The following is a 71,027-nucleotide window of genomic DNA, read 5'->3' as shown; positions in this document are numbered from 1 at the left end:
CTTGATTTATACAGCTGCATTAGATAACTGGCGCTTGCACCAGTTATCCTTGTTATGACAGCTGCGTGATGTGCACCGTGCATCCATTTCTCGCCCCACCAACCTCGCCAGTCTTCGCTGGAGTGTGCTCGAATGAAAAGCAAAGGGGGAGATCTGCAATTACTCTCCGTGGTGATTGGGGGAAGATCGCGAAACAGCGTGGGATCGTAAGCAATGCAAGCACCCTGGTGATGGGTTATTATTCCTGCAGATAATAAAAGAAAGATGGGGACAGACTTTTTAGTAGGGCCTTTAGCGATAGGACAAGGAGTCATGGTTTTAAACTGAAAGAGGGGAGATTCAGACTAGATATAAGGAAGAAATATCTTAGGATGAGGGTGGTGAGACGCTGGCCCAGGTTGCCCAGAGAGGTGGTGGATGCCCCATCCCTGGAAACATTCCAGGTCAGGTTGGACGGGGCTCTGAGCAACCTGATCTAGTTGGAGATGTCCCTGCTCATGGCAGGGGGTTGGACTAGGTGACCTTTAAAGGTCCCTTCCAACCCAAACCATTCCATGATTCTGTGATTCTATTCTATGATTCTAAAAGTCAGGTGATGGAGAATCATAGAATCAAGGAACAGTGTTTGTAGTACAAGTTTCAGCAGTTCTCAGCTGTTCCCGATGCTTTGGTGCTCATGGAGGTGGATGCTGAGGGTGATGTGGTCATCCCAGGGCTGGTGATGTTGCATCCCGGCTGAGGTGCAGTGGCTGGTCCCAGGTGACACAGGCATGCTGAGGCTCTGATGACTTAAATTTCTCCCCTGCTGTGTAAGACAGAGAGCTCTGCCTTGCCGGGACGAGCACACTTTGCTGGCCAGCAGCCTGTGGAGGTTATTAATGGTCGGAGTTAAAACCATTTGTACGAAGTGGAAAACTTCACACTCATCCTGCAGCTGTGGAAGAACATTGGATTTAAAAGCCAGATGAGGCTTTCCCAGCAATTATTCCCCAAGTTGCTCTGTCTCGTGCAAGGAGTCCCCATGGGATAACGTGCACAGTGCTTGCTGCACCTGACCCCAAATCAAGCCAGCGACTCTCTGGTTCATGATGGAGCCCCAGTAGAAGCCAAGGAGGACCTCGAACCTTCTCCTCCACAGCTGTCCATGGTGTCCTGGGTCCCTTTCCACTTCACGTTTCATCCGTTCGTTTCACTCTTGCCTTTGCTTTTGTTCAATTCTTTCTCCCTCCCTATTTATTATTAATATATACATTCACTGCCTAATTTCTCCCTCCTTTTCTACTATTTAGCTATACCCAGGCTACAGGTAGGGTCCTCTGGCTCTAAAGATGCTTTTAAATTAAAGCTGCAGCTGTGTGTGGACCAGAAGAGATTAGAGGTGTGTTTGAAAGCCTCCATCACCTTCCAGGGCTCAGATCAGCCCTGGCACGTGCTGCTTTCCAGCATCTCCAAAACGATGGGATCTGAGGGCGTTCAGGATCTGCCGTGTTTTACAGAACCGTGTCCTTTAAGACTTGGCCGTTTGATCAGTATGTGCCAGACTAAACCTTAACAGTTACAGCAGGGCCTGTTATCTTTGGAAGGGCTTAATCTTGCAGCCTGCAGGGATATTGTGCTCCTATGAATAGTTTACATCCTGCATGATCCGGTGGAAAGGGGGTTGCTGCGTGGGTCGGAGGGGTGTGCTGGGGACCCCGCAGTGGGATGTGCCCCTGGTCCCAAAGGGGTGTGCTGGGGAACCGTCCCTTCCCATGCAATTTCCCAGCACCTGCACAGCCTTCTCGCTCTCCAGTCCAGAAACAAGCGGAAGGAGCTGTTTCCCTCCGGGAACTCAGAAAGCATTTATTATTTTACATTTCTGGAGAAAAATAAACATAAAATTTCTTTGTGGAAGGAGGCAGGCCAGGTCCCACGTTAACCCTTGTGCATCCTCCTCCCATTGTCCTCTCCCAGAGAGGCTTCATAGGCAGAAACCATCCTGGTGCTACCTGACCTGGTCCATCACAACCTCTTCTGTGGCCTCTGCTTGGTGGCCCCGCAGCAGTGGCCGGTGGTGTGCATCCACCGTGACATGCCAGCCCATGGGATGCTCTTGCTGGATGGAGTATGCGGGAACATATTTTAAACATTTAGGACCCCAGTGTCTTAAATAACACCACACAGCTGTGTTTGTATAGCCAAATCTGTAACGAGAGCTGAAATACTCGGTGCACATAGAGGCGTGTGGATGTCTACGTTTAGGGGATTTAATGGGCAAACTGAATCGCATCCCGGCATCTGTATGGGTGGGGGGCGGTGAGGAAAGATGCTTGTGGCTTGAAAATTATCATGGGCCTCATCACTCACAGGCTTGTTTCTCTGCTCTGTGCACAGCTTGCACTTCCAATGTCTCTCAGCCTCAGGAAAACGTGTGTGTGAGACCTGTACCCTAGGGACAGATCCAGGGAGGTGGGGACGGGATGGTGGAGGCCACACAGGAGATCAGGCATCGTATCGTTGGGAGATGTTATTGCTTTGCAGCATGCTCCCTGCAGCTGATAGATGGCTTGAGCTGCCACAGACTCCTGACTTTTTTTAGATACTTCTCACCCCTGTGTCCTCTGTTCCCAGAATATCTTCTGCAACTGCTCCCTTGAGGTATGAGGAGTCCCAGAGACTTTGCAGCTGGGATTTCAGGGAATGACATTGGCACACCAGGCTGTTAATCACAGCTTTTCTCCAGTTTCCTGGAAATAATAAAGCTGTAATTTCCTCTGGGCTTGCCTGTCATTATCACCAGGGTCCAAGAGCAATGTGTTGCCTTGCGTGCCTAAACATCTTCAGTCCAGGATGAGCCCCAGCTCAGACCTGGGACACCTGGCTGCGTCACATCTCTGCGGAGGGGACAGTCACGAGTGCTGTGCCCCTTTCTGCTCTGAATGTAGGATATCGATGCAACAAGACTTAGTGTGAGACCTTCTGGAAGGGAAGGTGATACTTGTTTTAATCCAGATGGGTTTCAGTTGTTTGCTCCTGGATGTCACCCACTCACCCTTTGCTACCCACATCTGCCACCGCCAAGACGTGTGTGCCTCAGTCTGCTCAGGATCATCTACGTGCAATGAGGAAGATGAAGGCTCCAAAATATCTGGTCCTTCCCATCTCTCTTGGATTCCTCTTCATTGGCAATGATGAACTTTTTTTGGAAAGGGGTCTGTAGCAGATGCCTCAAAATCTTGCTTATTCTGTGAATATTAGGCAAAGCTGCTGCATCTCCTTGCTCTGGGGCTAGGCACGGCTCCAGCCTGGCTCCCAGTGGGACAACAGGATGAGGGCAGCTCATGGGGCATGAGCTGGCACCTCCTTGCCACCCTCCCATTGCCAACGCTGGTCTGAACCAAGGGGTGGTTGTGTGGGGCTGTACAGGAGTGTGTCCATAGGGCAAGGTGGGAGTAGGGCTTTCCCCAGTGTTCCCAGTTTGTTCACTGTTGCTGGTGTCCCCATTTGCCAGCACCCTATCCCTATCCACCTGGCTTTAGTGTTTCTACGGGTGCTTTCACACACGGGCACTTCCCATCTCCCTCCACCCAGACCAACCTCAGCATCTCTGTCACAGACTCCTGGGAGGCACAGGGTGGGACGCATCCGAGGGCACAAAGTCAGCTGCCGTCTCCTGTCCCCATGCTGGAAACACTTAGGGGATGAAGAGAGAAGATCTTTCTCCATGACCTGTTTCTCTGGAGACTCTCTGAAAGCGAATAGACTCAGTGGTTGATAAGAAGTGTTGTCCTTGGCTATCATGACCCATTCCTCTCCATCCCTCCTCCTCCCCTCCGTCTCTGTGGGGTATCCATAGGCACTGACATGCTTATCTTCCTCTCTATGCCTTCATCTACCCCACCCCTGGAGGTGTAGACACCGTCTCTACGCTATCAAGCTCCTTCACGTTGTGTCCTTGCCCACCATGCCAGCCTCTCAGCCCCTAGGTCACCGCTTTATCCACCTCTGTGTTTTCTCCAGTGTTGCCTGATGGAAAATCTATCTGCAAATATTTGCAGATATCTATCTGCATCTCTCTTGCCTCCCTCACATCCCACCTTGAAGGTGTCCCTTGAGAGCCACCTACAAACAGAGCTGAAACCGAAGGAGTGGGTGATGTGCAAACCCACCGTGTCTCAGCCTGGCCAGACCCACGTCCTCCCTGTGTGACCGCTTGTCCTCCTGCTTGCAAAGATTTCTGACTATCTCTGCATTTGTGCCCAGCCCCTGCTCCAGAGCACTCCAGCAGTCATAAGAAATCAGAAGCTGAGCAAAAAAAAGATGAGCACGAAGTCCCCAAAACTATATGGGTGCAATTTGGGTACATCCAGTCGCCGATGTGTAGTTAGGTCATGGCACTGGGAGAAGCAGGAGACAAGGAAGGTGGAAAGGGAAACCTTTTTTAACAGCATGTCTAACAGCAAGAAGGTTCCAATAGCAAGTTTAGCTGGGGAATGTGTTTTATCACTGAAGTTTGCTCAGAAAGTTATAATGGTGTGCACAGCTTGTAACCATCTCAGGTTCTGGTCTCTTTAGCAAATGACATTTTAACTAGAAAAGTGAGGTGAGAGGGATTAAAATGTTAACGGCAGCTTTTATCAGAGCCTTCTGAAAGCACTTCTGTCCTTCAGCGCCCTGAAAGCAACAGATTAGGATGAAGCTGGGAATATGCTCCGTGACGCAGTGTCAGCTCTTATCAGATCGGGAGGATAAAGGATGTTGTTCCCTCGCCACAATAATTTCAGAGCCTTCAACAACAAGCTGCCGCACAACTTCGTTATAAGTGCATTAAGCCCCAAAGATGAATTTCATATTTCATGAGCAATCATTACTCAATCTGTCTCTAAACACAGAAGAGACTCTCTGATTTATTCTGCTCTGTTTGTCTTGGACCTTCAAGTAAGCACAACTGGAAGAGAAGAGGGGAGGGCACTTGGAAATCAGTAGGAAAACGCATTCAATTTATCAACACGGGGAGATAATTTTATGCCTCAAAGTGCAAGGGATCGCACCTTCTCCGCATAGGACAGCAAGTGAATTCTGGTGAATGCCAATTTAATTTAAAGGGATGATATGAGCTTAAAACTCTTATAATGAAGGCCCAGCATCTTGGCCAAATCCCAGCAAATTCTGCCTTTATATACACTCTTGTGCATTCCGGCAGCTGCCATCTCCCCCACGTTCTGCCATGCTCTTGGCCAAGGGACAGAGAGGTCACCCCAGAGAGGGCTGCATCCCATGGATGGGATGGTTGTTCTTCGATGGACAGCTCATTAATTCTTCTTTCTGAAAGCATTTTGAGATTCAGCTGAATGAAGAAAGGATTGTAAATGGCAGGTCTTCTGTGACCTTCGGTGTCACAGCTCTGTAAGGAAATGTTGACCCAAGTAACTAGGACTGCAATGCTAGCACCTCTTGAAAAGGACAGTCAAATGTCAGGCAGCACTTCAGAGCAGGAAAAGAAGAAGGGAGTCATTGGATAAATGGCTAAGAGTGATGATTTTCTTGGTCTTTGTCTGATTGCTGCTTACAAGTAAAGCCCACCCAAGCAAGCAGTAGCATTTCATGGGATCTGAGATACTCCTTTCTTGGTTCCTGTTGTCTGAAAAAGCACCATTTTGGAAAGCACAGATGTCTCCTACCTCTCCCTGCCATGCACCAGCAGACCCCAAATGGCGGTGAGTCATTGATCAAAGCCAGGAGCAAAGCCAACCTTTAGATGACAGCAACGTTTCCTGCAGGACACAGTCTTTTCTTGACGATCTCCTGTCCAAATAGTGGTGCTGCCCCTGCTCCACTTGTGAGCTCTCCCAGAGTCAGTGCGTGGCTCCAGCTGTTTGTATGACTGCAGGTTGCTTGGAAAGCTGAAACTCTAAATTTAGAGACTTTGTAGAAAGTAGAAATTTGGGGGTGATACCTGTTATGCAGTGGAGAAACATCTGTGCCGCTTCTTTAAGGGGGTGCAACAAGATACGGTTGCAGCACAGAGATGTAGAAGAGCAGCTCAGATTCTTCCTGAAGCCATGAATCCCTTGGCTCTCCCGTTCCTCCTTTTTTTTGGTGTGATGGAAAAGGCAGGTGACCCTTTCTCTGCAATACTTCTGTTGGGCTGCAGCTGCTTCAGTGTGAGACCTTCCAGAAAGCAGCATCAGATCACGCCCTGTAGGTGTGATTCAGTGATTCTCTATCTGCTACAGCATTACAGGGTCTATGAGCCTCATATTGCCTTGTTCATGGATAGTGTCCATCAACTTAATGGTCGGACTCAATGATCTTAAAGGTCTTTTCCAACCTAAAGGATTCTATGACACTGCAGAGTCCGTGCTACTGGAGTGGCAGACCCCTAAATCTGCTCCCACACCTCTCTGGGTGCTGGGGTAGGAAGCCTGGCTGAAACCCTGGGGTCCATGGGCTTGCAAAGCCCCCGGGATGGTGGCTCTGTGCCTATCCCCGGACCCAGATGTGTGGTCAAAACCCACAAAGCAAGGCAGCGAACAGACCGACTGCTGTGGGGGAGGCTGTTTTCATGCTTGCCTGCACAGTGCAGCGATCTCCAGCAAGAAGCATGAATTTCTCTTACACGTTTCCACTTCAGGGTCTGCTTTCCTTCATGTCACAGGCTGGGGAACAAGCCACAAGACCAAGACACGTGTTGTTGGACATGGGTGCTGCCAGATCAAATCACAGCAGTGCTTTGCATTGCTCTATAACCTGTCTCAGATGCTGGACCACAGCAGAAACCCCAAAAACAAGCTCTCCTGCTCTCCATCTGCTTTGAAGTATGAGATTTTCTTCCCTTTTGCATTTATAACTGCCTGATGTAATTCTGGGCATTACCAAGATCTGTATGAATCTTACATCATTTTAGAGCCCAGATAAGTCTTGGCTTTAGCTCTCCCACCCGCCAGCGAGATGCGCAGGTGAAAAAAGTTGTTCTTTCTGAAAATATTTCCTGTGACCGTACTGAACATGTTGCCTGTCAGGTTCACTCACCGTCACACAGCTGGCAGCACCGACACGGCGGTGATCCCGGCAGCGCTGCCAGCTCCCGAGCAGTGCCAGCTTGCACAGCTTCCCCGGGGGGTCCCAAGGTGTCCCCCCCCATTTCGCTGCTCCTCGACGCTTCAGTAGAGCCTGGGAAGGGCAGGTTGGAAGGGGGTCAACAGCTTCATATATATTTTGGTCTAAGACTTTGCCTTTATTACAGTCACCTTGTGACTTTGGAGTAGACAGATGGGTATTTGCACTTCCCGTCCCTAAAACCTTCCACCGACGGATCGAGGGCTTTACAGCCTGCTCGGGCACCTCATTGCAGTTGAAGTTGTTTTTTCCTGCTTCTCCACCTACACCTTTTCCCCAACTGACAACTTTTTCTCCTAGAAATAACTGATCTTCCCTCCTCCTTACAGCTTACTCGGTATGAGAGGTGGCTGCCACATCCCCTTTCTCGCAGAGCAGATTTTTGCACCTGAGCCTTCCTCCCTCGGCACGGCCGTTTTGCTCTCGGTGTTGAATCCCAGCTTTATCGATTTCAGGCCATTTCTCCAATCTGTCGTGAATGATTTGAATTCCAATCCTGCCATCCGCAGCACTCACGACCGCAGGCAGAAATTTTATTAGCGCCTCTTTCCCTCATCGTCCATGTCATTAATTAAAATATTGATTAGTGCCAGAGACAGGACAGACCCTAGTGAGATTCTGCTAGATAAATCCTTTTGGATAGGCAGTAAACTACCCGTAACCCCTGGAAGTGAAGCTTTCCAATTAAACATGCTCTTTCCCTTTCTTTTTCTCCTCTCTGCATGATAATTTCATACGGCTGATAATTAGTTGATGAGAATATGGTGGGGTAGCGTCAAAATCCTTACTTAAGTCACGAGGTAGCACAGCTTCCCCAGATGGGCCAGATACCTGCCCAAAGGAGAAATTAAATGTTTGATGTGATCTGTCTGTGACAATCCATTACATTATTATCCAAGTGCTTGTACATGGATTAGCAATTGCTTCAGCACTTTTCTGCTGCTCGGAGCCAAGCTGGGTCTGGATCTACCCAATTTCTCCGTTTTCCCTTTCTAAGATCCTCCAGGAAACCCCAGCCTCTGCGAATTGTGGGGTGAATCGATAGCAGTTCAGTGATTCCTTGGCTGGTCTTTTCAGTATCCTAGCGGGAACCTCCCAGACCTTCCTAAAATGAGTATTGCTACCTTTTGTATGCACATAGATGAATTCTTTGCCTCCGTCTTCCCCGGGTTGGGGACTAGGTTTTTCTCTCGCAGCTCTGTCTCAGTCCTAGGCTATGGCCAGGCACAGGGATTCTCCGCATTTTTTGCTACAAACTGGGTCTCTTTGATGAGCATTTTCTGGGAACAGATTTCAGGTTACCGGAGGCAGTTTGAGTGAATTTTAATAGAAACATTCAGTGGGTTTTGATACACATTTTTTGTTGGCATTCTGCAAACAGTCACCAAATCCACATGGGACCATCCCTATTCCCTCTGCTGAAAAACCTGCTCCTTTAACAGCAGACGACCAGGAGAAACCCTTTGGGCTTTGATTGCAGCAGAGCGTTGGCCAGGAGCACCACAGGGAGAGATCCAGCTGAGATAAATAGACCAAGGGGATGCTAGGTTATTTAAAAGCTTTAGCTTTGCTCTTTTCCAGAAGAATGAGCATTGTGCTTAGCTATAAAGTAGCTCTCAGCTCCATAAATGCCTTGGATCCTTCCCCACTCAGACAGAGAGCGGCGAACCAGGTTCACTGAATCTTTGGCAAACTCTGCGGACGTTTTTCTTTTCCAGCCTGCAGAGATTTGAACCAACAGCAGTTGTCTACAAGATGCAATGAATTGAAAACCCTCATGGAGATGGAGGTTTGGAATCTGGGTTCCTCCGTCCCAGGCAAGGGCTCCAATCATGGGGCAACTGGATGAAAAAAGAGAGGTGCTATGGCTTTCTAGGCAGAGATCTCCCTCACACCTCCCTGGTATTTGTCTCTGCTGGGTTCAAGCACCTTGTCTTCTGCAAGCCCCGTTTGGAGGTGCTGGTCTCCATCCCTGCCTTGTGTAAGAGACTGCGGGGAAGGTTTTTGCAGCCATGAGCGGGTCGTTGCCGTGTCAAGTGCTGGAAATGTGGCTGTGCACCTTTTTGAGCCTTCATTTATGCTTCGTGGGACTGCAAGGCACCCAGCTCCCCCTCTACTGCTGGATGGATGGAGTCCAGGTGTTGGCCAGGGACACCCGAAGAACTGCTGCGTTAAGCTGTCTCAATTTAATACAGTTGACAAGAGCAATTACTGAATTTGCTGCTGTCACCATTTGCACCGCCGTTTGTCACTCCTCAGTAACGAGGCAGGCATTGTCCCCAGCTGGGACACTGGTGTCACATCTTCTACCTGAGTAATCGCTGGCCTCTGGCAAGGGGCTGCCGGGAAGGGTTGGGTTATCTCTCACCAGGGATGGAGGAGGTGGCCTTGGCCATGCTTAGAGGGGTGAAATCACCCTCCATGGGTGTTAGCACCGAGCATCATCACTTCCCTGCTCTGGCCAGCCCTGAGGGAGTCCCAGCTGTGCCTAACCGAGTGCTGCACATTCAGAGATGTATGAAGGAACCAGAGAGAGACCGGAGGAGACAACGATGGATTTATTAGCGGTTTAGAAAACACGAGCTAGGAGGGAGAGGTTGATTCTATTGGGTTTGTTCACTCCAGAAAAGGGAAAGTCAAAGGGTAATGGATAAGTAAAAACAAGTTGCTGTCAAGAGGATAACAATCAGGTTTTCCCCTGTGTCTCCTAAGGAAAGACAAGAAGAAGTGTGCTAATTTTGCAGTGGAGAAGATTTGAGCTGGCTGCTCTGAAGGTCTTCCCAGTGCTCTGACCACTTGGCCGGGCAGCATGGGCGAAAGGGGAAGGCCAGCTCTGAGAGGGCTGGTCCAGCTTTATTTTGGTGTCTCAACTCCTTCTGGTTTGAAGGTGACAGATGGTAACTTGTTGAGGTACTTCGGAGTGGTGCCTTACTGTCCTTGCTACCACTGCTCTACCAGCATCATGCTGTCTTGGCTACCGAGGGATGCTGTGCAGCTGTTGGCACAGAAAGCTTGTTGGGGCTGGATGGAAAATGCATGGGGCTGGGTTAGATCTGCCAAGAAAATGCATTCAGGGCTGGTAACAGAGGAGGAGGAACTGGATCCATCAGAGGAAGGTTCTGGGCTGGAAACCTCAGGCTGTTAGAGACGCCAGGTCACTACAGCAGCAGTATTGGTGGTTGGAGGATCCCCTATAGGAGACAGGCACCGACCTGCTGGCCAGACCTGTCGTTTAGGGAGTTTTGCTTCTTGCCTGGAGCCCAGACCCATTATGTTATGGAAAAATTGCCAAGGCTTATCCGAATTTCCAGCTTCCCACGGCTGTCGTCCATGCAGGCATCAGTGAATCAGCGAGGGGACACGGTCAGCAGATAAAGGTGAATATAGGATTCAGGGTGTGAGGGAATGGGGACCCATGTGGTGAACTCCATCCCTCCAGCCAAAGGGAAAAGCCCAGATGGGTAACAATTTCCTGGTGCAGGTGCTACAGGGGTGGAGTAAGGTGATGCTCTACCATGGAGAAAAACTGACGGCAAATATGGCCACAGAGGCAGCTGCGGCTGCAGCTATCATGAGATGGGCAAGCTCAGGATCTGTAGGAAGACAGGGAAGGTGAACAGCAGTTACGCTTCAGGGCTTCAGGAAAGCAGATTTTTGCTTGTTTGAAGACTCGCTAGGCAGAATCCTCCAGGAGCAGACGTGGAGGGTTGGGGTTCCCAGCAAAGTGGGGTTATTTGTAAAGAAAACTTTTAAGAACCCAGGATAAGCCATCATCTTGGGCAGGAAGAACAGTAATTTCAGGGGAAGGCTATTAATACGGATCTTAGAATGAACTAAAACACAAGAAGACAGCACACGACAGGAGTGAGGACAGGCAACAGCGGAGGAGTGCAAATGCATTACCTGGGCTCTTAGGGACACAATCCAGCACACCAAAGCCCAGCTGGAGATAAGGCCAATGAGGGACAATGTGGTAACAAGAACGGATCCTATGGGTATTCTACTTGTCAAAAAAAGATCAGTGAAAATGTGAATTCATCGATGGATGGGGAAACCAGCCAGTATTGGATGCTATGGAAAAGACTAAAGTTCTCAACACACCCTTTTAGCCTCTATCTTTACAGAGAAAGCCATCTCCTAGACCTTTGTGTGCTCCAGCATGGTTGGGGAAGTACATGGAGAGCCCAGGGGAGCAGCAGGACTGCTCAGAGAAGCTGGAACATTTATATCCACGGAGTCAGATGGGTTTCACTGGACGGTGATGAAGGAGCCAGTGACATGTTTGCAAAGTCACTGTCTATCATCTAAGAAAAACTGTGATGATCTGAGTCCCAGACAACTGAAAAAGGCTGAGAAGGTGTGGGCTTGTGGGCAAAGGGATGTTAGATGGGCTGAAAACCAGTGGGACTGCCAGGGTGAGAGAGTAGTGGTCAATGGCTCTACATCCAGCCGATGGCTGGTAGCAAGGGGGATTACTGATCCTCAGGGATCAATACTGGGGCTGATGTTGTCTACTATCTTCATCCATGACGTGAATGATTATAGACAGAATGCATCTCAGCAAGTCTGAAAGAGTTACTAAATTAGAAGAGATGACACGATGAATGGGACAGCTTCAACCCAAAGGGACCTTGAGAAACATGATGGTTGGGTCAACAGAAACCTCTGGGAAGTTCATCAAGAAGTGTGAGGTACTTTGCACCTGGGTGGAAATAAACCCGCTCACAGATACAGGCTGAGAACTGCCTGGGTGAGTAGGGACCCACTGAAAAGGATTACAGTGCACAACAAGTTGAATTTAGGCCAACAGAGCACTCTCGTCATGAGAAAGGCAAACTGCACGCTGGCCAGCATCAGAAGGATCTTGAGGGATGTTTTTATCCCCTATACTCAGACCTGATGAGCCCACACCTGGGATAGTATGAAGTTTTGGGCTCTCCAGTTCAAGAGGGTTGGGGATAAAATGAAAAGGGCCTGGGACACATGGTCAATGGGAAGAGGTTGAGGGATCTGGTTTGTTTAATCAACCCAAAAGGATGCTAAGACCAATCTAACAGCATCCTGCCACTACCTGAAGGGCAGCGAGAGTGGAGCTAAACTCTTCTCAGCCACAGCAGCCAGCATGAGAAGGGGTAACAGCCACAAGAAGTGGTTTGCGCGCTTCAGGCTGGACACTAGGAAAAGCTTTTTTCGCCAGAAAGGTGGTGCAGCCCTGGCACAGGTCACCAGGGAGCCTGTGGCATCTCCATCCTTGGAGGTTTTTCTAGGTCAGGTCAAAGTCGCAGCTGCCTTCATCTAGTGTTGGTGTTGGTCTTGCCGACTAGATGACCTCCAGAGGTCTTTAGAACATTTTTGTGATTCCTGACCCTCAAGGCAGGACAGCTGAGCTCTTGAGGGGCTCCTACAATGCTATATTTACTGACTGCTTAAACTAGAGGCTGCATCGTACTGCAGACCAGCCATCACGACCACATTAAAAACGTGTATAAAAAGTGTCAACATATGATGAAAAGATGCTGTAGACCACAGACAAATTTGCAAGAGATTCACATGAACAGGGTGATTCAAAAGTGATAACTCTGCACAAAAGCAGCTGCCAGCCTTGGAGATATTTTCCTGCAGAGCTATCTGTCTCTGCTAACCAGCTTGCTGCCTTTGCTGGAACTAGTGCCACCCACCCGACCTCCTTTCACCCTGCAAAGCCTTCTTGTAGTTGGGGAAATAGCCTTCCCTCCTGTTTTAATTCATCCTCTTGACCCTCTGCAATTCTCACCAGCCCTAAAGGCACTGTTTTACCTTCAGGTCTGTGACCCGTGGTACTACGAAGTGCCGCACAGAAACATCCAGTGCATTCAGCTCCAGGTCTGGACAACTTTGCTGTACCTGCCTTGCTGTAGGTTATCTCCTTTAGCCTTCCTGGAGCACAAAGGAGCAAGATTTAAGAAAGTCAATGGACTTATGGCCCAGCTGGATTGACTCGTGTTAACCTTTCCCATGCAATTTATGGCTGTTGCCTAAGGTATACTTTTAAATGCTTTGTAAAATCTATTTTAAGCTATCTCCAGGGGAATATCTCCTCTGGGGAAAACCTGGCAAAGCAAAACAGCACAGGGTGGATTTTGCTGATGCTACACCTTCCTCTGCTTCCTTTTTTTTTTGCAATCCTCCTACCTGCCTGCCCCTTGCCCTCCCTCAAACACTTCTCCTCCCACCGTGGTGCTGACAACCTTTTCATATTTCCTGGTTTTTATCTCCCTGCCTGCTGACAGCAGGAGCTAGCCTTTCCAAACTGCCTCTTTTTAATCTTCTCTTGCAAGTCAGTCCCTTTCAAGAGTGTTCTTAAAGAGGACAGAGGAGAGGAAGGGGAAAAAGTGGGGGTTTTTTCTCTTTATAGAAACTCTAGCCCAAATTAATGGAAATTACCACAGCAAAAGCATAATAGCAGGCCTATAGTTGACCACAAAGCTAAGACACACTGTTTGCAATTGCCTTGGATGCTTACCCACAGGGAACTCTCCTCTACTGGAGTGGTAATGAGGAAAGGAAGAATTCAGGCTGTACCTGCTTGTGCATTGCCTGAGAAAAAATCTCTATATGATGTGACAGGAATTTTCCAAGCGGAAAATGCATGTAGAGTCCCGAGCCCAGCAGTCAGAACAGGCCATGCTGGGACCGAGCTGGCCATCCTGCGGGTCGCTTTGGCATCCATCACGAGCCCAGCAGACCTGGCCATCGCTCCAGCTGATGGCTGAGGGACGGTGCAGCCTGCCTGCTGTCCGAAGCCAAGGGAGGTAATTGAACTTGGTGTTTATTTTTGCATGATGCTGTTTGTGAACCAACTTAGAAATTGCTGTGTAAGGTTTTTTTCCCCCCCTCCTTTCTATAAGCAGCACCACTGCTTCGGTAATCGTGAGAATTAAGGAACAGCTGCTGCAATCTGAGGGGCTTTCAGAAAGGCTGCAGAGTCATCCCTCTGATTTATAACAGGAGAAATCTGGTGCTACGCTGTCTGCTTTGCAAGACCACAGCTATCCCCTGAGCCTGTCCCCACCGCTGCCCAACAGCCTGGCATGGCAGACCCAGCAGCACAGGATGACCAAAGGCTCGGCAGCAATTTTGCAGAAGGATTGCACTGGCGGACCGAAACACAGAGCCCAGGACTCCTTGGACCTGTGCGGTGGCCACCAGTCAGGCTGTGCCGCTCGAGCATGGTCTGGTCCCTATCTGAAGTCATCTGTCCTAATAGTAGGGAGGTGCAGCCTTTCTGACTTTATAAAGTCATTCTGCAACCCCATCCAGGGGTATTCTTGGCAAAGCACGTTGCAGCTCTTGACTTTTCACGCCATACGAAATGAATTGTGTTGTTATTAGTTTGTTGTGTTTTGGAAAGTACCCTGGAGCAACTTGAGATTGTGCTGAACAAGGGAGGAAACTGTTTGCGAGCCGAGGGCTTGTGCTTAGTCAGGAAATAACCTTCTTCTCCGCCGGATGCGGCGAGGATGCCACAAATCCATGGGCTGCCAAGAGCTGGAAAGACAACTGTGAACACCATGGCCTGTCTCTTCCCTGCTCCTGTCCAAAGAACCACATTCCTACTCCTAGTCTATTTTAGAAACAGATGCTACCTAGTCATGGCTTGAAAACTGAGAATAGTGCAAAACTCCCCCAGATTTGGCTTTCCGATGCTCATGGTGAGCATATGCTACTCAACCTTCCTTGAATGGGTCCACCTACATCTCTTCAGCATTCACTCTCATGTCTGTCTTCTTAACACCTTCTTTTAAGCCAGAAGTCACTGTGGTGTGTAGGTACCTGTGAACAGGGCTGTAGACTCTCTTAACCATCTCCTGAATGAACAAAAGGCACTGCACAAAAATATGAAAAAAAAACCCTAAAAAAATAATAATACTTAGTCTGTTACTCTGAGGTATGTTAATTGGGCGGGCAAACAGTCTGGTGAAATATCTAAACCACCCGCTTAACCACTGGCCTTTCCACCCTCCTCCACTGTACTTCTCTGCACACCCCAGACCTTGCTTGCCAGGGTGTGAGGAATCAATGAATTTTCTCCACTGTGTATTTCTTTTCCCTTCTGTATATTTGGGCTGAACTTAGAAGTTTTGGTTTCTCTACTGAATGCCATTCTGGAGCCAAAAATTACAAGTTACCCAACAATCCGTGGTTGCACACTGATGGTATGAGACCAGCAACACAATTTGTGCTTGGGTGGAAAGGAGCCCTGAGATGGGAAGAATGCAGAAAACAGAGGCCGCTGCACCAAAATAACACCAGACTTGACTTTCACCCCGTAATTACAGCTGCTTCTGACAGTAACCCCTTCAAGGAGCACAGCGAGGCTGTCTGGCTCTGTGGTCAAGTGGCTTAGCCACGCGCTCTGCCCAGTCTGCAGAAGGGCTGGGTTCAACCTCCCTTTCTGGTCCTGCATCCCTGGGAAAAGTTCTGCCTTTCTCAGACCAGAAAACGGGAAGGAGCCTTAACACTCATATGCGTCAATAAGCTCCTGTGACAAGTACTGATAATGCAAAATTAAGAATTTTTATTCTTATTGCTGCAAAATGTGGCCGTGCTGCCAAAGTCTGCGGCTATTGAATTTCTCTCCTGGGCTGGACCTGCGGTGCCTTTTGGCGTCCACCCTCCCTGCCTCCCCTTCCCAGCACCCTCATCCCTGCCCCTCGCTGCCAAAGCAGCATCTACACAGTAGCTGGGTGAAGCATGTGAGTTGGTCCTTGCAACGGTCCACAGCCTGGGACAAAAATCCCATCAACGTCAGCTGGAGCTGGATGAAGCCTTCAAGGAAGAGAGACCATCTAACACCACGAGAGCAAAAGGAACAAGCACAACTGACATTTTGGGGGCAAGGACAGACCATCATTCATGGAGATGTATGGGTTCAGTACAAAACCATTTCTTAAAAATGATTTATTAAAAAAACCCCACAAAACCTTTCAGCTATATGGTTAACGCTCAGTGCTGGCATCACCAAGACTGTCAGCAGGAACAAATGCTTTGGAGGACATAACTCCAGAAGGCTGCAGTGTCCTAAGGTTAATGTGTGTGGACTAATCCACGTGAAGGAGCAAGCTGCACCGCTGAGGTGGAGGCAGCAGGCGTAGAACAGCATGTGGACAGACTCCCGCGGCAGTACAGAAGTAGTACATCCCACCCAGAAGATTAGGAAGGAGCCCCATCGTCCACCACTCCAAGCATCCATCCTTCACAGTTCAGGTGTGGGGTGATTCACATGGCTTCACCTCCCCGGACACGGATCGCAATTCACATTTTTGGCATCATACTTTGGATTCTGGGCTCTTTATGGAGTTTCCTGCCAGTTTCTCCTTCTCTGGGTCTGCCTTTGTCTCGGCTGCATTGCTGGCTTCCCTCTCCTGCCGTCTGAGAATCACATACACGGTCATGAAGCACAGGAAAGCACCCACCTCAAAGAAAAACTGGAGACCAAGATACCTGTGGTGTGGAAACACAATAAATCAGGGCACCAAGCACCAACACCCAATGTCCCTAGGCTCCCAGCAGATACTGAGCATGGGGATGGGCTTCTTGGGCACATTCAGCAGCGGGCAAGCAATGGCTGCAAGCCTCCCTCCTTAGAAGGGTGGCAGAAAGCAGAGGAGTAGCTAGGAAGAGCTAGGGATAGCTACTTCTCTTTGGTATTACATTAACAGATCATAGAATCATAGAATTGTTTAGGTTGGAAAAGACCTTTAAGATCATCAAGTCCAACCGTAAACCTGATATCGTATCTCCTGGTAAAAAGGAGGCATATAAAAATGTGACTTGGGGTTGAGGGTGAATAGGACTTGCTGCAGCTACTGGGCAGGGCGTCATTTAACAAAGACAAATTTGCAACGGGGATGGAAAACCGTCTACAGCTCCCTTCCAGCCTCCCCACCATGCACAGGCTGGATTTGGTGTCCTCTATATGTTGAGCTGGGCGGTTCTGTTGGAAGATGAATCCCAGGGTCCAAGGCACCCTGCATGGACCCTGCACCACCTCACAGGCAGCTTTGAGGCTGGGGTCACCCCTGCTACTGTGTTACCTCCACGGAGGAGGTGTCGGGACAGGCTGCTTGTGTCTATGCTGGTGAAATAAGTAATCATAGTGTTGTAGAATAGCCCAGGTTGGAAGGTGCCTCAAAAGATCATCTGGTCCAACGTTTCATGGGAAAGGGTGCCTAGATGAGATTATCTAGCACCTTGTCCACTTGCACCTTGAAAATGTTCAGTGATGAGGACTCTACCATGTCCCTGGGGAGGTTGTTCCAGTGAACGATTGTTCTCACTATAATGCAGGGAGTGCTTCTGGAGGTGGACCTCTGTAGTCTATAGCAGCAGGTTAGCGTGGTCCTCGGCAGGGTTTTGGCTTGTGCTAATGACTTTCCAAACCACTCCCGGGCACTGCTGGGAGCTAGCACGGGCCAGGGGGGGATGTGAGTGTCCCCATTTGCTTACCATGGCATATACAACAACTTATGCCACGTCGGAGGTGGCCTGATGCCACACCCCCGCTGGGTTTCCCTCTGCACTCCCAGCCCTTATCCTGACGCCCATCCCTACCTTTGCCTGAAGAGGTTATTGTCGTAGTATCGGCAGGCTGCTTTCCTGTCGCACTTCTTCTCCCAGAGGATGCAGGTCGTGTCGATGGCGCTGCCGTACAGAACGGGCCCCGGCATCCATGCTGGAAGTAGAGGGTCAGAGGGGGCTTTGTGATGTTATGGGAGCACCTCTGCCAGGACAGCCCCAGCCCTGGTTATTTTCCCATGTCTTAGGGTGGAAAGTGGCTGGGAATGGTCTTCTTTGCTGTGGACCATGAAGCCACCGGTCCTGCACAGCACGCCAAGGGCTGGCTGTGTGTTCGCACCTCGCCAAGATGCAAGACGGTCCTTCTTTCTCATTGCTCTTTGATAAGGGACCATCGCTCACCCCAGGAACAATGCTCATCTCTTTCATGCCCTGCACTCCTTCCCATGACTCTAGTGGCACGTTCTAGGGGCATCCAGATGAAAATTAATTGCCACCATAAGAAAAATAACTAGTGGGATCACAGGATGGGGTTTGCAGCCATGCTGATATGCTGGAGGCAAACATGGCAGCATCTGCACACAGCCAAGGGTTGTCCTCCTGGACCCAAACTTACTCCCTGCCCTCTTTTATTTATCCATTTACCCCACGGAGGTGCCTCTTTCCCTCCCCACCATGTGCAGCCCCACAGACCCTGCAAGGCAGCATCTTTCCCTGGCTTAGGACAGGCTTTGGTCAGGCTGAAACTCTGAATAAACAGCACTTCTGCAGCCCTGGGGCTGCTCAGGGGTGAAATCCCCACGAATCCCCAAGAGCTGCCATGATTTTCCAGGATGGCATTTCAACAAGTTTTAATTTACCTAAAACCCTCAGCAGCATGAACTGTATCCCAACTGCAAACGATTTGTCTTCGGGCTGGATGCTCCTGAAAAACAAAATGGAAAGCATGCCCTCTGGCATTACTGCAAAGATGGATGTTTCCCTCCCTGGCATCACACGAAGCCTTACCCAAAAAGTCATCCTTCAACCCAACCGCCAAGGACCCCAGGCAGTTTCCATTTATGTCAGCAAAAATGATGCCGTTTCATTCATTAGGGCTAGAAGCTTACCACAGCCTTTTCTTGGCCTGGAAAACCTACCAAACTCCGTAAGAGACAGGGAGGAGCTCAGCTAAGTATTTTTTCTTTTCATTTACAGAATCCATATGAGTAAAACACAAACAAAACCCAATATAGCCACTGGCTCTGCCAAACAGAAGCAATACAAGTGATGCTTTTTGTAACTGAAAGAGAAAAGTGATTTACCCACTGAGGAAGTGGCTTTTCTTGAGGTGAGATGACCCAGTCTATATTTTGGTGGCACCCCAGTTTTCTGAAATAAATATTTCAGGCTGTGTTTCCTGCTGGGTTCATACATGGGAGAGGACCGGGTGGCAGAGGACCCCCCCCAGGGTCATCCCACCTCAGGGGACTCATCTTCCCTTTCCTCTCTGTTTGCTGGGTGTATGCATAGCTCACTCATGGCATAAATGGTGGTTTAATAATGCCTGGGAGTCAAGGTAAAAAAAGGTTTTAACCACAGCTTTTCCCTAAAAAGCAACTGTTCTGAGTGCTTCGACCACAGAAATGTGCTTGGAAATATCATTTATAGACTAGCACACAGATTCCCCCATGGCTTTCCCCTCTCCCCCAGCACAGCCCCAGCATCTCCTGCCCGTCCCAGGCTCCAGCCCCACCAGCCTGGGGTTCATGTTGAGGCTGGCTCCAGCCTGCCGCTGCCTGACCCGCAGGCACCTTTCCAAGGGTGCGGGCAACGGGAGTCCTAATTGCTTCTCTGCACTGGGAAGGGAGGCTGTATTCAAGAGAGATCCATTAGAAGGAAGGAGGGTAATTAAACTTCTTAACTTAACACGGAGCTGCATTAAAAAGTGCCAAAGTAAATTAATGCTGAGTTAACGGTGCGTCTCGTTACTGAGGCATCAGCCCTGGGCGGGGAGAAGGAACAGGATGGCTGCTGGATCTGAAGGTTGTGCTGAGACCAGGAATGGGGGGTGCTGATGGCAATGTGGGGTTCCTGTGAGCCCCACGGCACCGGCGGTGGGTGGAGGTGCCATGGGTGCCTGGAACAACGTGACACCCACCCATCCACTGGCTGCTCCTCGCTTGAGTCTGTTAGTGAGCACCATGTTGCCTGCAAGAGCAATTGGCCATGCAGCGCTGGTGGCTCCATGATAAAGCCTCCAGCAGCCTGAAATCTCCATTTTCCGCTTAACTCCACAGGGTGTTCAGCAGCAACAGCCAAAAAGACCTGGGAGAAGCCTTTGTAGTCTTAGGGCAGCAGGATCTCTGTCAGTGCAGGGTCTGCAAGAGCGAGTCCTGAAGGTCCCTCCTGCTTCAACACTTCAGGCTGGAGCTGCTCGATGTTTCTGTCCTGCCCAGACATGCCAGGTCTTTGCTAGCAAAGCACAGCCTGCTCCCGAGCCAGACATAGGCTAGAAGATAGACAACCGCATGCCGGGTGACAGGAGCAGGGAAGCCCCGTCCTCCGTTCCCTGCACCAAGACGTGCAAAAACCACATAAAAGCAATGGGAGGAACCAGGCACAAGGTGCAATATAGGGCTAATTTAACCCTCCGGTCCCTCAGCTGGAGAAAACCTTCCTCCTCAATTCAAGGACCCCTTGGTTTTCCAAACACAACCTCTGGATGCCTTTTCTGCCGTGCTTAAAGGAGTGGCTGCACCCAGACCACGGCCAACCCAGTGTGCTCACCTGAGGATGAGCATGAAGGATGGAGTGTGGGATGTGCTGGCGAGGATCCCTGCCAGGCAGGACAGGACCACAAAGGGCAGGAAGAGGTGGGAGCAGCCGGTGCCGCAGGTCCCGGGCTTGGCAAACCCCGCGAGCCCGTTTTCGGAGATGCAGCTGCAGTTGGTGTAGTTCTGCGAAGAGGAGAGAAAACCCAGAGGCTGCTCATCTGCTCAAGGCTAAGGAGATACCAGGGATAGCTGCCAGCTGTCATAGGGAGGGAGGGTGTTTAGGTTTTGTCTGTAAATAATTAGCAGTAATTAGCACTCAACACTTCAGGGAGCAGGGGGGGAAAAAAAGAAACACATACAATCAAGGTGGCTGGGGATAACAGACGGAGTGGATGAGGAAACACATTTTCCCATCCCTATTTCCAGCCTCCAACATGCTGCCATCTCTGAAAGGAGGCCCCAGTCCCACCATGGGCATCACTAGGATGTCACTCGGGTGAGCATGCACAGCTGATGGGGAAGCTGGGACCATCGCAGTACCTTGGTTCATCTACAGTGGTACCTTGGTTCATCTCTCCAGAGGCACCTGGAAGTGCTCCCAACCCAAACACATCCTTGCCTTGTTGATGTGAGCCCCAGCAAAGCCCCCCTACCCCCCTGCAGCAATCCTTCTACGCTCGTGCTTCCAGCCCTGTGTTTCACGCCTGTTGTGCATTGAAGATACTTACGCAGAGGTTTATTTCAATGTCATCGTTTGCCAGGTGAATGCTTTGGCATCCTGCATAAATCTGGACTCTTGGCACGGAAAAATCTGACCCACAGCTGATAAAACATTCAAGCCTGACGTGAGCTTACTGGCCTGTCTTATATCTTTTGGAGGAAATCTCCAGGGGAGCAGCCTGGGCTCCGTCACCTGTACCCAGCTTGTCTCCTGCTGTGAGACCCTTCATCCAGGGGATATGTGTTGAGCAGAGCTGGCAACCGAAGTCAGAGCCCAATCTCAGGGAGTGTTAAATCAGAAAACACCTGCTAGGGGAAAATGCAAAACCTCACCTTTGAGAGAGGGTCATAAATAACCAGCTCAGCGTTAGCAAAGGAAGGATGCTCCAGGGTGAGGGATATGGATTTTTTTACCTTTCTCCAAATCTTAGTCAGAATTTTTAAAGAAACCTCTTTTTTTTTTGGAAGAGACCTTTAAATAAAACGAGCATGATCTTATTGTTGCTGGAGGGGGACAGATTCACAGCGGGATGGGGGTTTGCAGAAGGGTGATCCAGGGGCAGGAGGACCCCAGGGTCTCCCAAATCCCCGTTCCCACATCACTGCCTGGGGAAGTGGCATGACCGATGCCCATAAAAGAGACCCACAAGGAACTGCTGCTGGCTGGGAGCACAGGGGGAGATTTAGGATGAGAGGGGACACGGTCCCCTTTCAAAAGAGGAAAGAGGATTTAATATTTTAAATTAAGACTGGGATTTATCTTCTCCAGCCATCTGAAACGAACTAAACCAAACTCATCATCTGGGCTCCTTCCGCAGTCGTGGAGGGAGAGCTGGGTCTCCAGAGGATGATCCATGCCCTCCACAGATAAGTGCCTACGACAGCTGAGATGAATTTGGGCCAAAGCAGTTAAGAAAAATGCAATTAGATAAATTAAAACTTGTTCGATCTGTGCGACTGCCACCTTTTACAGAGAATTGGAGTCACGATATTTAGGGGACTCGCACAAAGCCAAATGGAGACAAAGGGCTGGAGATATACGCGATGGAGGCACAAGGCCGCACTCTGCCCCTTTCATTTGAAACCTTGGAAGATTTTTAGAGCAGGGAGCACGATCCCGGCGGAAAAAGCCTCCAAGCAGAGGGGACAAGCCACAAAGCCACTGGTGGCCCGTCCCCATGAGATGCATCGTCTGGGCAGCGGTGCCAGGAGGCTGACACAGCAGCAGGGCTAGGAAAAGCCAGCCGGCGAAACGGGCAGAGGAGAATAAGCAAGAGCAGCCCTGAAACCGGGGCTGTGGTTTCCGGGCAGGGACGGGCAGCTGGATGGCACATGGCCAGCCCTGGGTTTTTCAGGGTCAACATCCCCAACAGTACCAACAGCAATTGTTTTCTTAAGAGAGAAAGCTGCTCACATCCAACTCCGCCTGATGCTGTCTTATTCCTGCTGGTTTTCCCCAGCTTGGACCTCCCGGTACCCTAAATTTTGGGGTGTGTGCTGACCAGCGCAGATCTGACCCAGCTGGCAGCAGAGGGATATCCCTGTTCCCACCCGTGGCCATTCACGAAGAGAGCAGAGCGGGGCTCCGAAACCCAGAAGCCCCATGGCACAGAGATTCCCGCAGTCCCGGGGTAGACCCCGTGGCCACCTCTCTTCAACAGGTCACGCTGGACCTGAACAAATAGCAAAGCACTAAAAGGTTGTCACTGCAAGGTCCTGCTCTTGGGCAAAGTTTGCAGTCTCCTGCAGTTGTCCATGAAATCTGGGGACATGGGGTGATGCAAAGAGCAAATTGCTTTCAGTGTAGAAGAGCTTTCAACAAAAGACAAGCTTGCACTGTGCAAGCCTCCTCTGGAAGGGTTGCAGCAAAGCTGAGCACAAAATTGCAGGTTTTCCTGCACAGTGGGAGGTTTTCTAGAAACCCAGGCATTTGGGAGATGGAAAGCAGTAGGCAACAAGTGCCACAGGTCCCTGCACTGGCAAAGAGATGCTGAAAACGGTAAGAAAAGTGTTACATAGCAGAGAAAGCAGGAGCTGGAGGAATGCCATAAAACGCAATAATCTCATTTTTCCTTTCCTGCAACCCAAAGCCAGAGAGGGACTGAGGTTGCTCTGCAGACGCCTGAGTTCAGCTCCTAGTCCAGCGTGACAAAGAGGCAGAGCTCAGCATCTGTAGCCACATCACTTTGTGCCATGAACCCCCCCGTCCCAGGGAGGTGCAACGTGCTCCAGCTACTACGTGCTGGCACATGGCTTGGCATTTATAACAACATACTGAGATACAGTCCCTGTGCGGAAGAAGCTCTCACACAACTTAAATTGGGTCAAGACGCATCAATAGGTGGAAAGAAGATTCAACAAATTATCCCAGTGCTAAAGGAAGAGCTAACGGTGGCTTTACCAAGTAGTGTTTGCATGGCACCATCAAGGGAGCCCTGATTTTGTTGTAGCGCGTGGCTACACATAATGATACATATAATGAATGCAGGAGTGGGTCACTTCCAGGAACACAGGATGTCAAAGGGCTGGAGGCATCTTTGAGAAGGAAAAAGCAGTTGAAAAGGATCTTTTATACAAAAGGCAGGCACAGGGATGCAGAAAAGCACATTTGGGACTAAGCTCTGGCAGAAAATGTAATTGTTATTAAAATGAAGTGTTGTTAATTAACAAAATGCTGCTAAAAACTGCCCAGACAGTCCCATGCTGCCATTATATCCTGTGCCAAGAACAGAGCGGAAAACTACTCACCCTATATGGATTGCTAACATTTTTCAGATAGGTATTGGAATTGGCAAAGGATTCCTTATTATTTATTTGTTGAACTGTATTGCCTGGAGACCCAACAGGCTATTGGCACTATGAAAACTCAGCTCTATTGGGGTTTTGGTGACAGGCAGGGAGCAGCAGAGGAGCGAGACCCCGGCACAGGGCAGCAAAATAACCCCGCCAGGTCTGCAAATGAAGGGAAAGCCACGAGCAAAACCCATTTCTCTAGCCACCGCATCGTGACTCTCCCACTAAATTATCCTCTCATGCAGACACTTGGACAACCGGTGCTTACGGAGAGGATGCACATTGCAACTGGATCATGACTTTTTAACCTGCAAATCTGCAGGCTGAAAGGTGGAATAACATTGCTTTAAGGAGGCCCTCCCCGAGCATGCAGTGAAGGTCTGCTAAATCAGTGCTGTGTGTACTGGGGCAATGGTCCCTCCAGGCTTGGCGTGCCCAGAGCACACAAAGTTGCTCCCTGAGTCCCCAAAAGCAAGATTTACCTGCTCTCTCTTCATCTATAGATGTAGCATAGCTAAAACCAGTTCTGTGATGGGAATGCCCAGGCTACTTCTGCAGCTGTAGCTATCAGTTGAGCATTTTCTGCTGGTATTTCCCCCCACTCTGCAGGAGAGCAGTTTGGACCAAGTGTAGTTTTGCATTTTGCTTCAGCAAAGATAAATAAATAAATTGTTCATTCTAGGCTTTAAGCAGTATTTTAGGTCAAGCCCAAGCAAATACTATGGGGTGAGCAGCCTGGGTGATACCTGCTGCAAGACTTGGAGGTATGTGAAAATTTGTGCCACCTGCATTGGTATTTTGCCTTCGCAACCCTGGAAAAATGGAAACACTCAGACTCCATCCAATTTCAGAGAACTTCAGGCATGTGATGCCTAAATGGGAACCCTGGTTTTGATAGGTCCCTATTCAAGGAAGACAGATGGGACAATTCACAGCAGGAGCCTGGTGGAGGTGGGCTGACTGACCCCGTCGAGAAAGCATCCCTTGAGCACAAGAGGCATCCATGGTCTTGGGGTCATGCTAGGTGCCATGATTAGCCCTTCCCATACCGCACATCCTCCTGTCCCACCACAGGAAACACAGCTAAGAAAGGTGACCTTGTTGGTGACTGTTTAGGGGTGAAGGGAAAGCAGAAGGTCTCTGCGTCTTCCATGCAAAAAGTCCACTCAAGCTGCTGGGTAGCAAGGGAGATATTGAAGCTAGGGTTTGTGGAGCAAAAACTGACCTGGGGGGAGAGCAGTGGATGGGGAAGGACACCTTGACAACCTAAAAGGTTGGATACCTAAAAGGTACCTTGGCCTTTACTGCCAAGGGCTGCGTTATACTGGAGAGCGCTAAGAGACACCCGTGTTTTCCCCGGGGCGTTCTCAACCTTACCCTGCTCATCCCACAGGGTCACGGAGAGCTTGTCCAACACTAACAAACATCAGAAAACCTAATTGCCAGACTTGAGCGCTGCATTGGTCATCCCCTCATTAGCCATCCCAAGCCAGGACATTAGCACGGTGGGAATGACTCACCAGGACTGAGTTGTTGTCTGTGTTGATATTTACGACTCTGCAGCCGGCGGAACAGGGTGAGATGTATTCAATAGCGTTAGAGCCGCAGATGGGGTTATAGGCTTTCTCGGGGCAGCTACACTGGAGGTTACACTCCGAGGCATAGTGTTCAAATTCAGAGCTATGACAGGAAGAAAATATAAATGCATGGTATTGAGCATCATTAATACACATCTTATATAGAAAATATACTGCATATATATTGAGATTAGTAAAGAAGCACTTGACTGCTTAACAAAACCTTCCCCATATGTAAGTGAGGACCCACAGAAAATCCACTACAACCCCCCCCAAGCCTTTGCTCTGCCTGGGCAAAGCATCCTGACCACAAATGGTCAAAGGAGTCACACACTTCCTTCATATATGGCCCCAAATCTGGGGTCTTGGGGTATTTGCAACACCACGCTGTGGGAGGTGGTGAGCTTCCTGCTGAGGGCTTGGACCAGCTTCCACCGAGACCACAGGATGCTGAACATGCGCATTTACAGAAACTTGGATCAAGCCTTGAGGGAAGTCAAGAAGGTCCTGCCCGTGTTTAGATGCATAGGGAAGCAGCCATGGCTTTGAAGGCGTGATCCCAGGACTGGCCCCTGCCCAAACTGTCTGCCTGTGAGTAACGCGCCACACTTTCCAAGATGAAGTCTTAATCTCTTGCTGTTTGTGCCAAAAATGCTCTCACTTTGGGTTTTACTACCAGTCAATAAAGTTAGAAGGAGTAAGGACACAGCAGATTCGGTGTTTATTCACAAAAGCATTAATTTCTAGCCTTATTTTATCACCATTGACTGTTTCTCAAGAGGGAATAAACCCATTTCTGGGTCTTCTGCTTAACTTCCACCTCCACCTCAGGGAGTGCAGCTGAGGATGGGGGTACACACAGCCCTGGGAATGACCCACCCATGCCCAGCCTAGCCGGAGCTGTCGGTACCTCTCCCTGTAGGTAACGCCCGCGACCTTCTGCGTGGGGCAGCCGAGGAAGAGGAGGGGGAAAGCCACGAGCAGGCAGAGGAACATGCCGAGGACACACATGGCACTGCATTGCCTCAGGGACATCTGGAACCGCTTCAGGATGGCACCACCCACCACAATCCCGACCATCGCTCCAGGGATGTTCACAGCACCTGGGGAAAGGCAGAGCCTTGTTTTCCATCCTCTGAGCCGTATCAGTCCCTTCGTTATAACAAAGGCCCAGAGGATTTGTTGTTGGATTCCTGCTTTTCAGCATCGGTGATCTGGAGGGGACCAAGGTTTTTGCAGGGACTGGTGGAGTAACGCTAAGAAAGAGCAGTTTTGCAAAAAACAGCAGGACCCCACAGCAAACTGTCTTATGTATCCACGCACGGAAGATACAGGGACAAGTGAAAAGCTATGCTTATGCAGCAAATATGATTTTTCAGTGTAGACAGGAGAAAATATCAAAGAAACCTGGAGAGGATATTTAATTTCCGCGTAATGCAGCAATGTGCCCACTTCTGTTATCATCATTACAAAACTGTGAAGGTTTCCGTGACAGACTCGGCGTTTTGCAAAACCCACCTTACAATGGGATACCAAAGAAGTGCAATCTGTTTAATTCAACAAAGAATCAACAGGGAGGTTGCTTTCAGCCCATAAATAATCCACACAAGGAAGGGTTTTCCAGCTACAGAAAGCTTCTTAATCTAACAGAAAAAGGCAAAGCAAGATTCCGCAGCTGCGAACAAAAGCTAGATAAATTCAATCAAGAAATACGGCGCACGTCTTTAACAGAGCGGGTAAATCAAGCCTAGGAACAACTTAGCAGGGCACATCAGTGGAGGATACCACTGCTTCAGCATTTAACCTTGCCACCCGTATTTAGCCTGGGTTGCTGGGCTTTGCCAGTCCGCTCTGCTCACTTTCTTCTGCTTTATTTGTTGCAGACTTCAGAAGACTCTTTCTCCGAGTGCATGCTGTTTGTTCAAAAATATATTTAAAATGCTTCTGTGTCTAAATCTCCGAACACTCCAACTGATGGTAAGAGTAGGGCTTTATTCTTCATGTTTTTATTACCATGAGAGTCTCGCACAGGGAGACCTCAGCCCCATACAGGACATTCTGGATATTACAATAAAAGCAAAAGCAGTCTAATCTCATGAGCACATATCCCACTTAACACTTACTCCTTTCCTTCTTAAAAATACCAACAGCAAGCAATTAGCCCAACTGTTACAAGCAATTAGTCTAACTACAGCAAACATTTTGAAGAGTTTAGGCACAATTATGACACCAGCCTGACTGGCTTCTTGCTGCAAAGTGTCTTCAAAATGCATGTATACATCACTGCAGTTTTAAATTTTATTTACTGTCTACTTTTTTCAAGACCCTTAACCCAATGATTGAGGTAAAGTAATTCCTGCTACAGAAACATGCACAATTCAGATCTGATGTTTCTTTGCTCCCTTGATGCGATGGGTTGGTTTCCTCTCCTTGATTATAGTGAACAGCTTTAGATAACAAAAGAAACATTTCTCCAGGTCTTAAAAGATTTTATTCTAGCGAGCTCAGGCTGCAGTGTAAAGGAAGGAAGGTAGATAGATAGTAGCTGAGAAATTGTAAGGGCAAGGACCTCCTGCCACGTCTGCCTGAAGAAGACTGGTAGCTCCAGAGGGAAAGGTGCTTCTTAGTAATCTCTAGATTATTTCCTAAGAGGTGCTCAAAAGCTGGGGCACCTTGATAGCAACACTTACCGATGATCATGTTGGCCAAGGACGCCGTGAGGGAGAACTGTCTCTCCAGGAACTTCCCCATGAATGTTGCTAAACCAGCAACCATGGCAGAGAGGTTGACCTGAGCCAACACCACCAGTAGGTAGACGGGATGACGCAGGTTCCTTAACAGGACCACAGGAAAATCTGAAAGGAAAAGGGGAAACCTGTTGCACTGAGAGGAGATGTACAGCAAAATATTAATCCACGGAAAGCGGCAAACCCTTGAATTTTCCTACGGGTAACTCTTCAGGAGTGGTGAGCTCTTCTGAATGTTTCATTTACAAAAGGGTAGAATGCATGCCTTCAGGGTTTATAATTTCAGGGCTTGATTGCGTGACCATTTGGATATTAGAAAGTCAGGATGAAGCATCAAGACACTTCAAAAATTAAACACTTGAAAATTGCAAAATAGGGTGAGAGAAGGAAGCCGACAATCCCTCATCGCACCTGCCTCAGGAACCAGCCGTGGGATGGGTGAGTTAATGGCAGAAGTTAGTTGTTGCAAAAGACGATGCAAAAAAGTAGGGTTTTCAGAGCAAAGCACGTCCAGCCTCAAGGAAGAATAGAATATTTTCAGTTGGAAGGGACCTACAACAATCATCTAGTCCAACTGCCTGGCCAATTCCGGGCTGACCAAGTTAAAGCATGTTGTTAAGGGCTTTGTCCAAATGCCTCTTCAACACTGACAGGCTTGGGGCATCGACTGCCTCTCTAGGAAGCCTGTTCCAGTGTTTGACCACCTTCTCAGTAAAGAAATGCTTCCTAAGTAAACTCCAAATGAAGCATCTTGACCCAAGAAAATTGATATCTCAAGTCAACATATGGGTGATGTGCTCAAGCAACCCTGAACATCTGCAGAGGACAAATCTGCTGCCTTCTGCAGTGATACCTCCTGCTGAGCTCTTCTTCAGAGCTGCCAGGGTCTTATGATGCCTTAGGAGAATGGCAAGCGGCTCTGCGACAATTTTGCAGCCTCAGCTGAACCTCTGTAAATACTGTCTATACCTCCCGCCTTCAACGGGTGGTCTGTACCGGCTTGGCTAAGAGCAACATGGAAACCTGCCTGTCTTTCCCCCACCACCCATGGGCTGAGGGCTGCGGCACTGAATCATTACAGGGGCTCCTACAAACACACACGGCCCGAGTAGACACGGCCTCGGTTCCTTTCCCTGAAGCTTTCTGGCAAGGCTTCTGCTAAAACAAATACAAAAGTAGCTGGGAAGTCATTAAAAGTTAATTTATTTGTTTGCTGTGGTTGCAATTTCAATGTCCTTTTTGTTTCAGTGATAAAAATGTATTTTTTGATTACAGGCAAGAGACACTCCAGCAAATTCCCCTGTGGCTGAACCCTTACTGCTTGAGAAAAAGCCTTCAGCCTGCTCAGCAAAGACAGCTGCCCCACTCCCACAGCCGCGGGAACTGGGATGCCCGATGCTGACAGCCGCCAGATGGGAGGCTGTATTTCTCCAGCCTGGAGCGATTTCTCCTTCGTGTGCATCCCGAACCCGCTTTCTGCTCATGCCTTTGCTCCCCCTGAACCACCGCCTTCCCCCTTGCTCTTCGTCCGGCTTTGCAGCGCAAGCAAAGGGCGCGCATAAGGGCAACTTCCAGACAGACAGATGATGAGTTTCCCAGATGAGGGCTCTGAAAGTCAATATGCTGAAGCAGAGATAAGGAATTAACAGGGAGGATTAGTGCAAGGGCCTGCCATAAATTAATGGTGTTAATTCTTAGCAGCTCACAAACAATTGGGACAATCTTTGTATCTCCTCCAGCACAGAGGCGTTGGGAGGCTGCAGCGGGGGAGAACTATCTGGCGCTTGTCTGGGATTTGCCCCAAGCTGTGTATTTGTTTTATCTGTCCTAAAAAGTTATGTGAAGAGCAAGGGTCCCTCTGTGGATGCGAAGGGGGTCCTCCATACACAAAGGCAAAGCTCTCGTGCATGGGAGTATCGCCTCTCCAGCTCAGCACTCTGCTCTCAGGGTTAGGCAAGCAGATAAAGACGTTGGGGAGCAGCAAACTCAGGGCACTAGAGAGGGTCCAAGCATGCAAGGCACGTTCAAGGACCCTGAAATACTGACACACTGGAGAGCTGGGAGGCCAGCAGTCCACCAGAGAGGGAATGAGCTGTGATGGTATCTCTGCGCTAGACCAAGGTGAACCCCAAAGAAGGGAGGTGGTTTTGCTCATAAGTATCAATAGAGGTCTTGCTTTTAGAAGCACGTTCCTGCCTAGTTTACATACTGGAATATCTCAGACATATTGCAAATATGAAACCTCAACTTGCTTGCTGAAAGATCTCCCAAGAGCTAAACCAGCCTTTTGTGGGAGGTAGTGGGAACCTTCCACCCACAAAATTTATTTTCCCTAGAGTTCTTTGGTCTTCTCAACCAAACTACACTCCCTTTGCCACCCCAGATCAGAGCTATAAAGCTATAGCAGCGAGCAGGTCTCCCACTTCATGGTGGGAGGCAGCAAGATTGCCGTCCTTTGCGATCACCATCTCATTACTAATTTGATATTCCTTACAGCTCCAGAGAGGAAGCTGGGCAGATGCTAAAAGCAAGTGGAAACCTTAAACTAATAATAAAAAAAATCCCTGAAACCAACTTTAGGCACTATAGAGAAACAAACAAGTCACAAGCCCAGTGTTTTAATTGCTTTGAAGATCACCTTTAATGGCTTAATTCCCAGTATGCGCAAGAGAAGCTGCACATCCTCCCAGGTGTTTTCAACAGAAGCCTAGAAATTAGCATTGGAAATTACTTCAGGCTAGCTAAATCCTACTTTCTTGATTACTGTGAGCAGGTCCAATGCCTGCAAAAGGAGCACTTCATGAGTATGAGGAGCAGGGTGCAACCCAATGTCACGCAGAGCATCTGTGCAAGAGCCAAGATCATTCCCCACAGTGCTTTGACTTTCCTACTTTTGAATAACTCCAGCGAGTGGAGACTGCTCCCTTCTTGGGTAATTGACCTCATTGTTTGAAAATGTCCCCAGTGCTTTGCCTGAGTATTTATCCTGTACACAGCTTCATCCTGTTATTGCTGATTGTGGATGGAAAAGCTCTTCCTGTCCTTGAGGCAGAGTTCCCAGGGCTTTGCAAACTACTCTCTGCTCATCACACCTTGCCCCAGAAAGATTTAAAGCCCAGTGGCCTCCAGAGAAATGGAGAATGTGAAACACCTCATGGGATGGGCTCTAACCCATCCTCATTTTGTTCCCAATAATGTAAAATGGCAAAAATTCCTGCAAGCCTTATTTTGCTCTCAGTTATCTCCATGTGCACTGAAGCAACAGAACAAATGACAAAACACATTTCCTTCTCCATAATCATGCTTCATTTTGCAACATTTAAGCCGAAATAAGTGACTAAACAGCATTTCTGAACATCTTCCTCTTCCAGGTCAGCTTAGTAATTTAAGGCTTGCCTCTGCCAAGCCCTTAAGGAAATGATGAACCCTTAAAAGCATTCTCCAGCCTTATACTGCTCGAGGAGCAGCCTAACCTGGCAGTGTCTTTCTCACCTGGAGTTTCCCCCAGGCTTGGGCCAGGTTTGGAGCAGGAGCTGCATTTTCCCCACCCGTCAGTGCCGAGAGAAAGCTGTCCCTGTTCCCTCCAGCTGACAGGCAAAGGGACACTTCCCAATGGGAGACACTGCCTTGCTCCTGGGCAAAGCGTTCCCGGTCCCAGGTTGAGTTTGCAGCCATCCCGCATGAAAGTACGAGGCCGGTTTTCAAAAATGCTTTAACACCAGCAATGAGCCAACTCCAAGTGTTGACTCAGTTGACTCCAACCCCAAGTGCTTTGTTTGAGCAGACCCAACGCCAATGGTGCAAAGAACCTTCTAACTGAAAGTGGATGAAGATCTGCAGATGAGACAGATAACAAAGCACAGCCCTAATCTCCAGGGCCATCTTACAACCTGCTTGAGGTACTCAAACACCTCAAGTGTGTTCAAATACCTCAACCAGAGGGAGGACTCTGTCTTATGAGGGATGCAGGAGGAACAGGATTGAAATATCGTATGGAAAAATCTGAGATCTTGTATGGTCCCTGCTTGATCCAGTACCTGCTGGCATCCTCGTGCTTTCCTTCATCCCACCCCAAACAGGGGACCCATCGCCATCAGCAACCTTCATCCCACCTTGAACAGGGGACCCGTAGGATCAGCAACCTTCATCCCACTCCGAACAGGGGACCCATAGCCATCAACACTGGGCAGGCCTGGGGCTGCCTGTCCCAGGGACAGCACCAAAGCACCAGGCAGCTCTGGGAAGGCGACCATCTGTAAAAGCTCCCCTCGAGATGCAGATGGACCAGCAAGCAGATGAGGGCCAATCCATTTCTTGCCAATAGCCATCTGCAGCATTAGGCTTAGCCCCTTGCCCATAAAACTGATGTATTTTTTACGAGCAGTGAAAAGCTGTGAGTGGAAGACTGAATTAACATGCAGGTTGCTATTTCTCTTGTAAGATATTGCAGGAATCTGCTTTGCGTCATTTCTGCTGGTGGACTGGCACTGCCCATCTCCTAAATGCCTGTTCTCCTGCCTTTCTGCGGAGGGGTCCCCTGCTCCCCACCCTGCGTGCAGAGATGACAGATGCAATCAGAAAAACCAAGCAGGTATGTCTCAAAGATTTCACAGCACAACCCCGTCAGTTCCAGTGTCCTGACACCAGCAAAGCGGGACCCCTCTCCCTCAGGAGCCGGCTCATCCTTTTGTACTGGGGTGTGGTGTAAAAAAGGCTCACTGTGAACGTGGTACAGGGACTAGACTGTCCTACAGCATTTCTCCATCACGTGTGTTGCATTCTGTCTCTCTTTTTAAACAACAGAAGGTATAAAATTGCAAGGTGATTCAGGCTGGAAAAATCTCCAAATGCTGTTTTCATAAACCACTACACAGAGAAGAATAGTAAAAATAGAGAGGAAAGAATGCTTGGTGACAGAAAGAAGAAACAAAATAAGCAGGAGAGTCATAAAATGGGAGGTAAAATTCTCTTTCTAGTGACTGGTAGATGAGCTAGCACTAAAGTCTTTAGACTTCACCCAAATTGCCCCCATCTAACCATCACACACCATCTACCATCCAGTTTCTGGCTCTAAAAAGAGTTTTGTACTAGAGATCCCAGTGATTTCACCAAGATTGTTTTTCCTGACAAAAAATACAGACACTTCATTTTTTTCAGGATTGGGCTTTAGGGGATAAATTCTCAGAAATAATGAATTTATTAGCACAGCTCCCGCAGCCCTGACAACAGCAACCCTGATGCAAGCCCGGAGCCAAAACTGCAGCTCGAGCAGAGGTAAGATATTTCCTTCTCTCTTCACCCAGGAGCAGGGAGCTCATTTTTATTAATTTTTCACAGGCAAAGAGCAGAGTGTCAGTGTGAAAACCCCATCTGAGCGCTATAAATCTCTTCCCACGCAATCGCGTCCATCACGCGGGTTTTCTAAATGACAGTGCAACAAGGTCAGCGGGGGAATAAACCCCCGACTTGCTCCTCCAATTTAGCATTAGGCTAGCAAGGAAACGGTGCTACTAGCAGAATAAAAACCTGCCCACGCTTGTTTGGCTGTGCCTGCCCTGCACTGACCTTAATAAAACAGAGACTTTCCAATAAATTAAAGGGATAATATTCAGGAAATATGGAGGAAGCTGACACGGATTGACTTCGGAGGGTCACTTTTCTTAAGTAATTGCCAAAGTGCAGAGTATATTTCCTTCAAAAAAACCCCAACCCTGAGCGGTAACCTCCACAGACTACAGCCAAGCTGATTCCCTTCAGCACAAAGCGCCTACTCGTTTCTAAACGAGCTAATTGCACTGGATTAAAATCACCCTGCACAAACATGCATCTGATTTTAATTGCTCAGACCCTGGCTCCAGGCAGCGCCGGCCATCCTCGGAGGGACAGGGAGGGCAGCCTGGCTCGGATATTGTCAGCAGCCTTGAAAGAGGGGGGCTGAGGAGGCTTTTGGGGATGAAGAGCTGCCAGTGCTGCTGGGGGTCCCATTCCTGCTATGACTTGAGAGCTGAGCAATAGCAGCTGGATGCACCCAAGCTGCAAAAACCCTGTAACTGGGGGGCTCTTTCCCTTCCCATGGCTCTGATCCAAGCTCACAACTTGCACCCCTCTTTCCTGCCTGGCTTTGGGCTCCGATAAGGTTTTGGCCTCCATTTCCCACTGCCCAGATGAGCCACAAAGGCATGCAAGGTTGAGAGCTACCAACCCCAGACGCTTTGATCAGCACGAGGTGGAGCGGGGTAGTCTGGATGTGATGGCAAGCATCTGCTGTGAGCAGACCAAGAAGAGATCTGCAAATCTAATTAACCCAACAGTACGCCTAAGTTGCACCTTGCAGGCTTACCTGGGAGTCAGGCTGAGCACAGGGAGGAACATCCCTTTTTCTTACCAGCATTGCAACCTGCCCATTGCCAGGACGTATGTTTGTGCAAGCAAAGAAACCCACCCAAGCAGGAGGGAGGGGATGCACGCACTTACGTTTGATGAACTTGGTTAGAGAGAGGTTTTGCACGTGTTCGGATCTCGACCTGAGCTGGCTGAGCACATCCTCACTCTTCTTGCTGTCGCTCTCCTTCCCACTCGCCACCTGGGAACAGACGAGAGGCTGTCACTGCACCGACCATGCCAACTTGCTTTTTTTCTCCCAAATCATGACAGACAGCAGCCCATGCTTCTTGCAGATGGAGTTTGCGATGTTTCTGGGCTTGCTCAGCACTGCCCATGTCCAGCGTGGGATGTGCAGTCGCTGCCGGGCAGGCATCCTTGTGCCCGCACGTGCCCGTGCCGTTGGGTCTCTGATGGGGCTGAAAGCATCCACGCGGATGTCTGTGTTACAGGGGGAAGAACCAGCTTCCCCGCCTTTCCCCAACAGTAATGAATCACACTTCAGAAATATCCAGGTACAGCACACCGTGTGCCCAGCCCACACAAATTTGGAAATTCAGGAGGTGTAAGCCTTTGCATGGGGAAAGATGGATACCCTTAGGGAGATGCTTTTCTTCCCCAGAGGACCTGGTTTACCCCTGTGTGCGGGGGAAGCAGGCACCTCGACCTCCACCCAAAGCAGGTTTGGACACTGGTTTTGGATGGGGGATAGGCATTTCCCCTGTGTCTCCGTGTGCACCGTAACAAGCTGCTGTGCAGGTGCCTCTGCCCCTCTTACCAGCAAGGAGAGCGGGCCACAGTTGCAGGAGGAAAAGATCCAGGCAAGGAGGGGGTTTGGGATGGAGGCAAAATATTTTCCACCTCCTACGCCAAGAGGTGCTGACCCAGAGCCACCCGGAGCAAGGACGTACCGAGGGTCATGGGGAGCAGCCACACACCCCTCACCTCTCCCAGCCCCTTTCCCCTCTTCTCCCGCTCCTGGAAACCCCACCTGAATTTCAGCAGCTCCTACTTTCTTTAATGCTTTTGATTTTTTTTAGCCACATCTTTCCCACTGAACAGCAGCAGTATGGAAGGGACATCCTCTCCCACCCTGGTCCATGGAAGGGGATGGATCCTGCACCTTCCCCCCTTTACTCCTTCTCTATTCAGGGGAACAACAACTCTCAAAGAGGTGCTGGCAGAAGAGGATCATCTAAGGTCCATTCCAGCCTCATTAGATGACTGCATGTCCGAGGCAAGTGTCCAACATCCCATTGGCAAGCGGAAGGCCAAGGGAGAGGAAGAATTCTTGGATGTGCATCCCATCCCCTGTTCTGCAGGCTTTTAGGGGAATCACTGGCTGGAGGGCACTAATTAGATTAGATGTGCTACTCTACACGTGTAATAGCAGAAAGTGCTCAGCGGGAGTGCGGTTTTCATGGAAAACCACAGCGTATTTTTAGCCAGAAGGACAGAGCCGGCGGCCCCATCTCTGACATCCCACATCAGCTCAGCAACCGTGCTGTTGCAACTCTCGACACAAATTTAATATGAGTCAGACAAATGAGTTCATTCAACAGAAATTAGATGTTCTTAACTCACAGGGGAAAAAATGGGCAGCTCTTTGGCTAAAATGATCCCTTTTCCTTTGAAACTGAGACTGATTATTAAACATCGGAGAGGTCAAAATGTCCAGCGCTGCGAATGCCACATTCGCTTTTTGAAGAGCCTCTACAAGGTAAAAGCGATAAAACTCCTTTCATGGTTTTTATTAGTAGAGCTCAGGGTTGAATACATTTTTCAAATGCAAAGATAAAATCCAGCTTCCTTTCACTTTTCAATTAGGTTACAGGGGCTCTTCTCTACGCTCTAAAACTGCAGTGTTTTCCAAAAATACATTCAAGCTGTTGCTGAACGTGGCTTTCTCAGCTCGCAGCTGTTTGTACTTCAGAGAGGCAACAGTCTGCTGGGCACTGTCTGCACATCAGAGGGGAAACAAAAAAAAAAAGCCTCAAATCCCCCCAGATTCCCCAGTTGGGGATGCCTCTGCGTGAGCGTGACCCTTGCAAGCGGGTCGTTTCTGTGCGCATCTGCTGGCTTAGCACCCACCCGAGGAGCAGCTGCTGTCTGCACATGGAGCAAAGCCCTCGAGGAGGAGGAAAACTCCTCTCCCCACATTGGCTTGGCCCCCGATATATTTTTTTGCTGCCTGAAAGGATCAGGAAATGCATTCCTCTGGGATGAAGCAGGCACATTCACACGCTGGGAAAGCAAGCTGCGGAGGGACCAGCACGAATCCTGCCTGCTCGCTGTGGGCAGGGAGGTGAATGGTGCTGGCTCTACCATCGGAGATGCTCGATGAGCAAACAATTTGGCAAGCCGGCGTGGGTAAGTGCAATAACACGGGCTGGTTGCTCAGCACTACCCCGGCTGTCTGCCGCAGCACCGTGCCAAGGAAAAACAAACAAATGTGGGAGGCATCTTGCAAAATGCCCCCACGCTTGGATTTTTCAGGATGATTCCTTTAAAGGACTCGGGGTTTTTGGTGCATCTCCACCGCTGAACGGGCTCTCGTTGCATGTCATGTTTTTGCAACGGGATTTTATCTATCGCCGTCACTTCTAGCATCCTTGGGGGGATGGAGGAGGCAGACAGGCTTTTGCAGAAGGAGGATGAAGCTCCCCCACGCTTCGCATTAGGAAGAACATCCCTAACCTAACCTTGACCTGGGGAAAGCCCCCGTTTCCCTGCCCAGACATGAACAGAACAGGTATGACTGAGGAGGGCTGAGACCTGGACTTGCTTTGCAGGAAAGGCAAATGAAGGCAGCTTGCCTGCGAGCCGGGCTCCTGCTTTCACCGGCTGCTATTGCACCTGCGAGAAGGGCAGCCAGAGGTGCCGGCACTCTGGTTTTATTCAAACGCACCACGGGGAAAAGGGATACATGACCTGCTCTGTGACAGAGAGGTTTTCCTTGCTTAATTTGAGGCTTCTGCAGAGTTTCCCTCTGGCTGTGCAGAACCTGGCGCTCCCGGCACAGTGAAAAGTAAGGTCAGAGAAGCTATTTTCATATTAAACAAACAAAATGTAAAACCTCATAGCTTGAAAATGAATTATTTTCCTCCTGACAAGGTCATGCTCCCTACAAACACTTCATTATGCCTCTTCCAGCAAGTGTGGGTCCCACCAGGGACCCTATTTCCTAGAGTGTCAAAATAACCAGCTGACAGGCACCTCGCTCACACGAAATGGGATGATTATTTTTAGCCGCCGTTTGCCCCCGCCTCTAAAGCTCCCTGGGGAAAATCTGAACGTAGAGACCAGCCCATTCCTGTAACTTCCCAGTGGCACCACCACGCCCTGCCACTTGGCCCCCAGTTGCTCCCCAGATAATGCCCTGTATTTCTAGACTACCTTTGCTGGTGCTTTAGGAGCTTTAATGAGGCAGCCTCAGAGCATCGCAGCCCCAGGAGCAAAGGTTTTCAGACAAAGACTTAGATTTCCCTGTCCCCGCTCTTCAACCTTTCCCCATTAACTGATAACCCAAATTGGAGCCGGTGTTTAAGAGAGTTCCCCGTCAGTTATTTTCATTTCAGCTTTTCGCATACACTGGAAGCGCACCGGGTCACTGCTGAACAAACATGGGAGGATTTGTATAAATGCAGGCAATCTGTCCTGAGACAGAAACTGGAGAAGTTATTTGTCACTTCCCCAGCGCCGTTGCACAATGTCTCTGCCTGCACAGAAGGGTCGAGAGTCGCTGCCCCAGCATTGTCCCAACCACGCTGGACCTGGGATGTCCGCTGGGACCCCCAGGGACAACCCCAGACAGCTGTTTGCACCCTGAAAATAGCCTTGGTGGGTTGGGAAGTCCCCAGTGGCCCCAATGCAGGGCAGGAGGCTCCTTGCAGGCTTGGGCGTGCTGGTGCAATCCCGTGATGTAGCACCAGCATCCATGGGGCATCCGCCGGGCAGGGCAGGAGGGGTCCCGGCTGCGTTTTACCTGCAGGAGCTTCTCCTCTTCACAAACCTTCTGCTTTGGGACTGGAGGGACAGGCGTTGCCTGAGCCTTGCCAAGCAATGCCACCTCCAGCGGGAACGGTGTGTCCAAATATTTGAGATGGACACATGTAGCCAGGACACAAACACATCTCTTTCAAGGGTTCCCTGTGCTTGCAGCTCCCTCCTGTCACCATGCACCAGGTGCTTTTTGGAATGAAACAAGTCGATCCAGTCTGCAGGCTGTAGTCGTAAACTTGCCAGCTCTCCCCACTCCGTGGCTTGGGCACTGCCCAGACAGATGGGTTTTGCCCTGGGAAATGGGGGGGTGACTCCTTAACCCTCCGCCCTGCCATGTACATCTCCTCCAGGATGGAGCTGCATGTCCAGCTTAACATTCCCCTCTTTCCCCAAGCGTCTGTTCCAACTATCCGGCAGGGCAATTGAAAGCAAAATCTGGAGATACTGTACAGATGACAGGGGACATGTCTCCCACCATCCCAGCGGAAAAATCCCATCAGATGCACTTTGCTAGGCTACCACAGAGCCGTCATGTTTCTGCACGCCCCGAGCACTCCCTCAGTTCACGTCCCTCCAGCCCCACCATGAAACACCCCCAGAAATCCGCCTCCTCTGTTCTGCAAAAGATTTCATCTCCTAGCCTCTCCCAGCCTCTCTGTCCCATCCCATGGGAGATGACCTTGCCCCTTCCACCTCCCCCATTAGCAACGCCAAGGAAGGAGCACAGTTCCTTTCCACCCCATTTCTGCACTTCTCCCAGTTGAAGTGCCATGCGTGAAGCTTTGAGATGAAGAAGGACCCACCACAAAAGAGGCATCATCCTGCTCATCCTTTCTGGTTAGCACCCAAATGTCCCCCAGAGGGTTGGGTACCTTGGGTTAGGGGCTGATGGATCAGCAGCAGCCTGTCCTCCCTCCTCAACAACACCGGTGATTAAATAAATATAGGGAATGCAACAGGTCTAATCTCTACAGTCCTGGGCGAAGCAGAACATGCAGCATCAAACGGGAAACCATTAGCTAAACTGGAGAACGTGAAAATTAGGAGAGTAAACACAACATGGCCAAATAGGAGAAAGAGAGCGGAGCATCCCAGAGGGATGTACTGAGCTGCTGGGAGGTGCTGGTGGCTTCCCCGGTGGTTTGGCGGAGAAGCCCCAGCGAATATTTTCAGTAAACCCCTTGGCATACTGAGAAGACATGTACTACTTAATCTGCAGAGGAGAAGGAAGGTGGGAATTGTCCATACAGAGTAGGCTGGGACACCATACAGGAAAAACTAGGCAGCCAGAGGGCTGAAATAACAGAAACCGAACCAAACAGTGCAAAGGGCACAGCCATGCGCTTGGGGTTTAAAAATAATTTGTGCTGCCCAGCTGGGAATGTTGGAATTGAGAGGAGGAGAATGACGAATAGCTCCAGATCTATCTCTGCAGAAGCGTATGGCGCAGCCATGGAAGGAGTAAGTGAGGAAGAACCAAGTATGGTGTTTCCAGGAGAGCTGGGGGAGTGCAGACCCTGGTGAACCACCACCAGAGACCAGATCTAGACCAGTGCAGCACCGGCAAAACCAGCTTGCGGCTGGGATGGGTGAAGAGCAGTGCTCTGGGGATGGAGAAGCTCTCTGGCAATGGAGGACTATCTAGCCTCCCTCGCCCAGCAAAAGGCTTTCTATAACCATGCCAATATGGCAGTGAATAGGAAAAAATATTTACTCAGGATGATGGGCAGAATAACAAACCAAAGGCTAAAATATAGACTGGAGGTTAGACAAAGCTTTGCAAGATGCAGGAAGTTTCTGAAACCATCTACTGGGAGGAAAGCACTGATGAGATGGACTGACACCCAGAGGGGTTTGCGTGACAGAGAACCAGAGCCGCCAAGGCTTGGACATGACCTGGACTTGGAGACCTGCTTCCCATAAAATCCATCTGAGCTTTCTCACGAAGCATCTGTTTGCAGATGACATGTGCTGACATTACAGGGGAGGCTCTGTCAGGGTGAGGAGGAAGTGTCACTCACCCCCTTTGTACGACCTTTGGGAGATGTTTGGTTCTACGTGATGTTGGAGTGTCACAGAATGAAACCTGAACCAGGAGATAATTTGGTGTACAAGACAGATCTTGCACATGAGAAACGCTGAGCAAGGGCAATGCTCCTGCTTTTGTTTAAGGTGCTCCTGGGAGCACCCTTCCCCTTTTCAAACCCTTTTCATGTCACCCACGGAGCTTCAGGGACTGGGGAGACGCTTTACCAGATGCAATGCGACAGATGGTAAGCCTGCAAGACAGGCAGACACTGTGCCCAAGCAAAACCATGGGGAAAGCCTTTAGCAGACAGAATTCAACTGCCTGCGTTGGGATACGATAACATCACCAGCGCCAGGCAGTAAAGTACGAGCTAAACTTTGGCTACTCAGCAACTGGAAGATGCTCAAACGCTGTAGTTCCCCGCAATCCAGGACACAACCCTGAGAAATGGTTCAGGCTCATGGAGGCAGGATTAAACTGGAATTATTGGGAAAAAAAATGGTCTTGACTGGAAACAATCCATCCAGTAACAGCCTCATCCTCTCATGCCCTGCCTGAGATCATGACAACTTTATAGCTCTGCTGTGATTGTTCCTCAAATAGGATTATTCAGGATCCTTTGGTGCTAGAAACTTACTGACAAGTTTCAAAGCAGAGGAATAAAAACGTTCTGGGTCTGGAGTGATTGATTTATGAAAAAAGATCAAAAGAGCGAACTCTCATTATCATTATGCTAACATTAAGTGCACAAGTCATTCCAGGAACTTCAAAGAAAGAAGCTATAAAACAAAGGTAAAGCTGGAATGTGGTTGTAGAATAAATAATCTAGATCTGTCTCTGCTGATGGGACAAATAAGTCTCCAAATAGACAGAAGGCTGTGCTGTTATTCAGTGTTCGTTGGATGATGCCCATTGAGGAGGATGGTCTTTGGTCGGGAGAAACCACCAAGGGCTCAGATGAGATGTATAGAGTGAGACAGGAGAAAGAAAGGAAAATGAAGTTAGGGTGAGAATCAGAGGAGAAATACCGCTTTGGGCAGCAAGAAGTACTGAGCCATCGGTCACTCTTTGCTGCTGCCACCTCATTTGGTGGACTCTGCAGAGGGGAAATGTAGCCACAGCTTGGTGTGGACACGTTATTCCCAGGCAGCAGCATCAACTACCGAGACATGCATGGTCCCAGGGGTCTTCAGACCACAAGTGGCACAAAGGCAGCCTGGTCTAGGGCACCTGAAATTCCTTTTTCACCTCCAGAAATGAAGCCCACAGCTGGTGGTGCAGAAACATCTCAGCTTCTTCTGCGGACAGACCAGATCTGTGCTTTTCCCATGTGCTATTACGGCTGTCGTGCCTGGAGGTATTTGCTGTGGGTAAGATATTGTGCTGGAGCTTGACAAACACAGGGAAAAGCCCAGGTGATGCTTCAAGTACTTGCAGCTTGTGGTTGCTGGGGTGGTGGCTTTTTTTATGCTTCGGACGGGTAGAAACCCTGAAACTGAAGGCAGCCAAGGAAATGCCAACCGCCTTTGAAGCTGTATTTAGACAGGGATGACCCAAGGTTATCACAACGTCCGTTCCTGCTGATCTGCTGGTCTGTAAAACCCTACCCTGACCCCATCCCTCCCTTCCCCTCTGCAGTGTGCCGGGGATGGGGCTTCGTGCTGCAGAGCCCGGAGAAGGAGCTGGATGATCCAAGGACTGGGAAGCCTGCCGTATGAGAAAAGGCTGAGATAACTGGGTTTGTTCAGCCTTGAGTAAAGAAGGCTTAGGGGAGACCATATCACCATGTTCCAGTATTTAAAGGGTGCTTGCAAAGAAGTTGGAGACTCCCTTTTTACAAGGAGTCACATGGAAAAGATGAGGGGTAATGGGTACAAGTTACTCCTGGGGAGATTCCGATTTCCAAGAGGAAAATTTTTCACAATGAGGACAATCAGCCATTGGAATAATCACCTCAGGGAAGTGGTAGATTCCCCAACATTGGACACTTTCAAGATTCAGCTACACAGGGTGCTGGGCCATCTTGTCTAGACCATGCTTTTACCAAGAAAGGTTGGACCAGATGATCCTTGAGTTCCTTTCCAACCTGGTATTCTATGATTCTACCACGGGGATCCCACCTTTCCTCGCTGCAATGCCGCATCTCCCCCTCTGCATCCCAAAACAGAGCCAAGCGCAAGAAGAAACAGCAGCTTTGCTCTGTGCCGTGAGAGGAAACCTGGAAGCAGCCCTAAAGCCACAGCATGAGCCACCGTGGGTCCCACCTTAGCGGGGAAGGGCGGCTGGGGCAGAAGAAGGCAAAATTGGGGTCAATGCTTTACCAGCGCTGAGCTTTGTGCCTGGAAACACACATTTCTCTCCTGTCTTACCAACTCTACCCATCCCTTCTACAGGGTTTTGCAATATATCCTCGGCGGATGCTCTTTTGATGGGGAACCACGTCTCTAGCAAGCTCAACGGCAGGTGCAGTAATTCGGTGGCCCTAGAGATACTGCTCACTGGAGAGGAAAGGGGGCTGCTCTTCACGATGGAAAAGCAGTTGTGCTTACACTGTTAGCCGAACACCGATTTACTCCAAGAGAAAGCAAGAGAAAGTGATTTATATTTTTTTTTCTGCTATACCTACAGAAAATCCCCCTGATAATGCAGATTTCCTACAAAGCTTCGAGTGCTCCCACAGCAGACAGATGTTTTACCCAGAACAGCATCTGGCAAAGTTTCTAAAGAGGCTTTTTTTTTTTTTTTTCTAAGCAGGGCCCCTTGCTGCTGCGGGCAGAGCTGATACCCCCATCGGATGGGCACGAGCCGGCTCGGTTGCCCCTGGCATCTCCCGCCCTGCAAGGGGGGGCAGAATTATGCCATCCCTTAGACTATTTTCCTATTATTATTTTTTACTGTAAGCTGTTTCCAAAAGCTTTCTGGGGGAAATGGTAAAATGGAGAGAAATTTGGGAAGACCTGGGCTGCAAAGGTTATAAATGGGTGCTCAGCCATGTGGAAGCATTCCCTACAGTTAATCAGCCCGTAGAGCAGGTGACATCCTCCTGCTGTTTTCTTAAATCAATATCCAACCAAACCTTCCTTAAACTTCAGAACTGATCAGACTGATCAGAGTGCAGCACTTGCAAAAAAGTACAGTTGTTTTAGTTCGAAGCACATTATTTTCTCTCAAGAGCCATTTATGAAATTAATATTCCCATCAAGCCCTAATAAAGAACCTTTCTCCTAAGATATAGTGTGCCACCCTTGCACACCGAGCAGGTTCTGCTAATATAGATCATCCGTAATGACTTTAAAGTGAACCAAGCTTCACAAGGATAAATCAGGCACATTGCATTCAGTATTGCCCTCATCCTGCAAAGTGCTGAGCAGTTTCCACCCCATTACCTTGCAGGACCGCAGCACCTTTGCAAACCTGACAGCATATATAACCCAGGAGTAGATCATTATATCCCCAGAAGTGTAACTGGTACAACAGGTCACATTTTCCCAGGCAGGGGAAACCCAAATCTCCCTAAGAATCACTCATTCCTGCGGAAATTCAGGCAACTGCAGGAGAAATGAAGAATTATTCTGCACCAGAATGCGTGCATGGACTTGTTTAGACAAGAAAGTTTCGATGTTGCCCCAAGGTAAAATATATGTGGAAGACAATTACACAGGCTAGAGCCTGGCCAAGCCATCGAGACGAGTGCAATTTCACCGACTAAGCGCGTCCCAGCAACTTCAATGACATTCAAAACCATAGCATGATGCGTCCGCTAAATGCACAATTTGTTTTGTATTATTCCTCACGACACGCCGGTCGCCAGCAAACCGCGACTCGCAGCCGGCGAAGCGCTTGGGAAGCTCGCAAGCTGTTTTGCATCTTGTCGTGAGCACTGGAGCACCCAGAAGGGCTCCGGAGAGGTCGAAAAACCCTGGTAGTAAACACAGAAGCAATGGGCTCCAGCGAGAGCCAGGGACAAGCATCTCCCAGCAAACTGCAGGCAGGCAGACGTTGGTTTGGCTTGCAATAATGGGTTCGGACTAGCAAAGGCTTTTTCCCTGCCGGGCAGCTCTGAGAACATTACAGAGCCAGGGTTTAGGGGCTGGGAAGTGTCTAAAATCCTTTTGGCCAGCAAAGAGGTCGCAGGGAGAAGAGGTGGTGAGTGAAGCTGGCAGCAGCTAACCCCGAGCCCCATGGACAGCGAAGGGTGAAAAGGGACTTTAGCAGCGGAAAGGAGACAAACTGCCCTCCAGCTGCAGTATTTCAAACACCCCCAGGGTACCACCCACTTCTAAGGAAAGGCTCCTGATGCATTATTCATATTTTCTATGAATTGGGACCGATTTCCTCATCGGCCTCACACGTGGCTCCTCCTGAAGCATCTCCCACCAGCTCCCAAAAGAGATGCAGCAGAAGGAGCAGGACCATCGCTTCCATAGGGAAGGCAAGGAGTCCCACCTCCAGGTGAGCCAGGAGGGTGGCTGTGAGAAGGACCTCAATCCACACAGGGCTCGCCTGGTGTTATATGTTCCTACGGAGGAATCAACACTCAGGTGCTGTTGCAGTGCCCCACCAAGGAAATTATCACGTCCATTGAGCTGCTTGCACCGTGCTGGGTTTCACTAGGCATCTGCTTAGCATACAAGAGTCTCTGACGAAGGTGAGAGCAAACCACAGCTCACAGCTGACTTTGGGATGCAGCTATAAACTGCATGACCACTTCCATGGTGGCGTTTCCCATGGACGCAGCAGCTAATGCTGGTGGCGAGGGAGGAATGTGCAAATAAATACATGAGGTATTTGTGCGCAATGTCAAAAAGGCAATCTGCAGCACCTCTCCTACCTCTTTCGGCATTTCCCTTGGGAAGAAGAAATAAGGCACCGCAGACAGGGCCACGAGACTGGCTGCGACCAGGAAACCAAGCCACCAGGCGCCGACCCACCGCGGGTCTTTGTTCGTGAGCTGGACTTCGTCTGCAACACAAAGGGAGAAATGGGCATTAAATCAAAGGTGAACGGAGGGACCCCAGCGCACCAAAGGGATGGTGATGGGTGGCCCCAGCCACCCCAAATGTCAGTGTGCTCCAAAGCGGTGGCTCCCAACCTGGTGACCATCAGTTTTGGGGTCTGAGCGGTATTTGCACCTGACTCGTCCCGTGGTGCTAAATGACATTTCATTCTCGGTTATCATCGGGGTGTCTAAAAACCCACTCAGCCCATTGAATGGAGACAATTGGGGCAGGGATGTCCTACAGCTGGAAAGGCAGAGGAAAGCATCCCCACCACAGCTTTTTCAGAGAAGGGATACCCATGTTGTGAAAAAGCTTGGAAATACTCGCTCGAGGGGATTAAGCCATGACGTCTGTCAACACAGAAGGAAAAATCCTTTCTTACAATTAAAACGGAGTTAACTCCAATCAACTTTCGGCGTCCAACAGCACTGGTTTACTTTTGTACGGTTTGGCTACCCACACAAGGACCCCCGCTTCACAGCAGGACTTGGACCCTGGAGCTCTGCCCACCAGCCTGGTCCATCAGCCAGTGCTTGGCTTGCAGCTCGACCGACGGAAGCCGATCTTTAAAAATGCTTTGATAAGGATTATATCCTTTCCTCCTGTCTGCCTTCCTACAGTTCACCCAGCCTCCTCTCCTGTCATCCTCAGGGCACTCTGCCAAAGATTCCATTTTCTGCTGGGAGGGTACTTGGCATGAATAAAACGGGATATGCAGAAGCCAGAATGCAAATTCGCAACAGGGTGAGTCTGGAGCAAGAAATATTTCTACAGAAAAAGGGGATACCTGTGGCTAGACAGCATTCATGTGCAAGCCCAGGAAATGAGTCCTCCCAGAAACCTCTTCCTTCACTGTGAGGTTTAACACAAGTGAGCTATTCTCACTGGGGGGGTGCAATTAAAACTGCGATCAGTTTACTGGATTTCGGTACGGCGGATACCACCACATCTAATCTCCCATCTCTGGAAGTAACAAGTGATAGGTCAAAGAAATTTGATAATCTCCCCCTGCACGACGCATTTAGCAAATTGGAATTTTAAATCCCTTCCTGAATACAACAAGTTTTTTTCTAGGAAAATGTGAGGTTAAATTAGATTTAGCATGAAGCAGCCGCAGCTCGCTAGCTTTTCCCAGTAGGCTGAAGACATCTTTAGGCTGAAGACAGCTCTAAAACTGGGTGTTCTCCAGTTCTGGCTACTGAGGCTCATTTCTCATTCAACGCCCATCTGCAGAAGATGGCTTAGAAGAACTGAGCTTCAGAGTGTACTGAGGAGGATGGATAGCTGCAGCAATAAGCTTGGAGGTCGCCTGATAGGAGGAGGCAATGTCAAGACCAGAGTGTGCTCGTGTGCTGCAAATATCATAAACGTATAGAGGGACAAAGTCCGGGTGACAAAACGTCTGGTGAAGTCAGTGAGTAGGAATGAGCTGGAGGCACCGAGAAGGATTTGCCAAAGCTAATGCACCTGTAGTGTCAACACCCGCTGCTCATCCAGCTCCAGCCCTGATGCTGTCCGGTCACCACCCGAAGGAGCCTGTCCATCCTTTTCCTCACGTGAGGATATGCTGAGCTGTATAACATGTGTCTGCTCTGTTAATAACCAGGAAAGAGCCTCTTGTTTTCCAGGCTGGGTTTCAAGAGCAGCCAAAAAGGAGATGACTACAAATGCTTTGACAGCACAGCTCAGGAAGAGCTTTTAAAGGAAATCCCTTTCATGCTCCTCTTTTGCCCTACTCAGCATTTCTCTTCTACTTCTTTTCACCTTCCTCCCATCCTACCCTTCCCTCTGCTCCTTCATGTCTCAGGGTCCTGGTACCCATTCTCCATTCCATCTCCCCTCCATCTTTCTCTTTCATGTTTCTCTCTGGGTTTTGCTCATCCTCCACATCCCCACTATTCCCCGGTGCTGGCTGGTGGCAAAATGTTCCCGCTGCTTTTGCTGGCATGTGGCAGAAAATTCGTAGAAGAATGAAAATCAGGTCTGTTCTAAAAGCACGATGCAGATGGGCATCCCTCTAACCAGACCTGGCAGCAGCCCAGGGGTGAGGGATCCCCAGGTCTGAAGGATGATTAAAATATGGGATTCCAGCAGCCACGGGGCCAGGTTTAACCCTCCGGATGTGTGTGTGACACCGAGTCGGGTGGGAAATCCCACTTATTTGGGCCATCCACCCCAGCACTGATGGGACCTGTCCCAGAGCATCCCCAGGTGATGGAAGTGATTTAACAGGGGAGGTAGCAGGCAAAGGCAGCCAGCTCTTTCCCCGCAGGTTGCACCCTCATTCCTTGGGGGTCGGGATGCCCAGAGAGGGGCTGGACCGCTGCTGGCTCAGTAAATGGGATGCAGGGTGAAGGGTGCTGGCCGGTTCTCCGAGGGCGCGTTCACTCACCTCCGGTGACTTTGTCAATGTCGACATAAAAACGCAGCATGGCAGAGCCCAGCATGAAGGCCACCCCCGGCCCGATGACGGTCACGGAGAACAAGATGCCTGCAGAGGGGAGAGAGCAGAGAGGGGCTCAGCCCTGCATGAAGGGGCCGGGGGTGTCAGGAGGTGCCTTGAGGCAGGACAGCGCTGGACCAGGGTCCACCGCATCTGCCTCCAGCACAGGCTATTTCCCTGGCAGCTTTCTTATCTCACACCTTTCGAAGGATAACAACCCCATGCTTTCCAGGGTCCCTTGGCAGGAAATGTTGTGCAAAACTCAGATCTTTCCTGCCACTTTTCTTCAGCCTCCTAGAAAGACTGAAATACACCCAGGAACAAGATGTGCCCGTTGGCATAAGAAATCCAGGAAATGCAAGGTTTTTTTACAAGGTTAAGGAGATAAAAGTTATCAGCAAACTCTCCTATGTGAATTACTGATAAAAAGTTAAACACATGTAAGATTCAACTCCTATCTTACAGGTAATCCTTTCAAATGCGGTTCAGAGGTCTGGAGCATCTACCAGAGCAAAATTTGATGTGGTACTTCCAGTTTCTTGACCATAATGACCCAGTTTTGAGCCACCCTTGCTGTCCCACTCAGTTCAAAAGGCAGAAAACAGCTGGAAAAAGGCTAGAAGGACCTACAAGGACCATCTTGTCCATCCCTGGGACACTCCTCGCATCTGTGTGCCCAAGCTGTTCTCCAGCACCCCCTCCCCTGAGGGATACTTGCCCACCTCCCAGATGGTTGATCCTGCTTTTTCAGCTTCCTATAACTTTCCCTATATCTAAACAAAGTCTTCATTGCTGCATCTTAAGCCCACAGCTGCCTCCTGTGAACACGGAGATCAGATTATTCCTCTTCTCCTTGTTGAAGCCTTTTTGGAGGAGGACACAGTTATTGTGTTCCTCTCCGGCTTATCATTCTCAGGCCAAAAATCCCAGCATCTCCCCTAAATCATGTTTTCCAGCACTCCTGGTCTGTCTGCAGTTTGTCCAAGCTTGAAGCAGATAAACTAGTTTTGCAGAAACCTTCCTAGCACAGGGTAGAGCAGAAGGGCTATAGCAAGCTCTGCTCTCATTAATGCAAATTAGTACTGTCTGGCCTTGCTATCAACCTAATTCTGGTTTCCCCTCTTCCCACAGCAGCCCCAGCCTTACCCAAATAGAGGGGGGAGTTCCTCTCACTGGCGAAGTCGTCGATGTAGGAGATCCCAAAGGGCTGGATGGGGACACCGCCAATGCCCAGCAGCGCCTGGGCGATGAACATGACGAGGAGAACCTCGTGGTTCTCCCTGGCAGCATGAGGGGTGCAGCCAGCATCGCTGAGGTTCGCCCGGGACCCCGGGATGCTGGGCTGGCACAGGTCAGTGGTGTTGCTGAACATACCTGCGATGACAAGGGGAGCAGGTCTAAGGAGCTCGGTCTGGAGAAGGAGCTTCCCTAAGATAGCAGCAAGCACGTAGACACGCACTCACTAGATGTCAGGTGGGAAACATCGGTGGAAGAAAATGCAAAGAAAGTGCAAATATTACTGTACAGATGTTCACAGCGAGGTGGATGCATATGCCACAAAAAGCCACCTCCATGGAAAAAGCAGAGCTGAGATCACTTCCAGGACCCTTGCTAGATCTTGCAACACAGGTAAGTGAGCAAAACTGCAGATTTCGTGAATAGCTACTCAGGAAATGAGAACTCGTTTTACCCAGAAATGAATTACAAAGCTGCCTAAGTGAAAGCGCTGATTCTAGCACCCTTGTCTTCCCTAAAATACTGGGGGAGGGGGTGGTGGTGTTTATAGCAGGATTTCCATGGTTATGCCCCAAATCATATGCAACTCCGAGCGCTTGACACAGGGCCACCTGCACCAGCACTCCTGAAACGCATGGCTAATTGTTTCCAAACTGTCATTAGCACCTGACCCCTGTTTGCATCCATGAATTATTCACCTATTAAGATTTCCTTTGGTGGCTGCAGCTGAGTGAACCAGCTGCGCTCTCTCTGATGAGACAGAGAAAAGCTGTTTAGTGGAGGTTTCTAAAGATTTGCTGGAGCTTCATGGCAGCATTTGAGAAGGTAACAGGAGAGTGGTTTTCTCCTTTCTTTCTTTTCTCATCCCTTCATCTTCTTCCAGGGAGAAAATCCCAAATCCACCCTGACCGGCTCCTCCATGAGTGATTTACACCTGCATGTTTCTTTCACAAGAGGTTGATTTTCTGGTGGGGTCTAAAGCCTCAAAGCATTCCGTCAAAGACAGCTCAGCTAGGCAGGGGAAGACAGGTGAGGTGCCCCACGAGCAGAAGCTAGGTGTGAAACCAATGCTCCCTCATTGCAGACAACAGCGTTTCGCCCCCAAAGCCGCCCCGCTGGGTTGAGTCAAGGTCCTTCCCGTACCTCCTGTTTCCTTCCCGTAAAGGGCTTCAGAGTTCATGAGACCTTATCTTATCTAGATTATGAAAATAAGGGAGCATTTCACATGCGTGAGGACAACTTGCCTCAACTCACGGAAGATGAGAGCCCCGATGGCTGATGAAGACCTTCCTGCTACCTGGTCTTTGTCTGCATGGATGTGCAGAAGACAAGGGGAATCGGAGGCACACCCTAGGTTTTAATGGTTTTCATGCCCTTTCCTGTGGTTCCAGCTGTCCCCTGGCTCTGCTTCCCACCATCAGCTGTTGCCTATCAGGACTGGGATGATTTCAATCTCAGAAAAATTTAAATTCCTTGAGGACAAACCTAGAGCTTGCAGCTCCCAACCCCTTGAGGGAAGGTAATTTCCTTTATCTGTCCCAAAAGGCATAAAATAAACTCCTAGAGTACCTACTGGCAACGGACTGGTCATACTCGTAGGGTCCAGTTATGAAGTGGGGGAGAGACATGAGGAACCCAGCCAAGGAGACGAGGATGGCACCGCAGCCGATGAAACGGGGTCTATGCACTCGGCTCCCGAAGTAACTTATGAAGACGATCAGCAACGTGTTCCCAACCTGCAGCAGGACACATAGACCAAGAGGTCTCACAAGGGAATGACAGGAGCATGGGAAGGGCACTGGCCAGGTAGACTAGGAGAGTCAAGCTGGTTTTCACCTCATTGAAGGAAGCGAGCAGCCCTGACGTCTGGCTGGAAAGGCCGTATCGTCTCTCAATGGTTGAGATGGAGCTCTTCAGATAGCCAGAGACCAGGAGCTGGGAGAGCTGCAGGAGCCCGTGGCAGAAAACGAAGAACTGCCAACACAAAAAGAGAGCATCCAGCACGATTACTGCAAGCTGCAACATAACAAACAACATCTCCTACACAAAAGCACAATTATTGAACATGAAACTTTGACCCTGAGCCTTTGAAATATTACCTCCGGTCCTGCCATCAGAGGCCTTCTGAAATTAGATCAAGGCCATTAAATAGTCCTCTCCCAAAAATGACAATCGGGTTAGTGTTTGTAAGGAGAGTGTAGTTTCTTCAGCTGAAAGTGGCTTTGGACAAAGACATCATTTCACTTGGGATGCTGTGAGTTTGTGTTGGCCTTGGCCCCGAGATCCAGCAGCAGAAGTGGGAGGTTGCACAACCTTCCCGCTCCCGTCCAGCCCGAGGCAGGCAGCCATCCCCAGTGCTGGCAGGAGCTCTTCTGGGACAGGGACGAGCCCTTCCAAACAAACAGCAGCAGACAGCTTCTTCAGAGAAAGTCAGGAGAAGGTCAGGGAGAATAATTCAGGCTTTCTGTTTTCCCTTCCTTCTTGCGAAGCCCTGGATGTAAAGGACATATCTCCTTTGGGAAAATGCGATGGTTCTTCTCCGCTTGCAGAAGGAAACCTTGTCAAAGACCATCATCTCCCAGAAAATCATCTGACCTCATCTCCTCCAGAGTTTGGGATGTACTGGTGCTCGGCTGCCCAGGTGAACACGCGGCTTGAGCTGCCCCACCATTACCGAGAGCAGCATCCATCTTCCTGCTCCTCACGCTGAGGCATTCCGCAAGTGCCGAATGAACTGTCTCAGGAGGGATGGAGACCAACTCCCCTCCATCCACAGCTCTGCAAACTACTCTGCAAAGGAAAGGAGCTGGCAAGCCATCTCCTTCCCTGCTGCCACGCGGCTCTCCACAGGCATCCTTCCAGTCCCCAAATGAGTTAAAACAAACGAACCAACCCAAACCGTCGCATGCCCTAAGGAAATGGACCACTCATCTCACTGCAAGACAGGCTGAATATCCCTGGGTCCTTGCAGAGCTCTTGCCCTGGGCCTTGGATGCTGCCCAAAGCCACGGGGTGCTGCTTTTGGCAGGTGTTTTCCCAGTCGTTGGCCAGAGCAGGGCATTGCTCCGGCTCCGCGTGTTTTACAGCCAGCTCCCACCAGGCAGGAGTCTCGCCCGGAGGAGCTGCTCAGCCTGGCCTGGATTTCTGCTACGTCTTGTTCTGATCCAAGGCTGAAGCAGGGTCACTGCCAAAGCAGACTGCTCTGTAAGCAGAGGGACTATTTACAGTACAAAAAGGAAAAAAGAGGATGGTCAAGCCCCCTCAGCTCCCTGAGAGCTGGACCACCAGGGTATGGGTACCACCACCAAAAGTGATGCGTTGGCATCGTGCAAAGCAGGATGCAACCCAGGATCTTCCAGGCTCATGTCACCACTCAGCGGTGCAACGTGTTTGGACTCGGAAAATGTCACCCAGCCAAAGGAAAGCTTTCCCAGAGTCGGCTTTGCTAAAACTCCTACACCCCTGCAAGACATGCTGGCTATGTCCAGGCACAGTTTCCTGAATGCATGAGTTCAGATGGAAATGTTGAAGCCAGATTCATTTTTCCCTGGCATCCATAACACACAACCCAACGGGTATCCAAATCCAGGACCTTCACGGCACGCTGGTTTACATCAGCTCAGCAGCCACCCACCACTGCCCCACATCCTTTTCAGCACAGGAGGTCAAAATGGGTTGGGAATCTGGTATTTTATTCTGCCCTATCTGGGCAGACTAAAGCACAGAAAAGAGAGATAACCCTGCAAAGGACTTGCAGTGGCTTGGTGACAGTGCTGGGCAAGGAACCCAGTTCTTCTGGCTCCAGGGGCTGTTTTGCTGTTAGCCATCAGATCACAGTACAACTGGTGATCTGCCAGGAAAAGAAGGAACAGCCTGATGGACTTTACGTCTGCTGGAGAGATATATGACCCTGTTTGTCTTTGGCTACACACACAACCCTGCATTTTGTCCTGCAGCAAAAATCACTTGTTTACATTTTTGTATCTGATCAAGACATCTGGCCCTCCAACTTGCATGGCCCGGAAAGATGCTCTTCGCGCCTGGAAGGAGAGACCATTACTGACACCAGCATGACCCTCGTAACAGAGGGAGAGATTTCCCTGAGGACAAACTGCTGCAGAGCATAAGCTCAGCTCTGCTCGAGAGCCATGGGGCATAAATGCCTACAGCATCTCCAAGCTGCCAGAGGTCATATGGACATGCACACCAAGACGCGGTTCTCCTGTCGCAGGAAATCTCAGCAGGGCTAACCCTACAAAGCCTGCTTTCATCTAAATCCTGCCCTGCCAGCAGAGCCTGCTTCTTCATACTCCCAGCAAAAGTAAAAAAAAAAAAAAAAAAAGGAGAAGCAGCAGACAGCAGTGTTGTTAAGAATGAAGGCAACACACTAAAATCGAATTATGTCCGCAAATTACGTCCCAGAAAACAAACCTCCCAACCTAGAGCATCCCTTTCCACCCTCTCAAAGTACAGGAATGCTGTCCACATTACAAGCTTAGCGCGGGCTTGAAAGAGGGGTGTGACACCAAGAGCCACGATTCAGGTCTCCTCCATTCAAATGTGTGGCTGCACGCCTACTTTTGGTTGGGTCCCAAAGGTTGAGTCTACGCTCCTAAATGAAACAGGCCTGGGACCATTCTCTGACGCCAAGGCCAGTGGGAACAGAATAGCCTGCATCCATCCTACCAAACTCACTGAGCCTTCAAAATAGGGAGGTTTCACCCAAAACGCTTGCTGGGAATGGTCCCCAGTCCTCAGCTTCCCAGTTTGTTGGGAAAGCAGTAGCTGGCCCAGGGGCAAATCATGGAGTAGGTGATAATTCAGAGGTACAGCAAGACGAGCTGTAATGCCGGGGTCTGCTCGGGGTCTCGGTATGCAAAATGCCCCCTCCATCCCTGGAGGAGCTGATCCAGGGACCGGCGTCAACGTGCCTAGCTGTGCTCCCCCAGCCTGTGCTGGGGTGAAGGTGCAGGGCAGGCTCGGTCCTGCCTTTGGGATGTGCTCAGGAACGCGGCCGCACCATGATGCTCATCGTAAGACGGGTTTTGTTTTCTCCCAGCAAGCTGCCGCTTGCAGCTCCGGTCATCCAGACCAAAAGCCTACACTGGAAGAGGGATCCTGCACTTTCTGCAGCCCACAGAGCGACCACTATCTGTGTCCCCCCAGTCTGCTCGGGTTTGGGGGATGCCCTCCGCGCCACAGCCTGGAGGGCAGGATTTTGGGGGATGAACATCCAGACTTGGAGAGCTCCTTCACTGAAATCTGCAGTGCGTTTTTATAGGCTTATCCTTCCCTTTTCTGGAAGAGAAGAGCAGTACTGCAGGTCCTGGGGAACATGGAGAAGAGCAAAAGCCTGGGTGAATGCAAAGCTATGAGGACATCGTTGGTGGCAGGACATCCCGAGGGGACTGCAGCAGCTTAAGGAAACCGGAGGCGGTGGACAGGGGACCTTGGGTGACGCCAGGAGCTGGTGGGGCCCAGCAAGAGCCCTCGGGTATGCACTGTGTCCCACCAAGGGAGCAGGGGCGGTGAAAGAGCTGCAAAGGCATCCGTCGGCAGTGCAAACAGCAGGATGAAATGAAGGGAAGGAAATCCCCAGGGGCTGCCCGGCAGAGCTTCCTAAGATCAAGCTATAGATAGCAGTTTTTAATTAAACATCTCAATCTCTTTTCTTCAACGCGTGCCTTTTTTTTAAAACGAATGCTAACAACCAAGCACATTAGAGGGGCCAACATCTAACATTTCTGCACTGTGTGTGCTGAAAGAGCAAAGACCAAGAGATTTCTAAAAACCTGGATACCCAGGTGGTAACTGCACTAGTTGCTGCACAAAGGTTTTTAGACACAAGTCAGAACCGTACCCCAGAGCAAGAGGGGAACATTTAGAAAGTCAAAATCAAGATGGAAATGGTTGGGAAGGAAGAAACGATGAGGAATGTGAAGACCATCGCCCACATTTTCTCCAACGTTTGCAGCGATCGTAAGTCAACTAGTTGTGGGGAAATGTCACAGAAAAAAATCAGCTTTTTGCAGGACCTGCCAGACTTTCTGTGCTTCCCATTTCTCCATGGCGGTGATGTACTTTCCTAAGGTAGCAAAGTGGGAGGTCTTGCAATGAAAGCTCTGCAAGGCCAAGTCTCCTTCTTGCTCCTCAGGCAGTCATTGTGGGCAACCACCCTAACCACGGGGCATTTTCAGGGTGGGGAATATTTTAATGAGTGAGAAACAGAGAGCTGGTAATTGCTAGTGTGTGATTTCCAGTTTGGCCCACTGTAGCTGTGGTGCTGGTGGGGGGTGGTCAAGCCCCAGCAGTGTGTCTACCACAGGGCTCCTCTGGGACATCCCGTGATACGTGGTGCAGGGCTGACCACGTGCAGACCTGGATGCCACCCTGCACCTTTCTCAGCTAGGTCTGGGAGATAGCCCATGCCAGAGGGCAGGCAGATCCTCTGCATCATCTTTCTGTGCCATCTAGTTACATTTCCCAAGGACTTGAGGCTGGGGTCCCTCCACGCCTGGACTTGGGACGGGTGGAATCAGCCAGCCTGGGTCTGATGGGCTACTCCAGCAGCGGGAGAAGATCAGAAGGTGACCTGGCTCTGCAGACACCAGCCTTTTCCCAAGACCTGGGTCCTGACAGCAGGATGTACCCACAGAAAGAGAGGAGCAGCCCCAGAGCTGGCTGGTCCCAGAAGCAACTCCAAGCCCAGCTGCATGGCACCTCTTTCCCATTATGGGTCAAGCCACGCTCACATCCTTTCCCCTCTACATCAGTAGAATTAAAACAACTCAGAGAATCCAAACGAGCATTTGCGTAGGCTGAGGAGGAAGGAAGGGAGAGGTTTTTTTAATGGCATTTGTTTTATAATCATCTGTGAAGTGTTACTATAAGAGCCTGTTCAGGCTCTATGTTGGAATAACACCAAACATCACACTAGACGAGGTGCTTGGTACTGATGTACCCCTGCCAAGAACAACCCCCTTGCACTGCCAGGGTGCAGAGCAACCTTCTTCCTCCCGAGCCGTACCAGCACCACTTCCCACCACCTGTGCGGCATGGAGAGTGCCTGAGACATATTCCCAGTGCCCCAGAGGGAAGGGCAGCATCCCTGCCCGGTCCTTGGTGAGGAGCCCTCACCCACAGGCAACGACATCCCAACCCAATGTCTACACCCTCCACAGCCAGCACGGGGATGAGTGCGTCTCTGCTCTGCCACACGTTGAATGAGAAGCTTCTCTGCAATTGTGCACCCTTGGAGGAACTTGGTGCTTTTCTGTTTTTTTCTATATTTTTTAATATATTTTTGCAGGCTTTGCTCTACTAAGCCTTGCATTATGTTGGCGAGGTATTGCTGCTCCCACTCCACACATGTAAGAGAATAAAGAAATGTACTCAATCCTAAGCAGCCAATAAATTGCAGAACTGGGGATTAAACACCAACATCTCCTCTCTCAGTGTTTTGGAAAAAAATGCTTAGGAAGCTTCCATTGTGTTTCTGTTGTTGATCGTGCAGTTTGGCAACAAATCCTCCATGTAAGGGCTCTGAAAGCCGCACAGTCTTGCCCCAGTTGACACAGGGAAGTCCCTATCACACTGTTTTCATGCGTTTGGAAGACTTTTGCTGCTATTTTAAGAAAGGGTTCTATGCCTTAGCACGTGACAAAACCCCATGTACAGGGCTGTGCTTACACAGAGGAGAAAACGGGTCTGGGAGGAATCAGCTTCTTGCAGTTTAATCAAAATCAGCTGCATGTAATTGGGCACGAGTCCCTACCACTGCGCAGAACCACTGGTAATAAAGGCTTGGGGCAGGGGCAGCTCTAGTTTGTTCTTGAACTAAAGCACAGAGCAGAAAACATCAAAGGGTTGAAGCTCGCACAGCTGGTGAATGTCCTCAGCCAGCTCCTCAATAACTTTAGGAAGTGTGTATGTGCATGCCATCCCTTGAGGGGGGGTGTTGGATCCACAGCTGTGTCTGCAAATGAACCTGGAAGCCACCTCTGGGGCATGAGGGTCATTGGGCACGTCCTCAAGGTGCAGGATGGCAACGGGCAGGGTCTGGCAGGGATGGGAAACACGTGGCCATGGGACCACGGCATCCCCCTGGGGCCGTTCACCTTCCCACGTGTGTCCCTACCAGGGGAAGTTTCACTGATCCCGGCAATGGCACCATGCCTGGAAACACCTGCACCTCAAACAACACCGCGGTGGCTGCATTAGCAGCCACAGCCTTCAAATGTCCAACTGGCCTTTCAGGTCTTCCAGATATCCCAGTTTTATTGGCCAAAACCTCTTTATATTGACTACAGTGGATCACACTATGGACTATGCTTTACTGCCCAGCAAGTCATCACTCTCAGTCTGCTTCCTCTTCATCTGCAGGTGAACTGTTGCCGTAAGACACACATAGTCTTTCCAAAAACGTTTCTCCATCTGTAGCAGTCTCCATCAGAGGATCCCAAACTACTTCTCCATGTCTTTACATAAGCAGCTTTTCAGCAGAACTGCTCTTCCCAAACGCATGTGGCCGGCATGGGATGCTTAATGCTCCTTGAAGCCAAGACAAGATGTTGCACTTCACTGGAAGCAGCAGCAGACCTCATTTAATCTGCTCTGACGGACTGCAGGAATGCATGCCAGGTATCTCTAAAGGCTCAGGGACCATCAGCCCTGGGAGCATTCCCCAGAAGGACAGCTTTGAGTTATGCCTCTCAGTTGCATTTTGACATGTGGCAATTAGTTTTTGTGACACACTCTCTCTGTCTCTGTAGAGACATACATATACATATATAAAAAAATTTCAGGGCTGTGATTTTTGGTCCTTCAGCCACTTCAAACACATAAACCACATTGTGCAATGGTTTTGTGTTTCTGCAAGAACCATTCAAACCATGGACTTGGAAGTTATATTTTCTGAGGAAGTCATTTAGAAACCGGACAGGGTGACCTAACTTCTTGAAAAAAGAAAAAGGAAAAAAAAAACCCAAAAAAAAGAGATCTGGGGAAAACATCCTGTGCTGAGTATAATTGTGTGCTTGGCGACAGGCATGGTCAGGTCAGCTCTGCCTTTGGGGTAAAAACAAGTCCTTCAGCAGTTTAATGTGAAACATAGAATTGGAAAAGAGGATTTGCTCTCCCTGGCCGCGGGCTGCAGCCAGGATGATGCCTGGCAATGGCTTCAACGAGGCTGGTCCCAGCCTGCTGCGATTGCAATTAATGCTGCAGCCTTCTGCAATGCTGCTCTGACCTGGAGGGATCAGTCAGGGTTTCTCTGCTGAGCTTTCCAAGCAGAAATTCAGCAGTAGGGTGTCCATCAGGAGCAGAAATGGTCTCCAACAAAATCCCTCACTTTCTGCCCTTCTCAGGTTGGGCTCCAGGGACTCTTCGGAATGCAACAGACTTTAGCAATCATGGGCAGTTTCAGAGCTGCCCATTGCCCTGCCCAGGCCTGGCTGAAAACGTTCTCCGTGAAGAGTTTCCTCTACCTCTACCTTCACAGATACCTTCGCTCAGCAAAAGAGATGTTGATCCTGCTCACAGACCCAAGCTGACTTTGCACCTCAGTGGCTTTAATCTTTGAAGTTTCAAACCCCTTTAAAATTTCTCTGCAAGGAAAAATCAATGGGATTTTATTTTTAAAGATAACCTTTCTGGCATGTAAAAAAAAAAAAAACCCAGAGCTGAATGGACTGAGAAGAGGATTGGGGAGAAACCTCAGGACTGTATGGCACTGAGCTCTTCCCTCTCCTGTGCCTCCAGCCTCGGGTAACCCTCTGCCTTGGTGACTTCTTCTGAGCTCATTTCCCCTCTGCCACAAGGGATGAGGGTGATTAAATTACCAACATTTGTAAAAAAAAAAAACAAAACCCAAAATCTCCCCCACAAAAGTGACAGAAATCTTAAGCCTTTAACACTGACTGTCATCTTTGGCCCTACAACCTAGTGAGACTCTCTAATGAGTCAGGTAATTGGCTTCCAACTACTCTCAATGTATCATTAAATTGGTGATAATGCTGCCACTATTGATAAGGTGCAATTATTCAACCAAAGGAGAATAAACCAGCCCGTGGTTCTGCAAAGAGCTCCTCAAACGCTCAGCTGGAGACGACCTGAGGTTGCACTGAGTCCAGCAAGGACGCTTACAGCACTGCATTGCCATAAGACTTTGAAGAAGCAAGTTTTATATGACTGGCTCTGGCTTATGTTCAAATTAAATGAAAAGGCAACAGAGAGCATGCGGAATCTGATCTCCCAACTTACCAAGTCACTACCAACTCTCCTAAGTAAATGAAACCATCATTTCCCGCACACGCCTGCAGTGACATGCTAAGAAAAGCTCATGTTAAATCATGTATGTGCGTACCACATGGGTACAGAGAAAATCCCCAAACCCGTGGCTGCATAATAACAGAAAAAGCATTTTCCGTCTTGTTCTCCATTTATTCACCCAGCCGTTTTTGATCTGCTCCATCATACCACCTTTGGCTGCCCAGACCTCTGTGTCTCAAGCTCCCACTTCGCAGTAGTCGATTCCCATAGCAAAACACTCCGTGCCTGTCATCTCTGTTTAAACCAGAGCAGCTTGAAAGTTGATGTTCACAAGCCGAACGACATGCTCCGTTGAACAAAGCAATTGTTACCCAGCTAGACCAACAGCTGGCTTAGGTTTAGTTTCCTCCTTCCTTGTGATGTGTAAGAAAAGAGCACAAAAATGCCAAAATGCACTTTTTGTAGAAAATACGAGCTTGATTCTGATGCAAGCTGAGAACTCACTTTTTCCGACAACACTGTAGTCAATGCTGATTATTACTTCCACTTTGCAGATGCTTGTGTTACCTAATTGTCTACACCTCTTTTTCTTTTGAGTGTTGCTACACTTCTCCAATAGTACCTTGCAGCAGACCACTGTTTGCACAAGTGGTGTGATCATACCATCACTGTTACATGGGATTTTTTTAAAATGCCATTAGCACTGTACAAAGAGAAAAGGATTCCCCACCACCTCCATGAGCCAAGGATCATGAATCCTCCACTGCAAACAACGGAGCATGCAAATAATGAGCTGAGGAGCCCCTCTGGTGCTGACACAGCCATGGGTAGGAGGCGAGAGGCCATGCATATCTGCAGGCAAGCTCAAGATCAATGTGTGTGTATAAACCCTTTGAGCTCTCCTGGACCACAGCAGGCTGCCACCAGCATCTCCCGCTGAGTGGGACGCCTCTCAGAGTTCACAGACTCTCCAGTTTGCAAAATTTGGAGGACCGCTGCCGAAAGCTGGCGATGGGACCTGGGCTGAAACCCTCTCCTCCTCGAGGCTCAACCCTCGCCCGTTGAGAAATGCTGAGACATTTGAAGTGAATATTCTCACAGAACTCAAGGGGAATTTTTAACAGGTACCTTTGTACATATATCTATATTTTTATGTCTGAGTGCGTGCCTGTGTGAATCAATTTGAGTACTCAATAGCAAGCATAGTATTACCATTTCAAATCTGTAATCAAGCCGCTGTTGTGATTGTAGTAAATTCTATTAACTCACTCTGCAAATGTTAAACTAATCAATGATTAAGTGCTGTTAAAATCTTGTGGTCTACCTTAAATTGTAAATGAACTGTAGATTGCTGCTAAATATGTATAATCCTTCTGTTATAAACCGTTGACCAAGTCTGAGACTAGGATTGGACCTAGCCGTACCTAAACTCCTCTCTGAGAAGTTCAGAAAGCAAGGGAGTCTACTCTGAACCCTGTGGCTAAATGGGAGGGTCTTCCCTATTCTTTGTATCTCTTCCACTAGACATAAACCGTTGTCCAAGCCTGGGACTAGGAGTGGACCCAGCTGGTCTTCTCTGAACCTCGTGACTCAACGGGAGGATTTCCTTGTCCTTTAGGCATGAACCGTTGACCAAGTCTGAGACTAAGTGTGGATTCAGCCACACCTGAACTCCTCTCTGAGAAGTTTAGAAAGCAAGGGAGTCCATTCTGAACCTCGTGACTCAACGGGAGGGTCCCCTTTACCCTTTTGTTTCTCCGGTCTCTCTGTATAAATCATTCTGATTTGATTGTAATTTGATTTTCCTTTGTATGCTTTAGTAATAGAGTGAACCCTGCCATTGAATTCTGTTAAGTCACACTTTTATAAACTTCTATTAAAATCACTTTTGCCAATACCCTTGATGGTGATTCTTTAAGTGGCCTAAAACATGCTTTTGTGACAATGAGCTAATCCCAAACAGGCAGCACTGGCCCCACCACCAGAAGATCTCAGTTTCTACTGCATCCAGCCTCATACCTCTTCCCAGCTTTGAGAAGGGGAGAAAAAGGGACCTTCACCCAGGGTTCCCCATGGCTCAGCGGTTTGGCTGCTCCAGGACACAGGAAATGTGGCTTCATGCCTACGTTGGCGAGTTGAGCTGGTCCTCTGCCCTCCCTGGGCAATGCTCTGACCATCAGACTGCTGCGCAGAAGTGACCATCACCTCCTGCCACGCCCACCACAACCAACTTTTGGGGCTTCTCCAAAGGTCTTAATGAAGTCCATTCATCTGGTTGCCTGCACTGGACCTGGCAGAGCTCTTGGGTGGAGGTACGGAGGAACCATCTCCCTGCGTGCCCCCAGACACCCAACAGCAAAACAAGAGGAGCCGGGTGAACTTACATCAGGGTCAGGTGGCGTTGCAGGGCGGGTGGCCCGAATCATTGCTTAGGACACATGCTTTCAGTGAATAAATTCAAGCAAGGGCAGGGTTTAAGAAAACTAGATGCCATTCCTTGCCAAAATGGGGGCTAATACCCAAAGCTTTGCAGGCTGCTCTGTGCTGAGCTCCAAGAGCGAGCACCGATTCCCCCTTTCCTCCCTCTCTGCTGCTCCCACTACATGCAGGCATTTATCACGGCTATCATAAAAGAATTATTTCCATGAAGACTGAGGCGCATAGCTGCTTTAAGATCTGGGATTTGTTTCTCTTGAAGGTTTGCTTTGGGCTCTGGGAGTTTCACTGACAGAAGTTAAATACTGCAGAAGCTGAAAGTTAAACTTGCATTGCAACATCGCTGTCCCACCGCTTGCTTTTGGACGGATCCGGCTGCACATCCAACGGCACTTCTGCCGTAGGGAGCACCCGGAGCATTTTCCAAATACATTTTGTAAACAGAAATCCTGTCATTGCCTTCTGCAGAAAGCTAAACTCCTCTTTACCAGGCCAGTAATCCAAGGGGGGGATTACAGAAAGCAGGAGGTATTTACCTTGATACTGAGAAATGGGTTCCTGCAGAGTGTTTTCCGGGACTGATCCGGGTAGCTGCTCTTTGTAGCGGTACTCGTCATTCTGTCACGTCTGCTTTATCCGCCTGCCAAAATAAATCATTCAGCACAATGCTAAGTTTCTCTGCCTGAATTGACCCTGCTCAGCACAGCAAAATCCTGTCGTGCTCTGCAAACACCCACACAGCAGCCACACGGTCATCGTAAACAATTATTAATTATTCCTGGTTTTCATTTTCTCTTAGCGCTTCGCTTCTGCAAAGCAAAAAAGCAGCAAGCAAAACGCTAACAAGCTAATCAGCAGGGCATGTGAGACGTTAAAAATTATCAATTATTTCACTTCAAAGCAACAAAGCAGCGCTGGGCCAGGATCTTGGTATCCCCAAATCCCAGCCATGCCAGAGCATAACAGGGGCCAACGCTGTTCAATAATCAAGGCCAATATTGTTTAAACATTATCCGAGTGAGTACTGTTTAACATCCTTATCAATGATGGGGCAGAGTGCACCCTCAGCCAGTTGGCAGGAGATGCAAGACTGGGAGGAGTGACTGACACAGCCGATGCTCATGCTGCTATCCAGAGCGACCCCAATGGGCTGAAGAAACGGGCATCCAGAGGGACCTCAGCAGGCTGGAGAACCTCATGAAGTCCAACTAGGAGAAATGCAAAGTCCTGCCCCTGGGGAGGAACAACCCCAGGCACCAGCATAGGCTGGGACCCAACCAGCTCTGCAGAGAAGGACCTTGGGTTGACCACAAGCCAGCAACACTCCCTCACAGCAAGGAAAGCCAACTGGGCTGCACTAGGAGGAGTGTTGACATGATCTCCAGAGTTCCCTTCCAACCTCAGCCATTCCGTGGTCTTGTAATAATCATTTCAATATCCCTAGGAGGAAGTAGGACAATCTTAACTGTCCCAAACTATGGGACTCTGATCAACCCCTTCATATCCTTGAACCACGCAGGACATCTTGGCTTCTTTTTGTCTGGTATCAACCACACACCTAGATCGACCATCCCAATTAGTAAACGGATCTCCAGACCTCCCGTAATCCCATCCTGAACCCCAGCCACAAGGAGCATCCTAGGGTCTTCATACAGTGCCTGGGGCAGGCTCTGGTCTCCACCGTGCTGGTGTGAATCTCCTTGAGCCTTATTCTCCTTCCCATGGTAGTGGAGCTCCACAAACCCCAGAGCAGCTCCTCTGATTTGGTTAGATACAGCTGAGACCAGGATCCAGCCTCCGCATTATATATTGCACTACATAGAGCTGTCTTAGCTTTCTAGGAATGTTTGCAACACACATTGACGCTGTAGTTGAAGGTCAATGCTACGGACTGAGGAAAATACCCACAGCATTGAAGAGATGGGAAAAGGTGTTGAGAAGTAAAACCCAGCTGGGCATTAGCTCAGCTCTTGAACAGTGCTGGAGCAGTCTTGGGCCAAGTGTGAGGGATCTGCCCAAACATGAAGATCCCAGCAAGGCGAGGCCAAGCTCACCAGCTGCAGCTGAAGTCACATTTGCTGCTAAATGTCCTCATGGGATGTAACTGGTTTCAGCTCCCCATCACACAGGGCTGATGGATGCACCAGGGCAAGGCGTGCAGAAGTGTGTGCAGGAGATCAAGCAGCTTTGGAGATGTTGTCTGGCCAAACTCCCTTCCCAAGAGCTGGCTATAGACAACAATTGCTCTACCTAAATGAGGGTGGGTTTTGGGGACTCCCCTATGGGCTCAGAGGCAGGAGGCACCGACAGCTCCTGCCTGCAGGAGTGGGGTTCAGCAAGCCCTTCTCCGTCCCTCCGTACGCTGGGTCTCTGACGGATTAAAGCCCTCCTTTCCTGCCTCTCATTTTCACCCGTGGTGGTTTTGCATCTCCCCCAGAAGAATCCTTCCACACTTGCTTTCCGGCTCCCAATCACCACCTAAACTTGACCACGCAAAGAACCGTAAATCTGTGGGAAGCCACCGTCCCCTTCCCTGCACCGCTGACCTCCTTCCCTTTGGACCTGCGCTCCTTCCTCCCTTCTCATGGGCTACATCCCTGGAGTGAATGATGTGCGGGAGGACAACGTCTTTGTTGGGTTTTTAGTACCCAGACTTCCTGCTCAGGAAGCTTGTATTGTTCGGAGGCACGTTAAACTCATTAGGCTTTCTCTTGTTGTTCAGCACACTCTAATAGATGTTTTCATCTCAGCGGCATCTGCAAGCTCTACAGCAAATGGGGTGAAAGGCTTTACATTATTATTTTGCGTAATTCTATTTCCCCCACAATGAGAGGCAAAGGAGCAAGTACCATAGCCTCAAACAAATTAACAAATGTATGGGTTGATGTAAATTCTAGCAAGAGGAGACTGTCTTAACCGTGGCGTTTATACAACCCTTAAGTGCACCGCACAGGAGAGGTAAATTCAAGAGGGGGACCTGCATACCGCTGAGTTAGAAGCTCCACGGCATCCTCTGCAAAAAGCAATTGCTGCCCTCAGCCCCATTTCAAGAGACGAGATATTGCTACAACAAAATACAGGATGGGATCAATAAAGTAAATTCGATCGTAAATTAAAGCATCCATGAAAAGCTCCCCTGAACCTCTGGAGGGTTAAGCAGTGCAGGAGCAAAAGCACCTGCCTGTCTCCGGACCAATATTGCCTGTCTCTGGGAGCAGCGCAGCGATGAATTATTTACAGCTACCGACTTTGCTGCTGGAGCCTCTGGAAAGCTCAGGTGCGACACAGGGGGAAGAAGAAGGGTGCCAAGGTAGCAAGGGAGGAAACCAAAAGGAGTCTGAGCCCGGATTGCCGGGGATGGGCACGTTCACGGAGCTGGTAACCATTGTAGGCTTAATGCCCTTCTTTCCCTGGTTAACTATATTAATGTCTTTGCTAGCCCTTCTCAACAAAGATGCACTCAAGCAGACCTGCAAACAACAAACCCTGTGGTCTGTAGGAGTATTTTGGTACCCCCGCCCATCCCTTCCAGGCCCTCCTTTAAATGTGTGCATCCTTTAACCCTTCAGGGTGTCCAGGAAGCTGCTACGCCTGGAAATAGCCCAATCTCTTCCCTCATCAGCTTTCATAGTCTTCTTGGAAGAAGAAAACGGCAGAAAGCACTGGTAGAAATGTTTTCACTAATCCCTGCCCAAGCAGGGTGTAAAAGCCCCTCACCCCTTTCCCATGCACCACAATCACCCCACATTTCCCACACCGCCACGGAGGAACTCGGTTCTTCTTTCTCCGGGCGATTCTCTTGCGTTGAGGACAACCTGCATCATCTGTCAGCGGCTGGTGGCCAAGGATGCACAGCCAAGTCTGACTCGTCCCACCACGCACACCTTCATCTCACCTTCGGCAAGGTTTCCTGCTTCCATTCCAGTATTACCTGAGAGTCTGCACCGCCTACGAAAGAGGGCGGGCGGGCGAGCCACCGAGAGACCCGAGGGGGGACACTCAGCAGAGGTCTGAAATGCTGCAAAGGTTGCCAGCAGTTAAAAATGAGAATAACCTATTGCATTTAGATCCTGTTCATCCACATCACTTCTTTAAGAATAAAATGAAACAGAAAAGTACTTTGATCCAGCACAAAGGACAATGAGCAGACCAAATAAAAAGGCAGATAAGACTTAATTGATAAAAAAAAAAAATGGCATGGAGATAGCAGCATGCTAAGGTCAGTCTGGTTCTTGTTTCCTTCGGCTGGATCGAGCCCATTTTGCTCAGCCCAGCTCTCCCACAACGCATCGTATCTCCTCGGGGGATGGCACTTGCTTGGCGAGAGCCACATTTTCCTTCTAGTGGATGGACATCTCCGGGTGGAAAGAAAGATTATTTTCGATTAATGCAACTTCTCCTAGGTAAGGTGAAGAGGTCTCACTGAATTTTCTTCTCTGCAGGAAGGAGGCAGAGCTGGCGCTGCAGGATTAGTGCTGCAGGCTGGGTACGGCAGCAGGGGAAGGAGGCAGAAAGGAGGGATGAGATAGCAAATACCAGAAGATATACCTGCATCAGCGTAAGGAGAGAAGAAAGCAAAAAGACCAAAACCCAACGGGATTGCTGGGGTTGGGACGTGCCTGGCTCAGGTCTGCAGCCCTCAGCTCCCTGACGGCCCAAGCCCCCTCCAGCATCCCAGGAAGAGGATGCACGGGTGGGAATTGCTGTTCCTGCCTTGCTCCAAGCATCCCCGCGCGTTCGCCGTGGTACCTGTGGAGCATACAGGGGCCATGCCAGCGCAGCGGGAAAAGGTGAGAAATAGTCCATCCCAGCTTGCCACCCCCTGATTTCAGAGACCCTGACCCAAACCTGCTCCCACATCAGCCCCGCAGGACCAGGACCAACAGCAGCCGGCTCCCAACCTCAACTCGGGAGCAAGCTGCTTCCCGTCTTTGTGCCTCAGTTTCCCCAAGAGCAAGCCAGGGAATAGATACCACCTGCCCCTATAAAGTGTTCGGGGAGCAGTGGATAAACTGGGGCAGGCAAAGGCTGTGGGTTGCGACAGCGGCGGCTGACTTAGCACAGCGGCTGCCGTTCCCCGGCCGTGCCGGGGAGGAAAGGGTGCTGCGAAGAGCCTTGCTTATGCCTCCCTGCAACTTCTGCAGGCTGCACGCAGCTGCGACCTAAAGGAACTGTGTCCTAAACAATAAGGCAGGAGCTGAGATGCTGCTACAAGAGCTTGGACTTCCTAACGAGGTCCATCGCATCCCTGCAGCCGAGCGCCCGCTCCACGCCAAACCTCCTCTTCCAGCTCAAAACCGCGTTAGGAGGGTGTCGGGCCAAGGTTACCCCGCGTAACAGCGTGGGGGTGTTTTAAGCCAAGCAGCAAAACACTATGTTTGGTTTTCAGGGTGCCGTGACGGGGGCAGCTTCGGTGCCTCTCACAGCTGCAGGAGGTGAGTAAGCTCCTTCCCAGAAAAGCGTTTTGCAAGGCCTTTTTGCAAGCAAGGAACTAACCCTGGGTCTGCGAGACCGGGCTCTTGCAGACGCTGTGAATGCAGCACGCCAGCACCGTTTACAAACACAAGCCCCAAGCGACCATCCCACCTACCTTAATTAGCTACCTGAGAGCAATTAGGCTGTGTGTGCGCAACATACCACGATTATACAATGTGCTTAAGGAGTGTCGGAGGCTGCTGTTTGCCAGCTGGGGAATGCTGGCGGGAGGGCTGGGGTGGCTGAAGAACCCGGCTGTGGCCACCGGCAAATCCCTGCCTGCAGGAGGGAGGGCAGAGCTTGCCCCCAGCTGCCTTCAGACCCAAGGGCAGAGAGATGGTTTCCGCGCGTTGGTCTATTGGTGTTGGCGATGGGACGTTTCTGCAAAGCTGGAGTAGATGCCAACCGCTTGACGTCAGTCCTCTGCTCCTGGTGAGACATTAATCAGGACAACACGGCCGCTGGAAGCCTGCTCGGTGAGCTGATGGCCTCTTGATGACCGAAGGAATGAGCTTGCCCCCATTCATGGATGGGAAGGGATGTCCAAGAAACGCAACGGTGGGGCAAGGAGTGATGACAAAGGCATGTTTTCCCCGGAACACATCCCGACGGAGGTGCCTTAGCAACGGTGGTCTCCTCCTGGGATGGTCTTCACCATGGATGGCAAGCAGAGACAACGCAGCCAGCGTCTGCTCCTCATCACACCTTCACATCTCGCTAGCTCACAGAGCAGCCCGCTGCCGCAGTTCTGCTCTGAGGAACCCCTCTGAGCCTCTTCATCCAAACACTTCACTATTCCTCCTTCTTTCCCCTCCTCGACCATGAGGAGCAAAGCCTCGCGGCGAAGCAGCTGCTGTAGCCGGCCCCGGCCTTTCTGCACAGCTCTCTCATGTACAGCTGTACCCATCAGCTCCGACACAGCCACATTCATTTACACACATCATCAGAGGGGAGAGGTGTTATCTCAGCCCAGCGAGATATTTATGACGCCAAACGCTGCTCTGTTCGAGCTCTCAGTGGTGTGTTTCACCTTTTCTCCCCCAAATCACAGCGGTGTGAAATTCGTTTGCTAGGGAGACACGGCCATCGAGAGGCTGGTGTTGGGTGGGATGGAGGTGGCAGGATCCACGACCGCAAGCGGTGTCACTGACCCTGGCACAAAGCTCTTTAAAGCCAGCGCTGCACCCTGACGAAGCGGAAAATTGCTTCCTTATATGCCTGCAAGTAAACTCTCAAGCAAGATTGCTTCTCCCATAAAACTCAGAGGGACTTTCCGTGCTCAACAGCAGCATTTAGGAGTCTAGCTAGGTGCACAGGTGGCCAGATTTCACCGATGGTGACCTCTGTGAGACGATGTTTTCGGTGCAGGGGCTCAGTGGAGCGGCTCTTGCAACAGGACCCCACCAGCAGCTGCCAAGCACCCACAGGGTTTACTCATATACTTCAGGGAAGGTGATGGATGGATGGTTGTTCAGAGAACAAAGGTGCCTGATGCTGCAGATCCACCAGCTGGTATTATTCCTTCAGCTACGGGTGAAGGATTTGTTCTCAGAGCCCCGTTTTCTCCGCATTTCTCTCCCGGGTCGCAGCATCCCTCGGGAAGGCAGAGCCTGGCACGACAAGACCTGGGTGTTGTGGGCACAGGGAGCTGAGCTCGGACGCGCCAGCAGGTCGGTCCCACACCAACCAGTGCCAGCAGGCTACGATAAAATACTGCCTTTAATTACAGCCTTGCTTGCCCGACACCACCGCTCCCAAGAGACAGTGACCTGCAAAGTGGCAAAGCGGGGGGCTACAATCTGGGGAATAACCCCCCATATGTACAGAGCTTGGCCAGATGATGTCATAAACCTTTGCAGCACAGATTAAGGTGCTCCACTTGTCCCCGAGCTGTCCTTTCTTTGACACCAGAGCAGCAGAAGTACCCCCAAAACCTCCCAGTTTCTCTGGGACTTGCACAGCGGTGCTGGCTGCGATAGCAGGGGACCCCACCTCGGTGACACCAGAGTCCCATCCTATTCCCAAGGACATAAATCTATCACAATGTCTTTATTAATAGCAGCGCGGCTCCTCTCAGCCGAACAAGGGAAAACACGCGCTGGGCTCAGCAGAGCTTGAGTAAATAACGGCGAATGTAACACAGCAAATTAAATCCCAGCAGGGGAGACAAAATGCCAGCAAATATCCCGTAATCTGTCTTCCTTCTGCTGAATTTCTACATAATTTACATTCACCAGCAGTAAAACTGGAATAGTGTCAGTGTGTGTATTTATGAGCATGCCTGGGTTAAATGGGAAGCTGGCTTGGAAAACGTGGGTGCAAAGATGCTTTATAATCCAACATATACACATCATTCCCTCCCCGGGAAAAGATTGAGGGATAAAATGGGTGCGTAGATGTGCCCAAAAACTGTTTGCGTCTTGCACTAACTGGCAAAAAGAAAGTGAAAATGAGATCAGCCCATCTCAGTGATTCTTTATAATGAGAAATGTGTCAGGGATGACACATCCCAGAAACCCCGCAAGAAGCTAAACAAAAGGAAACCTGTTACTGAGAAGTTAAAAGATTAGAAGAAAGAGAAAAATTGGTGTTGAAACCCATGAAACGCAACCACGGGCGATGAGGGAGAGGCACCAGCCCTGTTCCGGCGCAGGGCAGGACCAGCTGCTCTCCAGAGGTCCCTGCCAGCCCTGACCCCCTCTGACTTGGGGAGGGTGAAGCCCTCCTCCCAATTTTTGTGATAAGGTCTCACAGACCTCCCTGCCTTCCTTGACAGGAAGGATGGATGGAGCCCTTCTTGGAGGGGTCCTCACCTGCTCCAGCTCTGCAAGACGTGGTGAAGGGGTCGGAGCTTACGTGGTGGTACCAAAATGGAGATGGGAGCTCTCACACCATCCCCGGTGGAGATGAGGCACTGCAAAATGGTAAGGTGGAGGAGCTGGAGCTGTGGATGCTGTGGGGTTCACCTGACCCTACATCTGCGCTGGGGACATCTGAACCACGTCCTGGGCTATGTTTGCAGCCAACAGAGAGAGACCATCACTTCCACAGGCCAACCCAACCCAACGTGGCCACCAGAAGAAGTAGGACATCCTCAAGGTGTATTTGCTAATGGCAAAGGCAGCAACATACCCAGCCTGCAGGCACGGTGCAAAGCCCAGAGGTCTGATGTAAGGTGAGATCAGCCACGGTCACATTCATTCATTCATTTGTGGACGTGGCATTGTGGGACATGGCTTAATGGGCATGGTGGTGGGGTTTTTTTTGGTTGATGGTTGGACTTGATGATCTTACAGGTCTTTTCCTACCTTAGTGATTCTGTGATTCCCCAGAGGAAATGGCAGGATAAAGGGGAGAGGGTCTGCCTACTGCAAAAAAATGGGTTGTTTTGGGTGGTCATTTCTGAGAGAGCACACAGCTTTCCTGCAGCTCCACAGGTCAAGGCCAGCAGAGCCGTAAGCAGGGCATGGGGACTGTCCCCATGTGCTGGATGACCTTCATGGTGGCG

At 49.8% G+C, this 71,027-nt stretch overlaps 1 protein-coding gene across 1 annotated transcript; it reads right to left on the bottom strand.

Moving 5' to 3' along the window:
* Window positions 1-16,042: 16,042 nt before the first annotated feature.
* On the bottom strand, window positions 16,043-62,661 carry SLCO2B1 (solute carrier organic anion transporter family member 2B1). Its single transcript, XM_009817877.2, has 14 exons — window positions 62,581-62,661; window positions 51,176-51,313; window positions 50,913-51,075; window positions 49,250-49,477; window positions 48,053-48,151; window positions 45,492-45,622; window positions 34,723-34,831; window positions 28,192-28,356; window positions 26,412-26,604; window positions 25,445-25,604; window positions 20,425-20,594; window positions 18,516-18,580; window positions 17,692-17,812; window positions 16,043-16,581 (listed from the first exon to the last, which is right to left on the bottom strand). Exons 1-14 carry the CDS (start codon window positions 62,659-62,661, stop codon window positions 16,407-16,409), a joined length of 1,998 nt encoding a protein of 665 aa, XP_009816179.1. The 3' UTR covers window positions 16,043-16,406.
* Window positions 62,662-71,027: the final 8,366 nt, after the last annotated feature.

The sequence above is a fragment of the Gavia stellata genome, chromosome 1 (assembly GCF_030936135.1).
Source record: "Gavia stellata isolate bGavSte3 chromosome 1, bGavSte3.hap2, whole genome shotgun sequence".
Lineage (NCBI taxonomy): Eukaryota > Metazoa > Chordata > Aves > Gaviiformes > Gaviidae > Gavia > Gavia stellata.
This window is presented reverse-complemented; position numbering and strand designations above follow the sequence as displayed.

What these genes read in the sequence shown, in the direction of transcription:
- SLCO2B1 (XM_009817877.2), bottom strand. Translation starts at nt 62,661, where the DNA reads ATGACGAGTACCGCTACAAAGAGCAGCTACCCGGATCAGTCCCGGAAA. An exon ending in TGCTCGCTTCCTTCAATGAG is followed by an intron (nt 51,076 to 51,175) that starts GTGAAAACCAGC and finishes GTCCTGCTGCAG; the next exon opens with GTTGGGAACACGTTGCTGAT. An exon ending in AATAACCTCTTCAGGCAAAG is followed by an intron (nt 16,582 to 17,691) that starts GTAGGGATGGGC and finishes TCCACACCACAG; the next exon opens with GTATCTTGGTCTCCAGTTTT.